Below are 71,291 nucleotides of genomic sequence, written 5' to 3'. Positions count from 1 at the left end.
AAATATATTTTTTAAATTGAACAATAAAAAATTGTATAATATTATATTATAATATTATAATTTTGAAGTGTTAGCCTTTGCACATTTACGTTTACTTACTCACACATAGTTTACAATTGACTTGTTATAAACAAACTGTTTACACTTTACGACATAACTGTGTATTGTATTGGATGGTCAACATTTGATATAGGTGCAACATTTCAGGTGTGTGTGTGTGTCCATATACATTCCAGCTCTATCCTAATGAACTGTTAATTTATTAACATTTAGACGTTCTAATTTGAAGATGCAGAATATAAAAAAACTTTAGTGTGACCATTTTTTTTACATTTATTTGATCTTTATTTAACTAGGCAAGTCAGTTAAGAACAAATTCTGATTTACAATGTCGGCCTACACCGGCCAAACCCAGATGACGCTGGGCCAATTGTGCGCCGCCCTATGGGACCAATCACAGCCGGTTGTGATACAGCCTGGATTTGAACCAGGGTGTCTGTAGTGATGCCTCAAGCACTGAGATGCAGTGCCTTAGACCTCTGCGCCACTCGGGAGTCCGAGTTAAACTCATTATATATAATTAAAACCATGCGTTTCTGGTTTGTTTAAAGACATTATGTTGACTTGTATACATCTATATAGATTTGTTTTATGTTTTCCTGCTATAGTGATCTAATAAAAGTTTTCCCCTGTAATTTTTTCGATTACAAATAACCTCAGTGATGAAGGTCATAGATAAGCAAATGAGGACATAAATCAGGATCCACCCGAAGGAAAGAGAGAATAACAGACATATTTCTATTCAAGTTTTAAATAGACATTTACAGCAATAACCCATACGATCTGTGAACTTCGGCATGTGAGCCAAAATAGCAATGCTCAATACAGAAAGTTATTTTATGGACAGAGACACCAGATAGAGAGTGAGCGTTTACTTTGCGCAACCGTTTGCATTTGATGCCACTCGGGCAAGTAACTGTCCAATACTGTAGTCCATTTTGGTACAGTATTCTGAGTCCTGATCACTTCAGCATATGGGAATTCAGTCTTAATTATATATTTGAGCAGAGGTTCGGGGAAAGCATAGGCCTGGGAGTGCTCCTGTACCAGTCAACGTGAAGTGAACTTGCACTGGGCAGACAAACTATATACAAACTATATGCCAGTTTTTACTAAATCAAACAGTAATAAATGTTCTCTGTATTTGACCTATGTTGCTCTTATTTAGTTGAATTTCTGTGCCAAGTTCTATTTGCTACATTACTGAAGCATTTGTTTCTGTGTTTGTGGTTTGCTTGACGGGCGTTATTGTACTTCCAGACTTTTAGATGAATTTAAGTTGTTTAAATGTGTTGTTTTATTTTTGCAGGCTGATTGGATCTGGGGGTGATGTATAGAGACAGAACAGACCCTGGATTAAAGGTGAAATTAGGTTTAATTTAAATATTCTTGGTTCTTAAGCTTATTAAGGTACAGTTTATATTGGTTTGGTATTCAGTTTGCTTTTCATTGTGTGATTTTCATTGTACATTAAGTAAAATCAATGGCACTATGTAGCTGTTGGGTTTAACCTGAAATGAAAAGCGTCTCGCCTCATTTTTCAGTAGCCTGCAGTTACACAAAGTTAGTCAAATGTTTATGATGCAGTTGTTTGCTTTGAATGCACCCTCGCACTCACAGTATAAGAGAAAAAATCTAATCTAGTAGACTGTGGTTACAGTAATGTTAGTGATATGTACAGTACAGTAAAAGCTGCTCATACTCTGAAGCCGCCAAAGAAATCAGTGAAAGAGGGAAAGTAAATCCAATACCTCAAAGGTCAGATGAAGATGAAGAGACAGTGGACTGCGGTTGGCTCCCTGAGAAGTGCAACCCACAGTGGGTTGGCACCCTGAACTACACAAAGTCCCTATTGTCAGTGGGTGCACTGCAAACAGCACTCAATAGACCTATAAGGCCTACGGCTCCAGTCCTGGGGTAAAAGCACCACCTGTTGGCCGTTTGGTAATATACTGCAGATTGACTAGGCAAGTTCTAGAATCATGCTAGTGTGATGAGTAACCTTGCCTGAAACCTGTAGACTTATGCTCCCTTAGTGAATGCTCAGCCTTTAGCTCAGTGGGATAACATAGTCTTTTGGCATGCTGGAGACCCAGGTTCAATTCCCGGCCATTCAATATTAGTGTCACATGTTCAAAACATTTCCACTAAAATGGCCTGCCCTTCAGCACCCCAATGAATGATGTCTGTGAAGGGAAGTTGATGATGTGCCATTAGAAATAGAACAATATTTTGTCTGTGAGTTTTGTGAGAGTGTCCTTTACCCTCAGTGGAGTTGTGAAGTTCAGCCATGGTTCAGCTCCTCTTCTCTACAATGGAGAATGAATCCGCTCCATTCATATAAAGCAAAATGAAAGCCACTGACTGTGCGGGAGGTTTCACAAAGCTAGAGGCAGAGCCAGGGTATTGAAGTGGGACACCTAAAGTTACACTTCCACATGTTATTATAACCCTGTTAGTATAATATAATACGCAGCTTCCTGGACACAGACCAAGCCTACTACTGAACTAAAAAGCATTCTCAATGGAGAATCTCTATTGAAAGATTTTTTTGGGTTCAGGACTGTGCTTAATGTGTCCAGGAAACGGAACCAATGTAACCAAATACAAATACATATTATAACCTATTAATATAATAGTAGAACCCTATTCGTTAATATGGTCTCACCCATCCAGGTTGGAATAGGAGGAGTAGCATTGAACTGACAGTGCATTGCTATGGAGGGATACACTGTGACTGTGCCCAGACAATGTAGAAACAGTGATACAGTCTATTTACTTCAATTGCCATGTGGTTGTGTGTGTCCTAACATTAGATTGGCTAAACATTGCATCTCTGGACACTGGCTGAATGTGACAATGTGATTTCTCTTCTCAGTCAAAGCCCTGTGGTCAGTTACATTGATAACATATACACTGAGTGTGTATATGAAGAACACCTTCCTAATATTGAGTTGAGTTGCACCCCCAACCCCCCTTTTGCCCTTTGAACAGCCTCAATTTGTCGGACATGGACTCTACAAGGTGTCTTAAGCGTTCCACAGGGATGCTGGCCCATGTTGACTCCAATGTTTCCCACAGTTGTCAAGTTTGCTGGATGTCCTTGCTGGATGTCCTTTAAGTGGTGGACCATTCTTGATACACACAGGAAACTGTTGAGTGTGAAAAACCCAGCAGCGTTGCAGTTCTTGACACAAACTGGTGCACCTGGCACCTACTACCATACTCCATTCAAAGACACTTAAATATTTTGTCTTGCCCATTCACCCTCTGAATGGCACATATACACAATCCATGTCTCAATTGTCTCAAGGCTTAAAAATCCTTATTTAACCTGTCTCCTCCCCTTCATCTACACTGATTGAAGTGGATTTAACAGGGGACCTCAATAAGGGATCATAACTTTCACCTGGATTCACCTGCTCAGTCTATGTCATTTAAAGGTGTTCTTAATGTTTTGTATACTCAGTGTACATTGATACAGACTGTTAAGATACATTGACACAAATAATTCAACTACACGCAACAATGTTTCACCCCACTCCTGTGTAAAATGGGCCACGGTTTACATGACAAAGAGACATGGATCCGCGCAATGGGAATTGTTTCAGCAACACATCAGTCACTTATTCAAGTGATTTCGTTTTGATTTAAATAACCTATTCTCAGTGACTGGGAGTACTGGATTTCTGTGGCATTTATGTGATCCCCATCCTTCTATAAAATAGCCACAAGCTGATGTGAGATAATGTTTGTGTGTGTGTGTGTGTGTGTGTGTGTGTGTGTGTGTGTGTGTGTGTGTGTGTGTGTGTGTGTGTGTGTGTGTGTGTGTGTGTGTGTGTGTGTGTGTGTGTGTGTGTATGTGTGTGTGTGTAATTCGCGACTGTGCGTCAATCTCACTCCTCCTGAGGCCTGTGACTCACCTTTGTGGTTGTGACTCCCCCGTCTCCCCCATTCTGAGGTAAACCACAGTGCTGCCCACAGCCTATGTTACAGAGAAAACTCCCAGCGTTAACTACAACCTTTCACCTCTTGTCTCACCCCCTCCACAACCCCAACACTAAACCACCAGATGTAAAACCTCCCTACTTGAGTCACTTGATAGTCTCCTAATAGTAACTCTCTAATATGGCCTTGATTTGTCAGTGTTACCTTTATAAACCTTTATAATATAGACAAACTCTTGATTTGAGTCTTGGCTGTAACACACTTGCTTTTCGGCTTCACAGTGAAATCAACAACATAGAAAAAACAGAGATCCTAATGGCTCTAATATGTAATTATATGTAATCCTATGATTGAAAACATCAATAACATGTAATGTTAATTGTATTACATGTGCCAACATGTTAGGCTTGAGTAACTTAGTTGTGTGGAACAAATATATCTGACCCTGGTCTGGTCTGCCTGGCTAAACTATAATCAAGGGTAGTTAATAATGTAGCAAGACAACAACACAGCAGGTTTAATCCTAGCTGTCCACTCAAGTAGCTGTTGTTAACACACTCCTCTTTTGAGTCTTACAGATGGTGTGAACCTGAGATGGGTCAAGGAGGAACAGGATTCAAAATATGAGGTTGACACATTGCATGCTTCTACACCTGCATTGCTTGCTGTTTGGGGTTTTAGGCTGGGTTTCTGTACAGCACTTTGTGACATCAGCTGATGTCAGAAGGGCTTTATAAATAAATGTGATTGATTGATTGCATGCAATTCACCTTTTCATGTCTGAGCTCTCACATGAGGATCACTTTTAAGGACCACTGGGACTGTTCGTCAGAGACAAACCAACTGTCCTTTGGTGTGAGGTAGTAGGTTGTATAGTTTTAGGGTCACACCCAAGCTGTTGGATGACTATACAACATACTGTCTTTCCTGAAGTGGCTGTAATATCATCACAGACCAGACTCTCCACATGAAGAACCCTCGTCAAAAGCTGCAATGAAAATGTACCTTTCGTACCTACGTTATTACCATTATTACAATATTATTACATCATTGTATTATTATTCATTTTATATTTGAACAGGAAATGAGATTTCACATTTTCTGGTTGGACTCCATCTCTAACCAACTAGTCAATCGGATTGTGACCGGTCGATGGTTCATGGTGTTCGCACAGGGTGAGGTAGTAGGTTGTGTGGTTTCAGGGTTGTTATTTTGCCCCATCAGGAGTTAACTGTACAACCTACTGCCTTCCCTGAAGGGCAGCAACACAACACGACGAGCATGGCCACAATGGAGCTCACTGTCTACTGTGCTGTTTTTGAAGTGGAGCGAAAAGTAAAGAAGGTAAGCTATCTCAAATCATTGCCTTGGTACTTTTTATTTATCTTAACTAGGCAAGTCAGTTAAGAACAAATTCTTATTTTCAACGACAGCCTAGGAACAGTGCGTTAACTGCCTTGGTCGGGTGCAGAACAACAGATTTTCACCTTGTCAGCTCAGGGATTCGATCTCACAACCTTTTGGTTACTAGTCCAATGCTCTAACCACCTAGGCTACCTGCCACACAACATGTGCTAAACAGAGTATTTTATGTATTGGAATTTGGAAATAGGCCTATTGTTTATATACCTTCAATTTTGTAATAATGCGTACTGTACTAAAAGTCATAATAAAAAGTGAGTAGTCTTAGTCACATGTGTGTCGACTCCTTTTTGTTGTCAAGAATTAGAAGTATATAGTTATGCATCTTCCTAGAAATACTGTATGTGGCCATTTCTTATCCTGGACATGAAGACTGAAACATCTGCTGGGAGAATGGATCAATCAATACATAAAGAAGAATACATGTCAGGATACAAATAAATGTAAAACAAGATCAACATTTTGTAACGTTGTGTTTGAAATCTACAACGTTTGTGTCCCCACTCTCTTCCCAGCCAGATTCCATGTCATTTATAGCTTGTATGGTAAATAAAATATGCACACAGCCAGCCCGGACAGCCATTAGCCAGTGTATAGGGCAGATGCCCATGTCACTGCTCCAGAATTTATGACTGTCGGCTGGCATAGGCACACACAGTCCCAGACCGACAGAAGGAAACATGGCCGCAGGGGGAAATGAGGGTTTTAAGACTGCATTTTCTATACAAGGAAACGACATCTCAAACAGCATTTTGAGCGATTTGTTCGTTGACAATTGCATAGTTGAAAGGCTATTAATTAGGTAACAACACCAGGTGGCGCCATAGATCATTGTGTTTTCTGCAGCCAGGCAAGTTTTCTTTCCGTAATGATTTTACAGACCGAATGAAAATATATTTGTAGAGATATATAGAAGTAGATTCAGCCTTTGCAGCCCAAAAGAGCCACCATAAAGATATAGTCAGGAAGCAAACTGTGGGTGCATTTTTGGAATGACCAGACTACACCAACAAGCAATGGTTGAGAGAAAGTTAAAACGTGGACAGTCACTTTAGCCTACTGTCTACTCCTGTTCACTTATAGTAGGGTAGACTTGCCATCGTACAAATGATATATTTAGTTTATGTCCACATCTCAGTGGTTTTCTGTATTTTTTTCTTTAAAACTTATTTTAAGATTGACTGCCAGAGATGACAGTGAATGATTTACAGTCTAAAAACATGTTGGCCTATTCATGGAACATTTGTAAATGTCATACAGACACTTCAAATTCATACATACACTGACTCCTCTTTCATTTGCTATCATGTGTTGTATGTGGCTTGATGGCTACTTGGCCTTCATCTGTCATTGTGCTTTTAAATTGAACAAGACAAATTCCCTATTGTAATTATTTTCTATTCAATTGCATTTTGAACAGTGTTTTGCAATGCATTTAGTAGTGGGCGAAGGATTCTTTCTGTCATCTGGGGTTGATGAAACTGTAGGATAAATGAAAAGCTTTGGCATGTGTCTGTGGAGCTGGCCAGTGGGCATTCTCAAATCTCAATTATTACGGTTTAACAACAGGCTTTTAATCAAATGGAAATCTCAACTGTGTGGACCTCTGATTTCACTGAGACCTCTGATTTCCTATTCGCTGAAACCATAGGTTTCGTCAGGAGGTGTGTGCTTCTCCGGAGCTGTATTACTACATCATTTCCGAAAGGGAGTGTGACGGTTTTGACAGAGGGTACAGTAGTTTTGACAGAGTCAGTGGTGAACAGCGCGGGCTTGTTTGTATCAAAGGGACTATATGCACCTGCCCCCTCTGATTTCACCTCTGACAGTCGTATTCAGCACGCTTTGCAACCATATGGTGACTTTGGATTGGACAGTCATTGTTGAGGTATAAACCCTCTCTCTTACTAAACAATGTTGTTATGTAATATTGTGATAACAGCCTATGCATTATATACTGTTTGGATGAAGGAATTAAAAAGGGCATGCTTTTAACCTCATTCTGATTGATTTAGATCAATATTTGCCTTTAGTATTGAGTTGAGTTCAATTGGAAAGTAGAGAAGGCAAAAATGAGAAACTTAATACAAACAATTGACTTTCCCTTTAAAAAGTATTTCTGTGTTCTGTGTTGTATAATTCCCCATCTAATAGGCTACAAAGGATCAGTTCTGCTTAAGATGTACATTTTGTCACATACACCGGAGAGGTGCAGTGAAATGTGTTGTTTTACAGGGTCAACCATAGTAGTATGGCGCCACTGGGGCAAATAAGGGTTAAGTGGATAACTGAGCCGACAAGATTTATAATCTTGTCAGCTCAGTTATTCAAACCAGCGACCTCTTGGTTAATGGCCAAACACTCTAACCGCTAGACTACCTGTCACCCTCTTAGAGTTGGGCATTTGGGTGGATTTCTGGTTACAATAACCTACATACAGTACAGTAGCCTAGGCTAACTATATTCCTATCCAAAGTTGGCCTAATGCAAATGGTATTTACTGTATAAAGCATGCATTCATACATTGTTCTCAGAATGCCAGTAGTGTGACAGGAAACATTCCCAACCACTTCCTTTCGTACACCTGTTTTTCTCATAGTCTGGTAGCAGGCAGCCTTGCAGGCTCAATGTTTATGTTTTGAGTACAAGGCTACACAGACTTCTTTCTTAGGTGGAGCTAAGAGATGAAGGGGGTAAGTACGGTTACCGTATACAAGACTTGACCTAAAAGAAAGGTAATTGGTTTTAGCATACCTGATTCAGTTCATCTCGATCCTGATGACTATGAGCCAACCAAATGAGCTACACATGAACATGGTTCACATTATCCAGAGCAACTTACAGTAGTGAGTGCATATATTAACATATTTTTTTGAGTACTGGTCCCCCATGGGAATTGAACCCACAACCCTGGCATTGCAAGCACCATGCTCTACCAACTGAGCTACACGTGAACATGGTTACCTTCTGTTAAAACAGGAATTCTGTACAGATCCTTGCGACATGGGGCCGTGCATTATCATGCTGAAACATGAGGTGATGGCGGCGGATGAATGGCACGACAATGGTCCTCAGGAACTCGCATTCAAATTGCCATCGATAAAATGCAATTGTCTTATGCCTGCCTATACCATAACCCCACCAACACCATTGGTCACTCTGTTCACAACATTGACATCAGTAAACCGCTCGCCCACACCACGCCATCTGCCCACTGAAGTTGGTTACAACACCGAACTGCAGTCAGGTCAAGACTCTGGTATTTGTATTGATTAGGGATCCCCATTAGCTGCTGCCATCACACATAAAACAAAACATAAAACAGTACAGCATATAACATTATTACCCCACTATATATCTACAATACAAAGTGCATAATACCACCATACAACAATATAATAATGTACGTGTGTGTAGAGTGTGGGTATTAGCGTGTGTCTGTACCCGTGTGTGTGTCTCTTCACAGTCCCATAAGGTGTATTTGTATCTGTTATTTAAATCTGATTCTACTGCTTGCATCACTTGTCCACACAAGTGATCCTCTCTAAGCTTTACAAGAATGTGGTTCTGAATATAGACCGCAACACCGCCCCCATTGGCATTTCTGTCTTTTCTATAGATGTTATAACCATGTATTGCTACCACTGTATAAAGGTATTATCTAATTTAGTTTCAGAGATAATCAGAATATAAATGTAATCTGTTACTAGCAAGTTATTGATTTCATGAACCTTGTTTCTTAGGCTAAGGTGGGCTAATTTTAGCACTTTCCTGGGATGTTTGATTGATTAGATTTTTTTACTGGGAAGCGTATCGTAAGTAGACATGCACATGTCATTTTTGTTTGAGCTGATAGTGCAGTTTCTGCTGCACACAGTGGACTTCCTACTAGGACACACCGCTTCAGTGCTAACCGTATATCTCTGGTTCATAGGAACATGATTACTGCATACAATAGCTGTAGGATCAACAGAGGCATTCAGAACAGTTAGATGGACATAAATTAGGTTACTTACATTGTGTCTGCCAACACCCCAGGGATAATGTACATTTCCTGCAGCATTATCATAATTTAGCGACACAATTGTAGGGATTATCTGAGCTGGGCTTGGGTCAAAATAAGTCATTGTCTCAACGCAGCCTTGAAATGTGTGGACAAAGTCCAGGAGCCAAGATGATTTGGATGAACTCCATCAATCCTGTAGAGCATTTTCTGTTTCAAGAAGGTGTCAAAGTTATCTATAAAAGTGATTCCAAAAGAGCGAGGATGACAAGAATGAAAATGAGCTTCCCTTAGATAGTTTCTGACAGTTTGGGCAGAAATTATTCAGTTGTGCAAACCCACAGTTTCATCAGCTGTCCGGGAGGCTGGCCTCAGACGATCCCGCAGGTGAAGATGTGGAGGTCCTGGGCTGGTGTGGGTACACGTGGTCTGCGGTTGTGAGGCCAGTTGGACCTAAAATGACGTTGGAGGCAGCTTATGGTAGAGAAATGAACATTCTCTGGCAACAGCTCTGGGGGACATTCCTGCAGTCAACATGCCAATTGCATGCTCCCTCAAAACTTGAGACATCTGTGGCATTGTGTTGTGTGACAAAACTGCACATTTTAGAGTGACCTTTTATTGTCCCGAGCACAAGGTGCACCTGTGTAATGATCATGCTGTTTAATCAGCTTCTTGATATACCACACCTGTTATATGGATGGATTATCTTGGCAAAGGAGAAATGCTCACCGGCAGGGATGTATACACATTTGTGCACAAAATTTGAGAGAAATAAGCTTTTTTTACATATGGAACATTTCTGGGATCTTTTATTTCAGCTCATGAATCATGGGACCAACACTTCACATGGAGCGTTTATATTTTTGTTCAGTGTAAATACCCTGGTGGGGTTAGGGGTCAGAGTAGACAAGTTTGAATAGCAAAACATAGAATAAGCACAGTAACAGGTCAGAGGTCGGAGAGGTTTTGAGGGCCTCACAACATGCTAACAGCTCCTTAACAGTCACTTGAGGCTGTAAATATCGATTATTAGAGAGATACAGTTGACCTGAAGTAGGACTTCTTGACAATATCTCTGATAGCCAGCTATACTGTATAGTACCATGATATCATCTGTTTGATATCATCAGTCTATGATGTAACTGTAAGAATATTTTGAAGATAAATACACAACACAGAGTTTGAGAGTTTAAGAATTTGAGAGGACTAAAAACTAGAGTACTAATGGTCAATAGTGAATTGTAAATAGGAGTTGGGTTTCAGATCAACATCTGTTCAGAATCTGTGGAATGTCACTCCTGAACTCAGAGAGGCGTGTTCTACGTGGGCCACGTTTTCATTGGTCTATACATTGAGTCCGGGGTGGGATACTTGTTATTTGGCCATTGTCCAAGTTGTACTGCAAAGACTTCTAATTGGTCAACCCTAGGCCAGGGTGGGGGGTTATCAGTGGCATCCTGTCTTTTGTTCTGGGTGAAAAGCTGAGGACAGGGAGACTGAACATCTGACTCTTGATTTTTCCTCTCTGAATAAACCTATTTTTCTCCCCCTGATTTGCTTTGGAGTTTGTGTTATTGAAGAATAACATAAATTGCTAACATAACTGACCAACTTTTTAATTGACAGGATGTGTTTTGTACCTGACAGTAGAATGTAAAGTCAGGTCCAACATTGGCACCCTTGATAAAGATGCGCAAAAACGACTGTATGAATAAATAATGCAAATACTGAGCTACAGTGCATTCGGAAAGTATTCAGACCCCTTGACTTTTCACACATTTTGTTACGTTACAGCCTTATTCTAAAATGGATTAAAATAGTTTTTTCCCCTCATCAATCAATCTACACAAAGGGGGGAATAGTAGCCCAGACACATGATGAGCCTCATCGAGGCCGGTGGGGGGGGTCGAGACTACGGACAACACCGTACGAGGCCGCCAGAGCATAAATCAAATCTAGTTGTAAACTCCCCTATGAGAACAGTGAGGAGCAGACAGGCCCCTAGACGGGGATTATCTTAGAACACAGCTAAGATAGTACTGAGGTGTACCACACTGGTCGTAAAGGAAGTCCAGTGGACTTGTCCACCTCCAAAACAAATGGCAACAATAATCATTCCTTGCCATGTTTAGGTTCAACTACAATACAACTAGTAAAATGCTCCAATCATGTGTTCCGGTAGTATAATATTTCAGAATAAATCGGTAGGATAACTGGTCCCTTTGAGCACCAGTACCAATACCAGCAACAATCAGTCCAGCTCAATCAGTAAGAAGGTTAGAGATCTAACCAATCAAATTACCCTTGACAATAGGGACATAGGAGTCAATCAGAGTGCAACATGTGGAAGGGAATCTCCAGTGCACTCTTCCAATGGTTAACACACATGTCACTAATAAATAGAATCCTCCATTCAGGAGGAAAACTATTAGAAGTCATTAACCATGATCACACCACGTATGACTGGTCCAATACTTAAAGAGTACTTCCGTCGTGAGGTTAGCTCCTCCATGGATAATACTTCATACCTATCACCACTACAATAGTGGAAGACACAGTGACTTGTAGTAAAAACTACTACAGACTCCCTCGACACCAATTCTGACTGACCTCCAGGCATTGACCTGAAAATTACCTGACTGCGTCAGACTCATTCTGAACAAGTTGTAATCTGCCAGGATACTTGGTTTTCTTCCCTTGACATGCGCGCTTGTGTAAGCATAAACGCACACGCACAACGGAACATCCAATTAGGATTTATGCTCGGATCACTTAAGGGTCCAAGCAAAATACCAACCTTAGTAAAGTTGAACATTTACTTCTAAGCCTTTGACTCTACAGCACTCACCAGTTTTCTTCCCAGAAGTCCATAGGTCATCCCTGTAGACTGCCCAAAACTAGTGCCTTACAGCTGTAGACTTATCATATAGTTATCAACTTAGGATAGTGCCTAAGCAACACACCAAGTGGGAAAACCCCAGATATGGCATTAGAGACAATGCCATGATAGTAATTTTTGCCAGAACATTGGACGTATATAGAATACAGTCCAATTAGATGATTTTTGTGTGAGAACTATATTTTGTATATCTTTTGTTTATGCTTCCATTCCTTTTCGGTTCAGTTCCTTTGACACTTAGGAAGTGATAGAGCCATAAACAAAGTCCGCATACAACCATCACTTAGTGCAACAACGCCGCTCATTGGGGAATTAATGTAATTATATATATTTCATGAGTGTGTGTGCATTGTTAACATCTGCCTAAGTTACTGTCCATATCTTCCAGTCTGGACGACGACCAGATGACGGGTCCGGAACGGCGACCCCAAATCCGGACACCCACGGCCCATCCTTGTGGCAGCATACACCGCTGTCAGAGAGCCTACCAAGGTAAACCACCAGAGGGGGGGACCGCAACGGCGATCACCAACCAGGACATCCCCTGGCCCTTCCTGGGGTACTTTGCAGCTTCCAGGGAACCTACCAAGGTAAACCACTAGAGGGGACCGCAACGGCGATCACCAACCGGACATCAACTGCCCATTCTTGTGGTGGACTGCTCCGCTCTCAGAGAAGCCTACCAAGTTCAACCACCAGAGGGGACTGCAACGATGATCTATAAACAGGACACCATGTGGTCATGATTTTATGTTGATTTGTAACTTGCACGACAAACAAGATCCAAACCACCAGGGGGGGTATGTCATGATGTTGCCCTCTTTGGGTACAGCAAGCCCCATCCTCCTCTCCCTGTCTCCTACACACAGGCTGCTGTGGTCAGAGAGAGGTCGTAAATTACTGGAGGAGATTATCTCCTCATGGCCACAGTATAGAGAGAGTGAGTTTCATAGAGAGAACAAAGGAATTTCTTCCACCTCACAGAACTGGAGAACCGAACGACATTTATGTTCTGGAGAAGGTATAAAAGATCGGTGAAGAATCCAGCTACGAACTGGTCCGTTTGGTACAATTTGGTGAAACTCATGGGAGACAATGTAACGGCGGCCTTCCCTCTCTTCACTAGAAGAGGGGGTGAAACAGGGATCGGACCAACACGCAGCGTAGCCAGTGCTCAACATGTTTAATTAACAAAAACTACAGTGAACACTAAACAAATACAAAATAACAAAAGTGGCAAACCGATACAGACCTATCTGGTGCAGAATACAAACACAGAGACAGGAAACAACCACCCACAATCCCCAACACAAAACAAGCCACCTATATATGATTCTCAATCAGGGACAACGATTGACAGCTGTCTCTGATTGAGAACCATATTAGGCTGAACACAGAAACAGACGAACTAGACACACAACATAGAATTCCCACCCAGCTCACGTCCTGACCAACACTAAACAAGCAAAACACATAAGAACTCTGGTCAGGACGTTACAGTACCCCCCCCCTGAGGTGCGGACTCCGAACGCACCCCTAAAACTCAAGGGGAGGGTCTGGGTGGGCATCTGTCCGCGGTGGCGGCTCCGGCGGTGGACGAGGACACCACTCCAACATTGTCTTTGTCCCCCTCCTTAGCGTCCTTTGAGTGGCGACCCTCGCCCCCGACCTTGACCTAGGAATCTTCACCAAGGTCCCCACATGATTTAAGAGACAGCTCAGGCCAGAGAGGTAGCTCAGGACAGAGAGGTAGCTCAGGACAGAGAGGTAGCTCAGGACAGAGAGGTAGCTCAGGACAGAGAGGTAGCTCAGGACAGAGAGGTAGCTCCGGACAGAGGGGCAACTCCGGACAGAGAGGCAGCTCCGGACAGAGAGGCAGCTCCGGACTGTAGGGCAGCTCCGGACTAATGGCAGCTCCGGGCTGAGGGGCAGCTCATGACTGGAGGGCAGCTCATGACTGGAGGGCAGCTCATGACTGGAGGGCAGCTCATGACTGGAGGGCAGCTCATGACTGGAAGGCAGCTCATGCCTGGAGGGCAGCTCATGACTGGAGGGCAGCTCTGGCAGCTCCTGACTGGCTGGCGGCTCTGGCAGCTCCTGACTGGCTGGCGGCTCCTGACTGGCTGGCGGTTCTGGCGGCTCCTGACTGGCTGGCGGCTCTGGCGGCTCCTGACTGGCTGGCGGCTCTGGCGGCTCCTGACTGGCTGGCGGCTCTGGCGGCTCCTGACTGGCTGGCGGCTCTGGCGGCTCCTGACTGGCTGGCGGCTCTGGCGGCTCCTGACTGACGGACGGCTCTAGCGGCTCCTGACTGGCGGACGGCTCTAATGGCTCGGGACAGACGGGCGGCTCTGAAGGCTCGTGGGAGACGGATGGCTCAGATGGCGCTGGGCAGACGGATGGCTCAGATGGCGCTGGGCAGACGGATGGCTCGGATGGCGCTGGGCAGACAGATGGCTCAGATGGCGCTGGGCAGACAGATGGCTCAGATGGCGCTGGGCAGACGGATGGCTCAGATGGCGCTGGGCAGACGGATGGCTCAGATGGCGCTGAGCAGACGGATGGCTCAGATGGTGCTGGGCAGGCAGGCAGCTCAGACGGCGCTGGGCAGACGAGCAGTGCAGGCGGCGTTGGGCAGACGGCCGACTCTGACCTGCTGAGGCGCACAGTAGGCCTGGTGCGTGGTGCCGGAACTGGTGGTACCGGACTGGAGACACGCACCTCAAGGCTAGTGCGGGGAGCAGGAACAGGGCACACTGGACTCTCGAGGCGCACTATAGGCCTGGTGGGTGGTACCGGAACTGGAGGTACCGGGCTGAGGGCACGCACCTCAGGGCGAGTGCGTGGAGGAGGAACAGGGCTCTGGAGACGCACTGGAAGCCTGGTGCATGGTGTAGGCACTGATGGTACTGGGCTGGGGTGGGAAGGTGGCGCCGGATATACCGGACCGTGAAGGAGTACACGAGCTCGTGAACACCGAGCCTGCCCAACCTTACCTGGTTTAATGCTCCCCGTAGCCAGGCCAGTGCGGCGAGGTGGAATAGCCCGCACTGGGCTGTGCTGGCGAACCGGGGACACCATACGTAAGGCTGGTGCCATGTACACCGGCCCGAGGAGACGTACTGGAGGCCAGATGTGTTGAGCCGGCTTCATGGCACCTGGCTCGATGCCCACTCTAGCCCGGCCAGTGCGGCGAGGTGGAATAGCCCGCACTGGGCTAAGCACGCGTACTGGGGACACCGTGCGCTCCACCGCATAACACAGTGTCTGACCAGTACGACGCCCTCTCACTCCACGGTAAGCCCGGGAAGTTGGCGCAGGTCTCCTACCTGACTTCGCCACACTCCCCTTTATCCCCCCCCAATAAATTTTTGGGTGAGCCTCTCGGGCTTCCAGCCGCTCTGCCTTGCTAGCGCCTCATAATGCCGCCTCTCCGCTTTCGCTGCCTCCAGCTCCGTTTTGGGGCGGCGACACTCCTCTGGCTCTGCCCAGGGTCCTTTACCGTCTAGGATTTCCTTCCATGTCCATTCCTCCTGGTACCGCTGCTGCTGTCGCTGCTTCCCGTTTCCACGCTGCTTGGTCCGGGTTAGGTGGGTGGTTCTGTAACGACAGTCTAGCTCTTCCTCCTCCTCGGACGAGGAGAGGCGAGAAGGATCGGAGGACCAATGTGCAGCGTGGTAAGTTTCCATGATTTAATATACACGAAAACAAGACACTATACAAAATAACAAACAAACTAACCGTCACAGTCCCGTGTGGCACAAACACTGACACAGGAAACAACCACCCACAAATCCCCAACACAAAACAAGCCACCTATATATGATTCTCAATCAGGGACAACGATTGACAGCTGCCTCTGATTGAGAACCATATTAGGCTGAACACAGAAACAGACAAACTAGACACACAACATAGAATTCCCACCCAGCTCACGTCCTGACCAACACTAAACAAGCAAAACACATAAGAACTCTGGTCAGGACGTGACAGGATATCAGTTCATGAGGACTCGTGCCACATGGATTGGTAACTGGGAGACCGATGGGAGTACAGGGGAGGCTGTTATTCAAATGTCACAAGTTAGTGATTTTTTCATAAGAGCAGAGTATATGTTGTCAGGAAATGACCCATGTGTTGCAGTGTGTATGTCCTCAGGTGAAAGCTGACATAAACCAAGGGCACGGGCTGAATTCTGGAGATTGAGTGTACATCACGATGCACCAGGCGGGGGTGTTAGAACAGTGTTGGTTTGGTACACACACACACAGTACTCCTTACAGCACCTGCAGCGGTAAAGATCGTCATGTCTCTCCTTGGGGGGGTGCATAGTTCTCACGTGAAGTGAGGTCCAGCTGCATAATGGGTGAGCTTGAAGACACCATGACAGAGGAAGCGGAGCGAGAGAGAGAGAGAGACTAGATTTTACTGTAAGACATGCAGATGGGTTGGGTCTGGGAGCTACTTTAAACATCATAGTTGGGTTGGGGTTAGCTGCTTTATTGGTTAATGCATCATACGATAGAGGATAGATGTTGGGGTAATTGTACTCTGAACAAAATTTGAAGGCATTGATGCGAAAGCATATACAGTGCTGAGTTACCTCAAGAGGATGTAGCGTTGATTAGGGAGACGCACTTGCATATCAGGTGATGTGCCTATCAGGGAAAATGGAGGAGATGGGGAACAAAGTGAAAACAACATGACTTGGGAACACCTCTCGGAACCTGGGGCCGAAAGGGGAAGACTGGGTGAACGCATGAGGAGGCTTTTTTAGGGCTTTCATTTTTGTGGAATCCAGCAGAAAGTATCCTGGTGGCATAGTGTCAGGTGAAGAGAGAGTGGGGATTGTCATGGTCTCAAACTTTGGTTTTCATGCATATATAATTATGCATACTTTATCACATTGTTAATACTGTTATGTTTTGTGTGTATCATGACAAGGCGAGACCCAGATGCAGACACAGGAGGCAGATGGTTGGAGTCTTACAGTGTTTATTAATCCAAAAGGAGTAGGCAAGAGACCCAGATGAGACCCAGATGCAGACACAGGAGGCAGATGGTTGGAGTCTTACAATGTTTATTAATCCAAAAGGAGTAGGCAAGAGAATGGTCATGGACAGGCAAAAGGTCAAAACCAGATCGGTGTCCAGGAGGTACAGAGTGGCAGACAGGCTCGTGGTCAAGGCAGGCAGAAGGGTCAGGCAGGCGGGTACAGAGTCCAGAAACAGACATGGGTCAAAACCAGGAGGACTAGAAAAAGGAGAATAGCAAAAAGTAGGAGAACGGGAAAACCGCTGGTTGACTTGGAAAACATACAAGACGAACTGGCACAGAGGGACAGGAAACACAGGGATAAATACACTGGGGAAAATAAGCGACACCTGGAGGGGGTGGAGACAATCATAGGGACAGGTGAAACAGATCAGGGCGTGACAGTGTGTCTTTTTGTTCCTTTCCAAGTCTTATGCTATCACTCTCTTAGGAACCAGAAGGAGAAAGTGAAAAAACAAAAAGCATTCCATCTGACATGGAACAAGACAGCAGATTCAGGTGGAATGGCATTTTGTTGTGTGATGAGAGATGGAAATAAAATTGTGTATGGTGTGATCATAGAACAGAGGCCATAAGTCTGAGTTTGTAAACCTCACAGTCTGTTATCATTGTTTGTTCATTTATAATAATTTGTTAGTTTTTTTAAATTCATGTTTTATTATCATTGTGTGTCCATTTAGAAGTAATTTCCAAGTTTATATAAATTGAACATTAGGACACTATTGTTCAAGAGGGGGGACTGTTGGATTCAGGGTAAACTTTGAACATTGAGATTTTAATAAAGACATGATAGATCAGACGCATCGTATATTTTTTTATTTAATATTATTAATTTTTTTCACCTTTATTTAACCAGGTAGGCCAGTTGAGAACAAGTTCTCATTTACAACTGCAACCTGGCCAAGATAAAGCAAAGCAGTGCGACACAAACAACAACACAGAGTTATGCATGGAATAAACAAACGTACAGTCAATAACACAATAGAAGAAAATCTACATACAGTGTGTGCAAATGAGGTAAGATTTGGGAGGTAAGGCAATAAATAGGCCGTAGTGGCGAAGTAATTACAATTTAGCAATTAAACACTGGAGTGATAGATGTGCAGAAGATGAATGTGCAAGTAGAGATACTGGGTGTTGCAAAGGAGCAAAAAAAAAATATATACTATATGGGGATGAGGTAGTTGGATGGGCTATTTACAGATGGTCTATGTACAGATGCAATGATCTGTGAGCTACTCTGACAGCTGATGCTGAAAGTTAGTGAGGGAGATATGAGTCTCCAGCTTCAGTGATTTTTGCAATTCGTTCCAGTCATTGGCAGCAGAGAACTGGAAGGAATGGCAGCCAAAGGAGGAATAGGCTTTGGGGGTGACCAGTGAAATATACCTGCTGGAGCGCGTGCTATGGGTGGGTGCTGCTATGGTGACCAGTGAGCTGAGATAAGGCGGGGCTTTACCTAGCAAAGACTTATAGATGACCTTGAGCCAGTGGGTTTGGCGGCGAATATGAAGCGAGGGCCAGCCAACAAGAGCATACAGGTCGCAGTGGTGGGTAGTATATGGGGCTTTGGTGACAAAACGGATGGCACTGTGATAGACTGCATCCAATTTGCTGAGTAGAGTGTTGGAGGCTATTTTGTAAATTACATCGCCGAAGTCAAGGATCGGTAGGATAGTCAGTTTTACGAGGGTATGTTTGGCAGCATGAGTGAAGGATGCTTTGTTGTGAAATAGGAAGCCGATTTTAGATTTCATTTTGGATTGTAGATGCTTAATGTGAGTCTGGAAGGAGAGTTTACAGTCTAACCAGACACCTAGGTATTTGTAATTGTCCACATATTCTAAGTCAGAACCGTCCAGAGTAGTGATGCTGGATGGGCGTGCAGGTGCGGCCAGCTCGGTTGAAGAGCATGCATTTAGTTTTACTTGCATTTAAGAGCAGTTGGAGGCCAAGGAAGGAGAATTGTATGGCATTGAAGCTCGTCTGGAGGTTAGTTAACCTCTCTTGGGTATGTGGGACGTTAGCGTCCAAGGTGTCAGATTAAAAAAAATCTTTACGGCGATAGCATACCTTACGATTATTTGAGAACATAGCCCACTAGACAATTCATTACAAACAGTAACCAGCCAAGTAGAACAGAGTCAGAGTCAGAAATAGAGATAAAATGAATCCCTTACCTTTGATGATCTTCATATGGTTGACTCAGCAGACATTCATTTACTCAATAAATGTTTATTTTGTTCGATAAAGTCTCTTTATATACAAAAACCTCAGTTTTGTTTGCGCGTTTTCTTCAGTAATCCACAGGCTCAAACGCAGTCAAAACAGAAAGACAAAAAAAATCAAAATTGTATCCGTAAAGTTCATAGAAACATGTCAAACGATGTTTATATTCAATCCTCAGGTTGTTTTTAGCCTAAATAATTGATAATATTTCAACCGGACAATAACGTCGTCAATTTAAAAGGTAAACAAGAATTGCTCTCTCTCTGTCGAGCGCATGAAAAAGCTCTGCGACACTTTAGCGTCCAGTCATTCCGAATGCTCTTATTCCCTAATTTTTCAGAATACAAGCCTGAAACTATTTCTAAAGACTGTTGACATCTAGTGGAAGGCATAGAAACTGCAGTTTGAGTCCTACGTCAATGGATACTGTTATGGCATTGAATAGAAAACTACAAAACCCCAAAAAAAACTACTTCCTGAATGGATGTTTCTCAGGTTTTCGCCTGCCAAATCAGTTCTGTTATACTCACGGACACTATTTTAACAGTTTTGGAAACTTTAGAGTGTTTTCTATCCAAATCTACCAGTTATATGCATATCATATCTTCTGGGCCCGAGAAGCAGGCAGTTTAAATTGGGCATGCATTTCATCCAAAATTCCGAATGCTGCCCCCTACCCTAGTGAAGTTAACACAGTGTCCAAAGAAGAGCCAGAAGTATACAGAATGGTGTCGTCTGTGTAGAGGTGGATCAGAGAATCACCAGCAGCAAGAGCGACATCATTGATGTCATTCCATATAAAGGAGTGAGAAGTTAATGGTTCTCTGTAGAAAGACAGAGTGGCAGTGGAATGTGCTGGGTGGATGGTAGGGAGTATCGGGAGTGCAATAGGTGATATGAGAGGACATCTGTGGATTAGGCGAAGGAGGGGTTGAGGTTAGAAGGTCAGGAGGTCAGGTCAGATCACCTGAAGGGAGAAATAATGGTTTATTATCCTGTTACCCTCTTCCTGTTGAACCATAATATGTAAGGATTGGAGAGAAGGAAGGGTGTCTAAAGTGGAGTATATATACTTGTGATGGTGGGAACATGTCTTTGTCTGAATTACAGCTGTAACGACCCTTTGGGAATAATTAAACTTGGTTAAGCTTCTCTCGTGTCTGTGAGTTATTTACTCTAAAAAATTAGAACCTAACACAAGTAATATAAAATAATTTCCACAATTTTTGGAGCATACAATGTATTTGTTTTATTTATTTCATACAGTCTTGTAACGCTTGTCGTCTGGAGAAGGAGAGGAGGACCAAGGTGCAGCGTGGTAAGTGGTCATATTTTTTAAATAAAATACGAAAACACTAGACAAACAACAAAAACGACAAACAAACAGTCCTGAAAGGTGAAACAAAACACTAAACAGGAAACAACCACCCACAAACAAAAGTGGGAAAACAAGATACCTAAATATGGCTCCCAATCAGAGACAACGATAGACATCTGCCTCAAATTGGGAACCACACCAGGCCAAACACACAGAAACAGAAAACCTAGACCTACAACATAGAATACCCAGACATAGAATACCCACCCACATCACACCCTGACCAAACTAAAAATAGAAACATACAAAGCAATCTACGGTCAGGGCGTGACAAGTCTTTTTTACTTCTTTATCAAATATGTCAATAATTTTTGACCTGACTGTATTTATTTTTGCCTATAGCTGTAAGTGATAAATATCAATTGTTTGAGATACATAGTAGACCAAGTCAACTTCTTGTCAATATCTGATTGTTAGCTATACTACTTACGTGCCATGCTTGCTGTTATTTGCCATGTTGTACTTTAGGCTATCCTTTGACATGGTCTGTTTTATTGATTTCACCTTATGATCTCAATCAACTTTGGTAACCAATGTTATTGTCGTGCCGAATTGTCTAGTTTATAGAGGTATATTATCTGTTAACATTTATTGCTTTGCCTTGTTGAGCTTGGCTCAGAGATGTTTCTTCACCTACTGTGATCCAAAAATATACCTCCAGGCAGTCTGGATTATGGACCCCTAGGGAATAGCCTAACTGAAGGCATAATGACCTCTGAAGTGATCGGGAGATACGATAGACTGGTGTTTATAGGTTCTCCTGTGTCTCATGTCATGTCTGATCCTCTCTGCATCTCTCAGGCCGCACCACGTAGGCCTGACTGGCAGTTATCGGGAGTTGGAGGGTGGTATATGATTGGGTGGAAGATGGTTCAACGGAGTAGCTACCTACAGCTGTCTTATACTGCTGAAAACAATGAGAAGTGCATCAGGTCTGTCTGTGATTACTCCCAAATACGTAGCCGAACACACACATACACGCGCATACACACTCACACATGGACTCGGTACAGGGGTGGGGAAACGTTTTGGCTCGAGGGCCACATCGGGATTTTGAAATTCAACGGAGGGCCGCATTTTGTGAAAATCATTTACGTGTCGGTCAGTGCTCAAAGGTTGAGGACGCTGCCAACTGGCCACAGACATCAATTCAACGTTTATTCCAAGTTGGTTCAACGTCATATCATTGAAATTATCGCTCCACAGGTAGTATTACATTTCATTTCATTTCATTACAGTACAACGGTTTGATTTGTTTGATCTTAGCTAGCTACATAGCCGTCTTTGTATCAAAGATAATTGTGTAGTTTAGAGCAATTATCGAGGTTAGCTAGCCAGCTATTTTCGTCCTTCTAACGTAGTCAACACTGCTAGCTAGCCAGCTAGCCAACTTCTACCGAATAGCACTTCGCTTCGCTTCGCTCCACAGGTAGTATTACATTTCATTTAATTTCATTACAGTACAACGGTTTGATTTGTTTGATCTTAGCTAGCTACATAGCCGTCTTTGTATCAAAGATAATTGTGTAGTTTAGAGTAACTATCGAGGTTAGCTAGCCAGCTATTTTCGTCCTTCTAACGTAGTCAACACTGCTAGCTAGCCAGCTAGCCAACTTCCACCGAATAGCAGCACTGTAGAAACTATTACATTGCAACGGAACGACTTGATTAGTGTAGTGTTAGCTAGCTACATAGTTGTCTTTGCTGTCTTTGTATCGAAGATAATTGTGTAGTTTAGAGTAATTATCGAGGTTAGCTAGCCAGCTATTTTCGTCCGCCGCGCCGCCGTTCTCCTACCTAGTCAACACTGCTAGCTAGCCAGCTAGCCAACTTCTACCGAATAGCAGCACTGTAGAAACTATTACATTACAACGGAACGACTTGATTAGTGTAGTGTTAGCTAGCTACATAGTTGTCTTTGCTGTCTTTGTATCCAAGATAATTGTGTAGTTTAAAGTAATTATCGAGGTTATCGAGGTTACCTAGCCAGTTATCGAGGTTACCTAGCCAGCTACACATTCAAACAAAGTCAACAACGCAGCCACTGCTAGCTAGCCTACTTCACCAGCCAGCAGTACTGTATCATTTTAATCATCTTAGTCAATAAGATTTTTGCAACGTAAGCTTAACTTTCTGAACATTCGAGACGTGTAGTCCACTTGTCATTCCAATCTCCTTTGCATTAGCGTAGCCTCTTCTGTAGCCTGTCAACTATGTGTCTGTCTATCCCTCTTCTCTCCTCTCTGCACAGACCATACAAACGCTTCACACCGCGCGTCCGCTGCCACTCTAACCTGGTGGTCCCAGCGCGCACGACCCACGTGGAGTTCCAGGTCTCCGGCGGCCTCTGGAACTGCCGATCTGCGGCCAACAAGGCAGAGTTCATCTCAGCCTATGCTTCCCTCCAGTCCCTCGACTTCTTGGCACTGACGGAAACATGGATTACCACAGATAACACTGCCACTCCTACTGCTCTCTCCTCGTCTGCCCACGTGTTCTCGCACACCCCGAGAGCTTCTGGTCAGCGGGGTGGTGGCACTGGGATCCTCATCTCTCCCAAGTGGACATTCTCTCTTTCTCCCCTGACCCATCTGTCTATCGCCTCCTTTGAATTCCATGCTGTCACAGTTACCAGCCCTTTCAAGCTTAACATCCTTATCATTTATCGCCCTCCAGGTTCCCTTGGAGAGTTCATCAATGAGCTTGACGCCTTGATAAGTTCCTTTCCTGAGGATGGCTCACCTCTCACAGTTCTGGGTGACTTTAACCTCCCCACGTCTACCTTTGACTCATTCCTCTCTGCCTCCTTCTTTCCACTCCTCTCCTCTTTTGACCTCACCCTCTCACCTTCCCCCCCTACTCACAAGGCAGGCAATACGCTTGACCTCATCTTTACTAGATGCTGTTCTTCCACTAATCTCATTGCAACTCCCCTCCAAGTCTCCGACCACTACCTTGTATCCTTTTCCCTCTCGCTCTCATCCAACACTTCCCACACTGCCCCTACTCGGATGGTATCGCGCCGTCCCAACCTTCGCTCTCTCTCCCCCGCTACTCTCTCCTCTTCCATCCTATCATCTCTTCCCTCTGCTCAAACCTTCTCCAACCTATCTCCTGATTCTGCCTCCTCAACCCTCCTCTCCTCCCTTTCTGCATCCTTTGACTCTCTATGTCCCCTATCCTCCAGGCCGGCTCGGTCCTCCCCTCCTGCTCCGTGGCTCGACGACTCATTGCGAGCTCACAGAACAGGGCTCCGGGCAGCCGAGCGGAAATGGAGGAAAACTCGCCTCCCTGCGGACCTGGCATCCTTTCACTCCCTCCTCTCTACATTCTCCTCTTCTGTCTCTGCTGCTAAAGCCACTTTCTACCACTCTAAATTCCAAGCATCTGCCTCTAACCCTAGGGAGCTCTTTGCCACCTTCTCCTCCCTCCTGAATCCTCCTCCCCCCCCCCCCCCCCTCCTCCCTCTCTGCGGATGACTTCGTCAACCATTTTGAAAAGAAGGTTGACGACATCCGATCCTCGTTTGCTAAGTCAAACGACACCGCTGGTTCTGCTCACACTGCCCTACCCTGTGCTTTGACCTCTTTCTCCCCTCTCTCTCCAGATGAAATCTCGCGTCTTGTGACGGCCGGCCGCCCAACAACCTGCCCGCTTGACCCTATCCCCTCCTCTCTTCTCCAGACCATTTCTGGAGACCTTCTCCCTTACCTCACCTCGCTCATCAACTCATCCTTGACCGCTGGCTACGTCCCTTCCGTCTTCAAGAGAGCGAGAGTTGCACCCCTTCTGAAAAAACCTACACTCGATCCCTCCGATGTCAACAACTACAGACCAGTATCCCTTCTTTCTTTTCTCTCCAAAACTCTTGAACGTGCCGTCCTTGGCCAGCTCTCCTGCTATCTCTCTCAGAATGACCTTCTTGATCCAAATCAGTCAGGTTTCAAGACTAGTCATTCAACTGAGACTGCTCTCCTCTGTGTCACGGAGGCGCTCCGCACTGCTAAAGCTAACTCTCTCTCCTCTGCTCTCATCCTTCTAGACCTATCGGCTGCCTTTGATACTGTGAACCATCAGATCCTCCTCTCCACCCTCTCCGAGTTGGGCATCTCCGGCGCGGCCCACGCTTGGATTGCGTCCTACCTGACAGGTCGCTCCTACCAGGTGGCGTGGCGAGAATCTGTCTCCGCACCACGTGCTCTCACCACTGGTGTCCCCCAGGGCTCTGTTCTAGGCCCTCTCCTATTCTCGCTATACACCAAGTCACTTGGCTCTGTCATATCCTCACATGGTCTCTCCTATCATTGCTATGCAGACGACACACAATTAATCTTCTCCTTTCCCCCTTCTGATAACCAGGTGGCGAATCGCATCTCTGCATGTCTGGCAGACATATCAGTGTGGATGACGGATCACCACCTCAAGCTGAACCTCGGCAAGACGGAGCTGCTCTTCCTCCCGGGGAAGGACTGCCCGTTCCATGATCTCGCCATCACGGTTGACAACTCCATTGTGTCCTCCTCCCAGAGTGCTAAGAACCTTGGCGTGATCCTGGACAACACCCTGTCGTTCTCAACTAACATCAAGGCGGTGACCCGTTCCTGTAGGTTCATGCTCTACAACATTCGCAGAGTACGACCCTGCCTCACACAGGAAGCGGCGCAGGTCCTAATCCAGGCACTTGTCATCTCCCGTCTGGATTACTGCAACTCGCTGTTGGCTGGGCTCCCTGCCTGTGCCATTAAACCCCTACAACTCATCCAGAACGCCGCAGCCCGTCTGGTGTTCAACCTTCCCAAGTTCTCTCACGTCACCCCGCTCCTCCGCACTCTCCACTGGCTTCCAGTTGAAGCTCGCATCCGCTACAAGACCATGGTGCTTGCCTACGGAGCTGTGAGGGGAACGGCACCTCCGTACCTTCAGGCTCTGATCAGGCCCTACACCCAAACAAGGGCACTGCGTTCATCCACCTCTGGCCTGCTCGCCTCCCTACCTCTGAGGAAGTACAGTTCCCGCTCAGCCCAGTCAAAACTGTTCGCTGCTCTGGCACCCCAATGGTGGAACAAACTCCCTCACGACGCCAGGACAGCGGAGTCAATCACCACCTTCAGGAAACACCTGAAACACCACCTCTTTAAGGAATACCTAGGATAGGATAAAGTAATCCTTCTAACCCCCCCCCCCCCCCCCCCCCCTTAAAATAGTTAGATGCACTATTCCACTGGATATCATAAGGTGAATGCACCAATTTGTAAGTCGCTCTGGATAAGAGCGTCTGCTAAATGACTTAAATGTAAATGTAAATGTAAATTAAATATAAATGTTTATATTAGTTGAAAAGGGTCTTAACTTCAACATGATTGTGTTTTGATGTATTTCTAATTCCTTTAAAACCATTCTCTGGTGGACGTTTCCTAAGAGGACAGATGTGAACAGCTGGTTAATTGACTTCAGTCTCAGTTTTGGATGGAGCTCAGATGAAATCGGTAAAGAGTCTGGGATTGAGCGTCTTGGTAGATTTACTTGGAAATGTGCTGCTGCTGGGAACCTCTGTGTATGTCTGAATCAATCAGTGTTTGGAAAGATCATTAGTCATACTGTGATCTACAATCATTGGTGGTAGCAAGAAAGTGGATGCTGTAGCAGTAGCTTTATCTAAAGTGTCTATAGCTAACAAATAACAAGACTTAGATACAACTGCCTCTTGTGATCAACATCTGACAGCTGATCAATAACGATGAACAAAAGAACCCTAGACAGTCGATTGTATGTCCAGAATATACCAACAGCTGCCTGCATACCTTCAAGGGTCATTGCAGGACTAAGTGTTAGCTACAGAGGGGGGATATTCACCCACAGTGCTACAATGTCTCCGGCAGATGTTTCCAACCACAGAGTGAGAAGAGAGGCAGCTGTGTGTGTTTTAGTTAGTCAGATCTAGTCCCACACAGTGGAACCACACAGAGATCCATAGATAGACATCTCTCTCTGTACAGAGTAATGGGCCATGGGGTATAGAGTTACCAACTCCCCATGATGGAACTTCACTGGACTTCACTAGGCTACATAACAGAACCTGGAGGTGTGTTAGCCAGTGAGTGTGTGTATGTGTGTGTTTATACAGTATGTGTGTTGCGTTGCTTGCGTGTTAGTTTGTTAGGATTTTGGGGTGGAACATCACTGGAACTAGGGCTGTAGGCATTCCCTGAAGATGTTTTGGTCTGTGATCGTGTGTGTCTTTGTCTGTGTCCGTGTGTCAATGGATCATTGTGTGCAGATTATGTAAAATGCATTCTCGCGAAGATGAAGAAAAGAGGAGGATTGAGAGGAAGATGAGAAGAGGAAAGCACTTAAAGTTATAGTTTCACGTCATTGTCCTTCACTAACAACAGCATCACACCCGAATCCATGGACTGTAATGCATCCTATCTGGGAATGTGCACTTTGGTAGCCTTGTTGAGTCAGTGAGTAATAAGGTGATAAGACCCAGTCCAGTATTGACTTAGTGGGCACGGACGGTTTGCTCTCCCTCACAGTAAACACACTGAAGCAAATGACCTGACCTTTTCTTCCTTGTTCTGAGTGAGTCTGAACATCACTAGAGCTGTATGTAACATTCTTTATCTCAGGAAGTGAGGTAGTTATACACTACCTAGAAAAGATGACTCAATATTCCCTCCCTTGTTTCATACATGCTCTCTCTTTCTCACTCTCCCTCTCTCCCTCCTCTCCTCCTCCCCTCCTGTTCTCTCTCTCCCTTTCTATACAGCCATCTGATGTGTGATCTGGATCCTGGTCCACCAGTACCATGGTACCATGTCTCAGCCTCCAGTATTTACGCTGCAGTAGTTTATGTAGTCGGGGGGCTAGGGTCAGTCTGCAGTCTGTTATATCTGGAGTATTTCTCCTGTCTTATCCGGTGCCCTGTGTGAATTTAAGTATGCTCTCTCTAATTCTCTCTCTCTCTCTCTCTCTCTCTCTCTCTCTCTCTCTCTCTCTCTCTCTCTCACTCTCTCAGAGGACCTGAGCAATAGGACCATGCCTCAGGACTACCTGGCCTGATGACTCCTTGCTGTCCCCAGTCCACCTGGCCGTGCTGCTGCTCCAGTTTCAACTGTTCTGCCTGCGGCTATGGAACTCTGACCTGTTCACCGGAAGTGCTACCTGTCCCAGACCTGCTGTTTTCAACTCTCTAGAGACAGCAGGAGCGGTAGAGATGCTCTGAATGTGATCAGCTACGAAAAGACAACTGACATTTACTCCTGAGGTGCTGACCTGTTGCACCCTCGACAACCACTGTGATTATTATTATTTGACCCTGTTGGTCATCTATGAACATTTGAACATCTTGGCCATGTTCTGTTATAATCTCCACCCGGCACAGCCAGAAGAGGACTGGCCACCCCTCATAGCCTGGTTCCTCTCTAGGTTTCTTCCTAGGTTCTGGCCTTTCTAGGGATTTTTTACCTAGCCACTGTGCTTCTACACCTGCATTGTTTGGGGTTTTAGGCTGGGTTTCTGTACAGCACTTTGAGATATCAGCTGATGTAAGAAGGGCTTTATAAATACATTTGATTTGATTTGATTTAGACATGCCAGGCTCATACAGCCCTCCGTCCCCTTTGGTAGAGTTCCTTCTGGGCAGACCGCTGTGTGGAGACCTGATCACAGACATGGAAGACACAAGGACTGAAGATATTTCTCAGTGGGATGACACACTCAGTGGGATGACACACTCAGCTCCTTTGACCTGTACCCTGCGTATTACAGCACTGGCCCTGGGTCGGAGAATTCCATTGCTCTGGGTATACATGTGTGTGTTTTTGTGTGGGCATGTTTGGCCTTTCTACCATGGTCACACAAACACGCAAATACACACACATATCCCTTACACTTCCTCAGGCCAGACAGACAGCTAGCCAGAATGGGAGGAAGGCAGGCAGGCAGACAGACAGAGACACACATACATAACCTCTAATATCCTTCTCACATTCCTGAATGGATATAAAAATACACACGTCCTCTGTAATTTGAGTGAGATGAGCTGACCCAAATTCCTGAAGTCTCTATCGCAAAAAGTCTGCTATAGACTTATTATATGCAATACATCTGATGAATGAGGGCAGAGGAATTTTATCAGCGAAATATGCCACCACGCCCTCAAGGCTTGTGTCAAACAAAATGGTGTCAGGGAATTATTTGCAATTACACATAAACAAAGTAGGTAGCCTACTTAATGGCAGTTACAGTGTATATATGGCCTATTTCCTTACTCTTAGTTCTAGATATTGACTCTAAAAAGTGTGTACTGTTTGCTTCTGTTAACCACATTTAAAGGTACTATCTTTGTCTTTCTGACAGGGATTCTTGAGAAGGACCATCAGACTGAAGTTGGAATATGACAAGTGTGACCGACACTGTGAAATACAGAAGAAGAACTGCAACAAGTGCCAATACTGTCGCTTCCACAAGTGCCTTGCTGTGGGCATGTCCAACAATGGTAAGAACGTAGTCAGTCCCCGAGTGTCCCAGTATATAATAGTAGTATAATAGTATATAAAATAGCAGTGTAATAAAGCTTGCCTGACCACCCGAGAGGTGGGGCAAGTACTGGATTGAGCAGAGTAGCGTGACACTGCCACCACCTTTTTTGACCTGTATGGTCCAGCTTCAGAGGATAGGACACACCAAAACTCAACACAAGAATAGCAAACAATTATTTTTATTACTTACACAATTTCATAAGGCAGCGTGCATAAAATGCTAGGCGACCTACTAAATTCCTGCAGTCTCTGTAACCCAATCAGAAGGCACACAGGCTAGTAAGTGCGACAAATCCGCTAAAAAGTGACGCAACACACACACTAGTGAGGTATATGGTTAAGGAGAACTGAACATCCAAGGTCCTACTACTACTTCACTGCAAACTTGGCCTAGATCCAATGAAACACAATTGTACAAACATGAAAATTCACTGCAGACAGGGGCATAATAGCCTACACACGGTCCAGAGATCCACACCTGATAATAAAGTCACAAACCCCCCCCCCCCCCACTTTGAAATACGCAGTCTGCAATCCCTGTATTGTTCGCCCCCACATAACCCATTTAACAAGACTAAGCCAACAAAAGAAGACTCCTCAGACGAGGAGGAGCATGGATAGGACCAACACGCAGCGAGGTATGTAGACATAATGATTTATTAAATGAAGACGAAACACGAAGAACACTTGAATAAACTACAAAACAACAAACGACGTTAAACAGACCTGAACTTGTGGACATAAAAAACAATGAACGCACGAACAGGAAAGAACGAGACGAGACAGTACCGTGTGGTGTAACAAACACAGACACAGCAACAATCACCCACAAACAAACAGTGTGAACAACCTACCTTAATGTGGTTCTCAATCAGAGGAAACGTCAAATACCTGCCCCTAATTGAGAACCATATCAGGCAACACATTGAACCCAACATAGAAACACATAACATAGACTACCCACCCAGCTCACGTCCTGACCAACTAAACAAAGTTAAACAAAGGAAAATAAGGTCAGGAACGTGACACCTAGACATAACATTGAACATTTAAATGTAACATTTAAAACACTTGGCTCTCCTAGCTGACGGACACCTCATGGGGTCTGGGCGTGTGCACCACTGTTGGGCCGGTCTGAGTGGCAGACCGGCAGTGGATCTGTATTCAAGGTGCACTGAAAAAGCCCAAACCTGGACAGGAACAACAAATAGGCTATACCCGGATTCAGGTTGATCGCCGTAGGTTTCAGCCTGATTAATTACATAAAATAAAGAAGTGCACTACACTCACGGCGCGCTCTGTTTACAAACACTGAGAAAGCTATGATGGAAAAATGTTACGTTTGTGCTCTTCTAATAACCAATTTCGGTGTTCATGCAAGTGACGAATCCTCACTTTCAGTATCTGTAATTTGTCAGTACGCCCAGACCCTTGTTTTGAAAACAAAAGATATCTCAGTTTCAAGGTCTCAGCTTAGAGAGAAGAAGCCTTGTGCGTTACTGGTCTGTCACATCCATGAGACAGTATTGGTGTGTCATATAAATGAAGCAAACTTTAATGATGAATTAATTATGAATGATGAATAATCTAAATCATGCAAATATAACTTGTCTGCAGTATATAGGAGAACTAATGTGACTGCCCCGGTAGAGCTCCTGACAGACGTTCACTATGGTGCTTCAAGTTTGTTGGAACCTCTCCAGTTAACTGTTAATAAAGATTGATTCATTTAAGATTGACTTTTAGTGTCCCATGTGTAGAATTTCTACAATAAAGCTTAGCCAATTAATTTGCATGTCCAAAAGCACGCTACAAAAGCAAGGGAGATGACTCACACTCCTAGCAACCCCAATATCTTATCTGGTTTTTCAAATTCACCTTCACTACCTGTCTTCGTTGCCGGCTGCCCTACCCAGCAGCGAATGGCAACTTCCCCCTGTTGAAGGGGTCTATAGACAATAGGCAAACAAGGCCAACAGAGCATAGTGCAGTGTTGCAATGTCGTTTTTTTTCACAAAAGGGGCAGCTCCTTGTAATATGCTCCGTCAAGCGACGCAGTTTTTTCCAGGGAAATTTAGACCCGATGTATCATTCCTTAAGAAGACAGAAGGGCAGTATTGAGTGAGTTTCGCAACTGTCACGCCCTGACCATAGTTTGTTTTGTATGTTTCTATGTTTTGTTTGGTCAGGGTGTGATATGAGTGGGTATTCTATGTTGTATGTCTAGTTTGTCTATTTCTATGTGTTTGGCCTGATATGGTTCTCAATCAGAGGCAGGTGTTTCTCGTTGTCTCTGATTGGGAGCCATATTTAGGTAGCCTGTTTTGTATTGTGGGTTGTGGGTGATTGTTCCTGTTATTGTGTTTCTGTGTTCACGTTACGGGACTGTTTCGTCGTCGTTTGTTTGTTGGTTTTTGTTATAGTATTCTATTAAAATGAATACTCACCACACTGCATCTTGGTCCTCCTCTCTTTCGCCTAACGACAAGCGTTACAGCAACGTCTGTCCCGCCCCTGTGTCTACATCTGTAACGATCGTCGTATGAAGGAGTGGACCAAAACGCAGCGTGGTAAGTGTTCATGGTAAATGTATTAATCAAAACACTCAAACAAAATAACAAATACGGAAAACCGAAACAGTCCTGTCAGGTGCAGACACTAAACAGAAAACAACTACCCACATAACCCAAACGAAAAAGGACAACTTATATATGATCCCCAATCAGAGACAACGATAGAAAGCTCCCTTTGATTGGGAACCACACCAACATAGAAATAAAGAAACTAGAATACCCACCCTAGTCACAACATCACATATTTTCCGGCATCCCCATCTGGTATAAACACTGAAGAGATGGACGTTCAGCTACTTCCCCTTTTACTACTTGCAAGCTACCTTTTTTCCACTTTTTATTTTCAGATTTGCTAAACGCAATTATGTCTATGTCCAGTTTGGAGGAGTGTCTGTGCGAGCTGGTGAGACAATACGAGAACCTTTAAAACGCTTCGATGCGGTTGTATATGGACAATCAAGCAAATGTCAACAGTTGGAGGGAGATATCACAAAATTTGAACACCGATACTGATATCAAAGAAACATGGAGAAAGATTCGGGACCGGTATGTTCACAATATGAAAAGGGTGAAGGAGACGAGGTGTCGAGCTGCCACTGGTGTGTGTCTCACCGATTGTCAGACACCGATTGGCTTCGTGTTCATGTAAAACATCGTCAGCAGACACCAACATGCAGCCGAGTCCTTTTGTACAGTTAGTGTGTTTGTGGTCTTGTGTTTAGCAGACCTAGTTAGATCATTTGAAATCAGCTGTTTTCTGGATAGGAGAATGTGTGAGTGGGAAATATTCAGTGCCTGGGTTATCATAATGATAGCAGGGCTAGTTCAAACATCAGAAAACAGACATTGTGCTGTGTGTGTGTGTTAATTAGATTGAGAAGTTTATGAAATCAGTTATTTTGGGTAAACATTTTAACTCAGAGGAGCCCATGGAGATATTTATAGATTGCTTGCATTGTAGTCTAATGTATTCGCGATCTGCTTGTAGGTGTTGGAGGGGGGAAGGGTTGGACAGTCCAGAGATTGAGCTGAGCCCTGAGGGCCCATTCCCAGCCACTCTCACCAACACCCAACCCACTGTCTCTCTGCCCTGCAACTCCATCAACCTCCACCCCATCTTCCCGACCCAGCTCCAATGGCTGGAAGAGGAAGACAGCTGAGAATCCTTTGGACACTGACATTACGCAGCGGGTGGATGACTTAAAGAAACGTCAGCAGGAGTTACAGAAACAGCATCAGTGTCCAGCAAAGGCCGTCTACAACGTCATGATACCATGATACTATTCCTGCTGATCAACGTCTCCCGTTTATCTCACCCCAAAAACTCTTGTGTGCTTTAAAAAAAATATATATATATATTTTTTTTATATATATTAGGGGGGTGAGAGTTTTTTTGTGCATGTTTTTTATACTTATTTCCTCATTCTCATGTTAATGGTGTTTACTTAGTTATTTATCTTATTTCCCCTTTCATCACACTTTTCACCTGTGTACTACATTGTTTTACATTGCACTTGTGGCAGAAAATATTACTGTTTTGAATCAGTCACTCAGTAAACTTCTACTGCTTTGTACATGATTGTAGATCATTCTACCTCATTGTAGATGAGGTTAATGTCTCGAGGTTCTAGCCTTATTGTCTACAGCTGGACAGATACTCACCCATTTGCTATAGCAAGACAGTTCTCATTGAAAGGCCACTACACAACACAAGGTTAGTTAAATATCTTGAGGGTCTAGCCTCCCAAAAAATATGAAAAACTAAGGATTAAGTAATTGTCATTATAGTACTCTTTATTGTGATTTGTAAAATGTGAATAAGAAAAAGAGCAAAACCAAGTGTGTAGCTCACAACATGACACAAACAGTCATCCACCAGGAGAAGAGAACGTATTTCTGCACATATTTTCCAAGCCACACTCCAACATTTACTGTAGGGTGCCACGCGTGATAGCAGGAAAGCCACTTGACCTGCTGGAAAGCCACTTGACCTGCTGGTGTGAGGAAGTAGTCCTTGAGGTTGTTGTGCACGTCTATGGCAACTCTGGTTGCCCTGTCTGACGACATGTTTCTTGGGTCCAGGAAGCTGGTGTCCCCATATACCACCTGTCTCCACTCTCCTGGAAGCAGGTGGGTGTGGAGTGGTCAATAAACATGGGGTGGATGTACCGTGTTGATGAATCTGTGTTGTCAATGTCTGTGGTGCAAAGGTAGTTGTGGAAGGCCACGTAGGCCTTCACAATGGTCTCAGCTTTCTCTGGGGCAACCTCAGGGGCTCGTTCCAGGATCCTCCATCTTGCAACAAGGATCCCAAAGCAGTTCTCTGAAATTCTTCTGGCTCTTGAGTGGCGATATTTGTAGATCTTCATGGCATCAAGATGGCCAAAAAAGAAGTGTTTCCATTAGTATTGAACAGGAACATGTAGGCTATCAAATGTATACTGTAACAACTGTGTAGCCTGTGCTTTAGACATAGACCCCCATCCTGTTATTGGGATGCCAAATCATCAAAAAAATGCCGTCTGTAGCGGCATAATATTCACATCATATGTATATAGCGCATGGTGGGCCGGTACCTTGCAACGCAGACTGCCATCAGGACCATTTGAGGAAAAGCCCTTGTAGGTGTAGTATTCGTCTGCCGAATTTCGGATCCGAACGGATAATTCCAACGATCCCCAAAATCTCAGGCGATTTCTGCCCATTTTGCCACGGAGGGATAAGCAACAAAACCCTCCTTCAGGACATGCCAGATGGCTTGGCACACTTCCATGACGATTGCACATACTGTTGAGATTCCTAGCATATAAATTATAACCCGACTTGGCTGTGTGCAGCCACTCGCCAAAAACCGAAGGATCACACAGGCTTTCTGCAGCACTTATGGGCCAGCTGTGAGTTCTCTCGTGCTCTCGAGATGTGAGGGGCAAGCCGCTGAAACAAGTCGTCATATCTGGCATCCGACATCCGAAAGTGTTGAACATGTCTTTCCTTGTTAATGCTTCACATAGGTTGGACAATTTTCACTGTCTTTTTTTTCTTCTTCTCCAGAGTAGTAATAGCAGTTCAAGCTCCAGAAATTGCAATTAAAAAAGAAACATGTTTGCTTCTGTGGCTAAAAAGTAGTGTTGTAAAGCATAGAACATCAGACTAGCCTGACATGTAGCTAGCATTTGTAAACAGGCATATACAGTTGGAGTCAGAAGTTTACATACACTTAGGTTGGAGTCATTAAAACTCGTTTTTCAACCACTCCACAAATTTCTTGTTAACAAACTATAGTTTTGGCAAGTCAGTTAGCACATCTACTTTGTGCATGACACAAGTACTTTTTCACACAATTGTTTACAGACAGATTATTTCACTTATAATTCACTGTATCACAATTCCAGTGGGTCAGAAGTTTACATACACCCAGTTGACTGTGCCTTTAAACAGCTTGGAAAATTCCAGAAAATTATGTCATGGCTTTAGAAGCTTCTGATAGGCTAATTAACATAATTTGAGTCAATTGGAGGTGTACCTGTGGATGTATTTCAAGGCCTACCTTCAAACTCAGTGCCTCTTTGCTTGACATCATGGAAAAATCTAAAGAAATCAGCCAATACCTCAGAAAATGGGACCACGCAGCCGTCATACCGCTCAGGAAGGAGACGTGTTCTGTTTCCTAGAGATGAACGTACTTTGGTGCAAAAATTGTAGACCTCCACAAGTCTGGTTCATCCTTGGGAGCAATTTCCAAATGACTGAAGGTACCACGTTCATCTGTACAAACAATAGTATGCAAGTGTAAACACCATGGGACCACGCAGCCATCATACCGCTCAGGAAGGAGATGCGTTCTGTCTCCTAGAGATGAACGTACTTTGGTGCGAAAAGTGCAAATCAATCCCAGAACAACAGCAAAGGACCTCGTGAAGATGCTGGAGGAAACAGGTACAAATGTATCTACATCCACAGTAAAACGAGTCCTATATCGACATTACCTGAAAGGCCGCTCAGCAAGGAAAAAAACGCCATATAAAAAGCCAGACTATGGTTTGCAACTGCGATGGGGACAAAGATCATACTTTTTGGAGAAATGTCCTCTGGTCTGATGAAACAAAAATAGAATGGCCATCTTTACATTTGGAGGAAAAAGGGGGAGGCTTGCAAGCCGAAGAACACCATCCCAACCGTGAAGCACGGGGGTGGCAGCTGTTTTGGTGGTGCTTTGCTGCAGGAGGGACTGGTGCACGTCACAAAATAGATGGCATCATGAGAAATGAAAATGATGTGGATATATTGATGCAACATCTCAAGACATCAGTCAGGAAGTTAAAGCTTGGTTGCAGATGGGTCTTCCAAATGGACAATGACCCCAAGCATACTTCCAAAGTTGTGGAAAAATGGCTTAACTTTTACTTGGTACTCATCCCGGATCCGGGAGCACCCTCATCAGTAAAAAAGCTGACTAGCATAGCCTAGCATAGCGCCACAAGTAAATACTAGCATCTAAATATCATGAAATCACAAGTCCAAGACACCAGATGAAAGATACACATCTTGTGAATCCAACCATAATTTCTGATTTTTAAAATGTTTTACAGGGAAGACACAATATGTATTTCTATTAGCTAACCACGATAGCAAAAGACCCAACTTTTTTTTCCCACCGTTTTTTTACTGCATAGGTAGCTATCACAAATTCGACCAAATAAAGATATAAATAGTCACTAACCAAGAAACAACTTCATCAGATGACAGTCTGATAACATATTTATTGTATAGCATATGTTTTGTTCGAAAATGTGCATATTTCAGGTATAAATCATAGTTTTACATTGCAGCCACCATCACAAAATCTCACCAAAGCAGCTAGAATAACTACAGAGACCAACGTGAATTACCTAAATACTCATCATAAAACATTTATGAAAAATACACAGTGTACAGCAAATGAAAGACAAACATCTTGTGAATCCAGCCAATATTTCAGATTTTTTAAGTGTTTTACAGCGAAAACACAATATAGCATTATATTAGCTTACTACAATAGCCTACCACACAGCCCCATTCATTCAACATAACGTTAGCGATAGCGAATAAACCAGCAAAATATATTAATTTTTTCACTAACCTTCTCAAACTCCATCAGATGACAGTCCTATAACATCATATTACACAATACATATATGGTTTGTTCGAAAATGTGCATATTTAGCGGCACAAATCGTGGTTATACAATGAGAATAGTAGCCAAACTGCAAACAAAATCTTGGGAGAAATCTTGGGAGAGGCACCTAATCTAATCAATAACTAATCATAAACTTGACCAAAAAATACAGGTTGGACAGCAAATGAAAGATACATTAGTTCTTAATGCAACCGCTGTGTTAGATTTTTAAAATTAACGTTACTACGACATACAGCGTGCGTTAAAGCGAGACCGCACCGAAATTAATGGCGGAATAATAGTTTAACTTTTTCGACAGAAATTACGAATTAACATCATAAATAGTTCTTACTATTTGATGAGCTTCCATCAGAATCTTGTACAAGTTGTCATTTGTCCAGAATAATCGTTGCTCGGTTGTAGAAGGTCGTCTTCAACTGTGGAATTAGCAGCAAACGTTAGCCATGTGGTGCAGACGTGTCCAACTCAGCATAACGCAGAACAAAGAAAATCCTGAAAATCGCAATATACTGATATAAACTGATATAACTCGGTTTAAAATAACTACATTATGATGTTTTTAACACGTATATCGAATAAAATCAGAGCCGGATATATCTAGCGCCTATAACAACAGCTTTCTAGGACGCAATCCTGAGGTCTGCCTCGCGTCATGACGAACGTAGAAAAGACTGCACACCCGGTTCCAAGAGCTCTTGTTCGGCCTCAGATCTACCTAGACACCCCATTCCAATTCTCACTGCTTACTGACATCTAGGGGAAGGCGTATGCACTGCATGTAGACCCATAGATTACATGCAAATTAATAAACTGACCCTGGAACAGAGCCCCCGATTTCAGATTTCTCACTTCCTGACAGGAAGTTTGCTGCAAAATGAGTTCTGTTTTACTCACAGATATAATTCAAACGGTTTTAGAAACTAGAGAGTGTTTTCTATCCAATAGTAATAATAATATGCATATTGTACGAGCAAGAATTGAGTACGAGGCAGTTTAATTTGGGAACGAATTTTTACAAAGTCGAAATGGCGCCCCCCTATTGAGAAAAGGTTAAGGACAACAAAGTCAAGGTATTGGAGTGGCCATCACAAAGCCCTGACCTCAACCCTATAGAAAATATGTGGGCAGAACTGAAAAAGCGTGTGTGAGCAAGAAGGACTACAAACCTGACTCACTTACACCAGCTCTGTCAGGAGGAATGGGCCAAAATTCACCCAACTATTGTGGGAAGCTTGTGGAAGGCTACCGAAACGTTTGACTCAAGTTAAACAATTTAAAGGCAATGCTACCAAATACTAATTGAGTGTATGTAAACTTCTGACCCACTGGGAATGTGATGAAAGAAATTAAAGCTAAAATAAATCATTCTCTCTACCATTATTCTGACATTTCACATTCTTAAAATAAAGTGGTAATCCTAACTAAAACAAGGAATTTTTATTAGGATTAAATGTCAGGAATTGTGAAAAACTGAGTTTAAATGTATTTGGCTAAGGTGTATGTAAACTTCCGACTTCAACTGTAACACCGGATACGGATGTTCAAATGTCATCGCTAGTTAGAGTCAAAAAGAGTGCCTCAGCTCCTCTTGCTTGGTAAGTTTTTCTGGTTTCCCAAGCCCCCTAGTGTATATACAGTGCCCTGCAAAAGTATTCATCTCTCTTGGCATTTTTCCTATTTTGTTGCATTACAACCTGTAATTTAAATGGATTTTTATTTAGATTTCATGTAAGTGACATACACAACATAGTCCAAATTGGTGAAGTGAAATGAAAAGAATTACTTGTTTAAAAAAATTCTATCAAATAAAATCCTGAAAAGTGGCGCGTGCATATGTATTCACTGCCTTTGCTATGAAGCCCCAAAATAAGATCTGGTGCAACCAATTACCTTCAGAAGTCCCATTATTATTTAAATAAAGTCCACCTGTGTGCAATATAAGTGTCACATGATCTGTCACATGATCTCAGTATATATAAACCTGTTCTGAAAGGCCCCAGAGTCTGCAACACCACTAAGCAAGGGGCACCACCAAGCAAGCGGCACCATGAAGACCAAGGAGCTCTCCAAAAAGGTCAGGTACAAAGTTGTGTAGAAGTACAGATCAGGGTTGGGTTATAAAAAAATATCCGAAACTTTGAACATCCCACGGAGCACCAATAAATCCATTATTAAAAAATGGAAAGAATATGGCACCACAACAACCCTGCCAAGAGAGGGCCGCCCACCAAAACTCATGGACCAGGCAAGGAGGGCATTAATCAGAGAGGCAACAAAGAGACCAAAGATAATCCTGATGGAGCTGCAAAGCTCCACAGCGGAGATTGGAATTGCTGTCCATAGGACAACTTTAAGCCGTACACTCCACAGAGCTGGGCTTTACGGAAAGACTGTCCAGAAAAAAGCCATTGCTTAAAGAAAAATATAAGCAAACATGTTTGGTGTTTGCCAAAATGGATGTGGGAGACTCCCAAAATATATGGAAGAAGATACTCTGGTCAGATGAGACTAAAATTGAGCTTTTTGGCCAGCAAGGAAACCGCTATATCTGGCGCAAACCCAACACCTCTAATCACTCCGAGAACACCATCCCCACAGTGAAGCATGGTGGTGGCAGCATCATGCTGTGGGGATGTTTTTCATCGGCAGGGACTGGGAAACTGGTCAGAATTGAAAGAATGATGGATGACGCTAAATACAGAGAAATTCTTGAGGGAAACCTGTTTCAGTCTTCCAGAGATTTGAGACTGGGATGGAGGTTCACCTTCCAGCAGGACAATGACCCTAAGCATACTGCTAAAGCAACACTCAAGTGGTTTAAGGGGAAACATTTAAATGTCTTAGAATGGCCTAGTCAAAGCCCAGACCTTAATCCAATTGAAAAGCTGTGGTATGACTTAAAGATTGCTGTACACCAGCGGAACCTATCCAACTTGAAGGAGCTGGAGCAGTTTTGTCTTGAAGAATGGGCAAAGATCCCAGTGGCTAGATGTGCCAAGCTTATAGAGACATACCCCAAGAGACTTGCAGCTGTAATTGCTGCAAAATGTTTGGGGGGGGGGGGGTGAATGGTTATGCATGCTCAAGTTTTCAGTTTTTTTGTCTTATTGCTTGTTTGTTTCACAAGAAAAAAATATTTTGCATCTTCAAAGTTTTAGGCATGTTGTGTGAATCAAATTATACAAACCCCCCAAAAATCTATTTTAATTCCAGGTTGTAAGGCAACAAAATAGGAAAAATGCCAAGGGGGTGAATACTTTCGCAAGCCACTGTACACTACACAAGGTGGACTTCCTCTCGGGGTTTAACGCAACGAAAACAGTCCACTGCCCCAAACAAACAACTCCACCCACGAACATTCGTTACCGGTGTAGACTCATTAAGGTGAGTGCAATGAGGATACTTGCAAAAGCTACAAGCCAAATGTTCATCCAAGCACAGCTCCCCCTCCAAGACCTGCCTGCACTCTCCGCTCCACCTTATTTCAGTTTCTCAGAGCCCCGGGCAGCGTCTTGCAAGCTGGCATAGTTGCGAGCAATTACTTCATGATTTAGTGACATCCTCCCTTACAAACTGTCCCACAGCTTCACAGTATGTAGAAAACAAAATATATTTTATCACAAGGATCGAAAATAATACATGTTAGCGCTACACAGTGGAAACCAATCCTATGTTGGGCTACGGACTATAGAAAAAACAAGAGCTATGTCCCAAATGGCACCCTTTTCCCTTTGGACCCTGGTCAAAAGTAGTGCACTACACAGGAAATAAGGTGCCAGTTGGAACACAACCAATAACAAGGGAAATAGTTCAACTGTAAAACAGTCTCGCATCCCCTCTTCTTATCTCAAGAACGCATCTATGATATAACTATAAAAGCTATCTCGATGTCAATACATCTTTGTCTCAGGAGGGAGGGAGAAAGGAAGTTGTTATTGACTCCAGAGCTTGTCGTATATGTGTGTTTACATTTACTCAACAATTTTTGTTACTCTTTTGTAAACGTACTGTATGACCTTGTGGACGTGGAGATAGCACAGGACCACCACACACTCACATGCGCTCACACACACACGCACGCACACACACACACACACAGTGAGTTATCTACAATAGCTTTGTAGGGGTCGGGGGTTCAATGAGGTCAAAGCCACTTCTCAACGTGGGGCTGTTATAGAGCAGTCACAGACAAGTGCGGCAAACTCAATGACATGTGTACAGTACCAGTCAAAAGTTTGGACACACCTACTCATTCCAGGGTTTTTCTTTATTTGTACTATTTTCTACTTTGTAGAATAATAGTGAAGACATCAAAATTATGAAATAATACATATGGAATCCTGTAGTAACCAAAAAAGTGTTAAACAAATCAAAATATAATTTATATTTGACATTCTTCAAAGTAGCCACTCTTTGCCTTGATGACAGCTTTGCACACTCTTGGCATTCTCTCAACCATGAGGTAGTCGCCTGAAATACATTTCAATTAACAGATGTGCCTTGTTATAAGTTAATTTGTGGAACGTCTGTTACATCTGCTCCTGACACGCCCTCTACTTCTCACCCTGTGTCTCCCTAACCTGCCACCACTCCCCCAGTGCTTTCTCCCTCTTCCTCTCTGTGTGTGTGTGTGATTGTGTGGGCGGAGACAGGTGTTCTGGAGGCAGAGCTGATCCCCACCAGCTGCAACCTGTTCCATAATCAAGACCTCTACAAATACTCAGCCCTGCCACTTACATGCTGCCAGATCGTAACCTCTGCTCAGTCAGTCTGTGGTTTTTAGCCGGTTGTTCCTGCTAAGATCCTGTTTTCGTGTTATGCCTGTTTTCCCTTGCCTGATGCTGTTTTCCTCTCCGCTACAGTTCTGCCCGCTCTGACTTTGGCCCATCTCCAGTCCCACGTCTCATCAATCCTGCTACTCTGTCCTGGACCCCCCACTCCACTGCGTCCTGGGATTCTTCTCTGGACCTGTTAACCCAGTCCCAACTCCCCTCGCTCCAGCCTCAGCCTCAGCCTCCACACCTGGCTTCCTGTAACCCGCCGAGCTTCCCCTGGCCCACACCCCATCTTCCCCCTGTGTTTCAATAAATACCTTGGTTACCTCATGCCAGTCTCCTCGTCTGAGTCTGCTCTTGGGTTCCCCTGTTCCTCTCCGCATGACAATTTCTTTCCTTCTTAATGTGTTTGAGCCAATCAGTTGTGTTGTGACAACGTAGGGGTGGTATACAGAAGATTGCCCTATTTGGTAAAAGACCAAGTCCATATTATGGCAAGAACAGCTCAAATAAGCAAAGAGAAACGACAGTCCATCAATACTTTAAGATATGAAGGTCAGTCAATCCGAAACATTTCAAGAACTTTGAAAGTTTCTTCAAGTGCAGCAAAAACCATCAAGCATCATGATGAAACTGGCTCTCATGAGGACCGCCACAGGAATGGAAGACCCAGAGTTACCTCTGCTGCAGAGGATAAGTTCATTACAGTTACCAGCCTCAGAAATTGCAGTTCAAGTAACAGACACATCTCAACATCAACTGTTCAGAGGAGACTGTGTGAATCATGCCTTCATGGTTGAATTGAGTAGTTGTGTCCAAACTTTTGACTGTTACTGTATGTGTGCATCTATCTGGTCTACCCCACAGCTATCCGGTTTGGTTGGATGCCTCAGTCAGAAGGGGGAGAGAGAGGCGGGAGGAGACCTCAGGCAGGTGGACCACAAGACCCTGGTCAGACAGATCCATAAAGCCTACATGAAGAACTTCAACATGAACAAGGCTAAAGCACGAGATCTGCACACCGGTGAGTGGGAGAATTTCATTACTTTGCTTTAATGAAAACCACACTGTAAAAAAAATCCTGTTGTTTTTACTTTCAGCCAGTTACCTGTAAGTTACTGTAAAACAGGAAAAACATGGTACCGTATTTATGGTATGCAATACTGTTACTCTAATTTATTTACAGTACCAATAATGCTACTGCAATCATTTTACGGTAACATATTCTTACTGTAAAGCGACATTTGCATATTTCCCGGAGTGCCTTTTGAATTAATTGTAGAGTTAACACGACTGTATTTGTTAGAGACAGAGACGTGGTTGTTGCATTCATCCATGTTCAGTCCTGTGGCCTTCACCAAGTGAGATCGTAAGCGAATATGTCAAATTATTCCGAACTACGAAACATGAATATTTATAAAGTCATCCCCACACTTATACTTTTCACCTAGTGCACATGTCCAACTCATTCCACAGAGGGCCACGTGTCTGCAGCTTTTCACTCCACCCTTGTACTTGAGTGATGACTTAAGGTCACTAATTGATAAGGAATTCCCCTCACCTGGTTGCCTAGGACTTTAATGAAAGAAAATAACAAAAACCTGCAGCCCTCTGTCCAATGAGTTTGACACCCTTGAGTTAAGCCATTTAAACTGGAACAACCATTTCAGTAATGGGTTCAAAAAAGCTAACTCATTGGATTAGTTTAGAAACATGTATATTATTAAGATATGATTTATCTTTGTGTAGCATAAGATTAATCAATCAATGTACATGCAAAAATACAGATATTAAAAACTAAAAATTCAACCTGCAGTAGAGCATGCTGGGAAATGTGATAACGATTACAGTTATTTTACAGGAATTTACAGGTAACTGGCTGCCAGTAAGTTACCGTAAACAAAACTGTTTTATGGTATCAATGCCTCTACTGTAATCCATTGACGGTACCATTACAGGTACTGTAATCTATTGTAAGGGTAGGGGAGAGTGAGAGTTGTTTGAAATCAGGCTAAGTGTAATTTGCTTAATTTCCACAAGGGGCCTGAGTTGTACATATAGCTTCTATTTTGTGTGTGCTTGGTTTACAAAGTTATTTATTTGTATGATGTGCCTTTCTAATTGTATATTTTTTCTTTATTATAAAACAGCACGGCCACAAAGAAAGCAATGTATATAAAATAACAAAACAGATACCAATTAACTAAGACTAAAATATAAAATGTATATAACAATATTTAGCAAAAATGTTTTTCTCGCTTGCTCCAGAGGATGAGCTTTGATTTTGTTGCCCGTGTGCTTTTTGTGCGGCATTCTTTTTGATTGGTAAGTGAACTGCTACTGTGTTTTACACAATATTTCCTGACCGTGAATTCTTTTCCACAATGGAATTTACAGTAATCTACTGTATTCAGTATATACAATATGTTACTGTTGATTATACAGTAATTTACTGTGACAATAAAAATGTTTTACAGTGTACTCCTAGTCATTGACTGCTCACTGGCGCCCCTCTCTGGCAGCCTATATCATGCATAACATTTAGGACACGTTTACCAGACCCAGAGTAAGCCAAGTTGGGCTAAAACACACTGTCAGTGAAGATTTTTTATTGAGAATGATTTTTAATCACGGACTAGGTTTAATCTGGACCCAGGAAACCGGTCCAGAATGTGTAATATACTATACATTACGTAACTATGCTTATAAAACTGTATTATGTACAAACTGGGTTGGTCTTTCTCCCTTCTTTCCGGCAGCCTTTTGTCATCCACGACATGGAGACAGTCCAGCTGGCTGAGCAGATGGTGATGGCCAAGCTGGTAGGTGGAGAAGGAGGTGGTGTCGGCCCAGATGGAGCAGGGTCTGGGCCCGAGGAACTCCAGGAGAGGGAGGCAGAGGCCAGGCTGTTCCACTGCACCCAATGCTTCTCTGTGGAGACTGTGACAGAGCTCACAGAATTTGCCAAGTCCGTACCAGGCTTCCAGTGCCTGGACCTGAATGACCAAATGGGTGACCAGTTTTAGGATTTTGTAAAACTTTATGTATGTGCAATGTGTGGTTCATGTTATGTTGTGTATATTGTATCATATTCCTTGTGAAATGTCTGTTGTTGTTTTATGGATGAGTCTTCTGCAAAAAAAAATCCACCTGAGAATAGTTTTCTACTACTTATACTAATATAATTAACATTTTCTTCCTGAATTAATTGAAGTTAACTGGCTTGACTGACCCCCATACTCTGCAGGTGACTGTTGAAGTAAGGGGTGTATGAGGCCTCCTGGCCTCCTGTATGAACAAAGATGGCCTCCTGGTGGTGAGCGGAGAAGGGTTCATTACCCGGGAGTTCCTCAAGAGTCTACAGTGGCCCTTCAGCGACATGACGGCGCCCAAGTTCCAGTTCGCCATGAGGTTTAACTCCTTAGAGTTGGACGACAGTGACCTTGTGCTGTTCTAGGCCACTATCCTCTGCTGTGGAGGTAAAAGACAAAACACAGACCCTTTTGACTATGGTGCAGCTATGACGGATGCACAGCCAGCCCAGTGCAGTACACTGTAAAAAATTGTCTTTGGATCAAACCAAAAAAATGCTTCAACTGGTTACAATTTAAATGAGTTTGGTTATTGAAAATATATTTCACAGTGGATTAGATGGTACAATGATTCTCTGCACTATACATTGCTTGTTTAGAATTTTAGCAACCAGGAAATGGTGGAGCAATTTCTGCATATTTCACCTTTAAACCTAATAAATAACAAATACAAACTAATATTTATTGTAAATAAAACCCATTTTTTATCTTGTTCCAATTCTATTTTTCCCTTTTTCCCCCCACAATATTGTAGCCAAATGGTACATTTTTAACAATGGAAGTCTTAAACAGGCTTCTACATACCACATACAATTATGCAAGTATTATAAATTCAATGCAGGCAGTGTACAAGCCAGTAAATCTTATATTGTGAATACAACAGCACAGATAAACCTTGAATGACATCCATTCTTAAGGGTGGCTATAAATATTTGTTTTTAAAGTCAAGCCTCAATTAAGCCACGCCTTCCTCTTCTCATAGGTTGACACCACTTGAAAGCGATTTAAGAACTTTCATTAAATTCAAAACACCACATTGATCTATCAAATTCACTGTTTGACTTCCAAAATACTGAATAGGTTTATCAAACCAAAGATTATGCCAATCACACCAGATGAACACCAGCATTCCAATTTGATGGTGTATCACATGTACTTATACAAGTAAAGATGCTAGAGATCACACTTAAGGGAGAAATACAGTACACCATATTCCCTAGAATGACATTCACAATTACAATTTAACCTGTCTAGGACTGGGGTTCCGCTAGCGGCACCCCGTTCCGCTAGCGGAACCTCTCGCCAACAGCCAATGAAATTGCAGGGCGCCAAATACAAATCAACAGAAATCTCATGAATCAAATTTCTCAAACATACAAGTATTAGGCACCATTTTAAAGATACAATTCTCATTAATCCAGCCACAGTGTCTGATTTAAAAAATGCTTTACAGCGAAAGCTCCACAAACGATTATGTTAGGTCACCACCAAGTCACAGAAAAACCCAGCCATTTTCCCCGCCAAAGAGATGAGTCACAAAAAGCACAAATAGAGATAAAATGAATCACTAACCTTTGATGATCTTCATCAGATAACACTCATAGGACTTCATGTTACACAATACATGTATGTTTTGTTCGATAAAGTGCATATTTATATCCAAAAATCTCATTTTACATTGGTGTGTTATGTTCAGTAGTTCAAAAACATGCTATGACTTTGCAGAGAGCCACATGAATTCACAGAAATTGATTTTGTTGTCATGGAGGACTGATTGGGCTCATTGATTCGAGTTGAAAAATAAATGCTGCGCTCATGGAATGGCATGCTTTGAGCACTACTGAAAAGTGCTATTTACATGTGAAAAATGAATGCCATATGCTGCATTTGCTATAGGCCTATTGTTTACCTTTTTGTTGGTGACACTTTGATATCTTGATAATATGCAGCTCTTTAAAGGGCAAATCCACAGATGAAACATTAACAAAACGGCACCCCGCCTCTGTTTTGGTAAAAAGCTGAGGGATGCGCCTGGAGTAATGTAACCACTCTCAGATTAATAGACAGAGCTATGGATGCAAAGACTGACCATCCATGATATCACAGTTATTGTTTTAACTATGTTATGAGGCTATAGAGTGTTTGTTTACATTTACAATGTTTACAAACATTGGAGTAAAACAAGCTTATATTTTGGGTTATCATGGAGTGTGACAGTTGAACTAAGCTCATGAGGCATTTATAAGTTATATTCTTCAATATTCAATGGATTCCCTGTGAAGCTGGTTGAGAGAGTAGCAAAGGGTAGCTACTTTGAAGAATCTCAAATATACAATATATTTTGATTTGTTTAACACTTTTTTGGTTACCATATTATTCCATGTGTTATTTCATTGTTTTGATGTCTTCACTATTTTTAACCCTGGAATGAGTAGGTATGTCCAAACTTTTGACTGGTATTGAATATATATTTAAGTCCAAAAATGGATGTAGCAACTACAGATTGCCCCTTTAAGTCCATCAAAAATGTACAAGCTTGAGCATGTGCCAATTAGGTGTATGGATTTTTTTTTATATCAGCATGAATTAGATTGAGCAATAAAAGCCCTTTTATTCCATGGGCTTGGATTAAGCAGCTGTTGCAAGAGCACATTTTTCACTGGCTAACCACTGGATTCAAAAACAATAATTGATAGGCAGCTTAAACTTCTTGAATTCAACCATTATTGGGTTCAAATACACATTTAGATTTGTGAACAGCCATTCACAACAACCACAATCCGTAAGGCGCAAATAGCTAAATGAGAGAGCAGCAGTGTGATTCACATCAATGCGCTGTGTAGATATCACTTGTTATGTAGATATCAATACCAAGTGATATCCGTATCGCAGTAGACTACACCACTGCTGTCATTCTTACCTCCAAGCATTTATTCAAATTAGATAATCTTTGGATGTCGACAGCAGTCGCACCATTGAAAGACTTGGACTGTAGCCTACAAAAAAACTATTCCTGTTCTTTTCCCACGATCCATCAAACACATTTAGTGTGTCAACATAGTGGTCAATTTGCACCTATTTTAAATGCTGATTTGAATGTCATTGAGAAAACAGAGAATTGTCAAAGATTTTTTTACACAAACATCCTTTCTGAATTTAAAAGTAATCCTCTAAATAATCATCTAGTTTTTTGTAATCTGATTACAATATTTCTGCTAGTAACGTAACGGATTACAGTAAAAAAATATATATAATCCCTTACATGTAATCCGTTACTCCCCAATCCTGAGCACAGCAGATGGGAGGCTAGGGCGACACCGTGTACTAGCTAGCTTGATAGTTAGTGACAACGTGTGCTAGCTAGATTGCTAGTTAGATAGCACACAGCATTGCCTCCTGCTTGCTGTGTACCTCAAAGACTAGCTGGCTAAACTAGCAAACAGTGTCCTTTGCTCCCGCCTGCCAAACACCTGCTCTCACCATTGATAACAGAACTGAGAGGCGGGGGTTCCCGAGAGGCGGGGGTGAAAAACACTGTCTACCGGTGTATATTAGCTAGCCGTTGTCGCCCCCCACCACTTCTTCTGTGGGGTTTATCGGTGGCTGGCATCCAACGTTATTAATACCACCTACTGTACTGGAGCGCTCTCCACCTCCCGCCTGCCCTAACTTAAAAATGAACCAATAGAAGTATAAAGAGAGGTTCCTGCAGATGCAGGAATGCCTGCATACATGAAGGGCAGGCAGAGGTCAGTAATCCAGGGCAGTGTCACAAGGTACAGAACGGCAGGCTCAGGGTCAGGGCAGGCAGGAGTGTCAAAACAAGAAAACAGGGACTAAAGAGAAAACAGGAGCATGGGAAAACTGAAAACGCGTACCACTGCTTTTAATCAGGGCAAGGCGACCAGAAACATGACTGAATACAAACAGTGTAGCTATTCCCTCCACAAGGCAGTCAAACAAGCTAAGTGTCAGTATAGAGACAAAGTAGAGTTGCAATTCAATGGCTCAGACACGAGAGGTATGTGGCAGGGTCTACAGTCAATCACAGACTACAAAAAGAAAACCAGCCCCGTCGCGGACCACGATGTCTTGCTCCCAGACAAACTAAACAACTTCTTTGCTCGCTTTGGGGACAATACAGTGCCACCGATACGGCCCGCTACCAAAACCTTCACTGCAGCCAATGTGAGTAAAATATTTTAAATGTGTTAACCCTCGCAAGGCTGCCGGCCCAGACGGCATCCCTAGCCGCGTCCTCAGAGCATGCGCAGACCAGCTGGCTGGTGTGATCACGGACATATTCAATCAATCCTTAACCCAGTCTGCTGTCCCCACATGCTTCAAGAGGGCCACCATTGTTCCTGTTCCAAAGAAAGCTAAGGTAAATGATTAAATGACTATCGCCCCGTAGCACTCACTTCTGTCATCATGAAGTGCTTTGAGAGACTAGTCAAGGACCATATAACCTCCACCCTACCTGACACCCTAGACCCACTCCAATTTGCTTACCGCCCCAATAGGTCCACAGATGATGCAATCGCAATCACACTGTACACTGCCCTAACCCATCTGGACAAGAGGAATACCTATGAAAGAATGCTGTTCATCGACTACAGCTCAGCATTTAATACCATAGTACCCTCCAAACTCGTCATTAAGCTCGAGACCCTGGGTCTCGACCCCGTCCTGTGCAACTGGGTCCTGGACTTCCTGACAGGCCGCCCACAGGTGGTGAGGGTAGGAAACAACATCTCCACCCTGCTGATCCTCAACACTGGGGCCCCATAAGGGTGCGTTCTCAGCTCTCTCCTGTACTCCCTGTTCACCCATGACTGCGTGGCCATGCACGCCTCCAACTCAATCATCAAGTTTGCAGACGACACTCCAGTGGTAGGCTTGATTACCAACAACGACGAGACGGCCTACAGGGAGGAGGTGATGGCCCTCGGAGTGTGGTGTCAGGAAAATAACAGTGGTGGAGAAGGTGGAAAGTTTGAAGTTCCTCGGCGTACACATCACTGACAAACTGAAGTGGTCCACCCACACAGACAGCGTGGTGAAGAAGGCGCAGCAGCGCCTCTTCAACCTCAGGAGGCTGAAGAAATTCGGCTTGTCACCAAAAACACTCACAAACTTTTACAGATGTACAATCGAGAGCATTCTGTCGGGCTGCATCACCGCCTGGTACCGCAACTGCTCCACCCACAACCGTAAGGCTCTCCAGAGGGTAGTGAGGTCTGCACAACGCATCACCGGGGGCAAACTACCTGCCCTCCAGGACACCTACACCACCCGATGTCACAGGAAGGCCAAAAAGATCATCAAGGACAACAACCACCCAAGCCACTGCCTGTTCACCCCGCTATCATCCATAAGGCGAGGTCAGTACAGGTGCATCAAAGCTGGGACCGAGAGACTGAAAAAAAGCTTCTATCTCAAGGCCATCAGACTGTTAAACAGCCATCACTAACATTAAGTGGCTGCTGCCAACATACTAACACAAATCTCTAGGCACTTTAATAATGAAAAAATGGATTTAATAAATGTATTACTAGCCACTAAATAATGCCACATTATATAATGTTTACATACCCTACATTACTCATCTCATATGTATATACTGTACTCTATACCATCTACTGCATCTTGCCTATGCGATGGCCATCGCTCATCCATATATTTTCATGTACATGTTCTTATTCATTCCTTTACACTTGTGTGTATAAGGTAGTTGTTGTGAAATTGTTAGATTACTTAGTTAGATATTACTGCATGGTCGGAAATAGAAGCACAAGCATTTCGCTACACTTGCATTAACATCTGCTAACCATGTGTATGTGACAAATAAAATTTGATTTGATTTGAAAAAACAGAGAACACAGATATAAATACACAGGGGATAATGGGGCAAATGGGCGACAACTGGAGGGGGTGGAGACAAGCACAAAGACAGGTGAAACAGATCAGGGTGTGACAGTACCCCCCTTCTAGGGACGCCACATGGAGTCCTACCTTGTCGCATACCTGGTTGATCGGGGTGCCGGTGATGGAACTCAGCGATGAGGGCTGGGTCCAGGATGTTCCTAGCGGGGACCCAGCACCTCTCCTTTGGACCATAACCCTCCCAGTCAACCAGGTCCTGGAATCCCCTAACCCTTGGCTGAACTTTCAGGAGAAGCCTCACCGTGTACGCAGTTTGGCCGTCAATGAGACGGGGGAGAGGGGTGGACCTGGAAACGAGACAAAAGGCTGTGAGACAGGTTTAATTCTAGAAACATGAAAAGTGGGATGTAAAAGGAGGGTATGGGGCAACAGAAGATGAACAGCAGAGCGGCTTGTAATCTTGAAAATGGGGAAAGGGCCAATAAAATTGGGGGAAAGTTAGCGGGATCCCGAGTGGACAGCCATTTCCTCTGCCCAAGATGGTAGCGGGCAGCCGGGGTCCGATGGCGGTCCGAATGTCAACGATACCTGAAGTTGGTCTTGAGAAGAGTGGACCGAGCTCTCTTCCAGGTACGCCAACAGCGGCGGACGAACATCTGGGCAGAGGGTATGTTGACCTCTTCCTCTTCCTCCGGGAAGAGCGGGGGCTGATAACCCACGGAGCACTCGACGGGCGAGAGCCCAGTGGCCGAGCAGGGAAGGCCACTGGGCTTGCTGGCGAGAGTTGCTGGCTCCAGGTGGTGGAGTTGGCCGAGACGAGGCACCGACGAGTCGTCTCCAGGTCCTGATTGGCACGCTCTGACTGGACGTTGAATTGGGGATGAAACCCGGAGGACAGGCTGGCCGATGACCCAATGAGTGTGCAGAATGCCTTCCAGATCCGGGACGAGAACTGAGGACCACGGTTCAAAACCATGTCCACTGGAAGTCAAAGGATCCGGAAGATGTGCTGCACCATGAGCTGGGCCGTCTCCTTGGCAGAAGGTAGCTTGGGGAGGGGAATGAAATGGGTGGCTTTGGAAAACCTGTCCACCAGGTTAGTGGTGTTGAATAGTGGTGAGAATAGTGGTGTTGCCATCAGCTGGTGGGAGACCAGTGACGAAGTCCAGGGATATATCTGACCAGGGATGGTGAGGGACAGGAAGAGGTTGAAGGAGGCCAGCCGGAGCTTGCCAAGGAGTCTTGTTCTGAGCACAGACGGTGCAGGCTGCGACGAACGTGGAGATGTCCGGAACCATGGAGCGGGCAGCGTCTGGTACAAACATCCGGCTAGCAGGGCCCCCCGAGTTGAAACGCTTGACGGTGCGGAGATATTCCAGGGTCTTGTGGTCCGTCCACACTATGAAGGGAAGTTTCGCCCCCTCTAACCAGTGTCTCCACTCCTCCAAGACCATCTGCACCGCAAGTAGTTCTCGGTTCCCCACATCATAATTCCTCTCTGTGGCGATGGGAGAAGGCGATGGGAGAAGAAGGCGCAGGGATGCAGCTTAAGGTCCAGGGCAGAACGCTGGGACAGGACGGTCCCCCACTCCGACATCTGAAGTGTTTACCTCCACCACGAACTGATGGGACGGGTCCGGATGGATCAATATGGGAGCTGTGGTGAAGCAGTGCTTAAGGTCCAGGAACGCTGGGGACCACGTGAGTGTGGTCTTGGGAGAGGTGAGTGGTGACAGGGGGGAAGCCAGGGTGCTGTAACTCCAGATAAAACGGCAAATCCTAAGAAACGTTGCAAATGCACTTTGGACGTGGGTTGGAGCCAATCCACCACCGCTCTCACCTTTCCGGGATCCATCTGCACATTCCCAGCAGCGATGATGTATCCAAGGAAGGAGATGATGGAGCGTTGGAACTCACATTTTTTGGCTTTGTCAAACAGCTGGTTCTCCAGGAGACGCTGGAGGATTTGTCGGACGTGGAGAACGTGTTCTTGAGTCGAGCGGGAAAGATGAGGATGTTGTCGAGGTAGACGAACACGAACCGGTTGAACATATCCCAGAGAACGTCATTAACCAGGGCCTGGTACACAGCAGGAGCATTGGTCAAACCGAATGGCATCACCAGGTATTCATAGTGTCTGCTAGCAGTGTTGAAGGCTGTCTTCCACTCGTCACCTTCCTGTATCCGTACCAGGTGGTATGTGTTCCGCGGGTCTAACTTAGAGAAGAGAGGTTCTTCTTTTTAACCACAAACAAAGCCATGGCTCTGCTAAGCTCCTCGATACTGTATTTTGTAAATATTTCAACAATTTGAGAGTAAGGTGAAAGGGACACCTGTATAAAAAAATATATCCTTATCTCATGCATTTGCGTGACCCTCCATTTTTTCCAATGTGTCTCTTTACATACCACTATCAAAATAAATATGTTGCACATATCATATTCACATAATCCATTAGAAACTACATGGCAGTTTAGGGTTATGTTTTTAACATAATAAAGTACACTGTGTGTATTAAACTCTACCATATCATATCTACACTATATTCCAATACTCTAATTTCATCATGACAGTATAAGTATGGACTGTGTCCAGTTAATGATATCAATTAGGTCCTGTTCTCTATACCTCCCTGTCTATTTGTAGTAACAATGGTTGGTATATTCAGGTCAGGATGATCCACTGACTGTCCATTGCCTTTGTCCATTCAGTGACATAGCTAGCTACAATAGATGTCATTAACTTGAACATAATGTTTTATCTCAAGTAGTGTTGATCAGATTTACAGTATTTAATCTTTTGAGGTTGTGCAGTGGTTTGCTAGCCAAGGTCTGAGAGAAACTGCTGGGAGACATTGTGATGTACACCTACAATTTGGTGGGGTTATCAACTGTGTTGTTCAGTCATGTGAATTAATGAATTGGATATTGATGAATTTTAAATAAATTATGTAGAATATTTCCATTTTAAAAAGTCAATTTCATTGTCTTAGTTTGGTTGTAAAGTAGTACTTTGAATGTCATGAATATATTTGTCTACTGCAGGAATCAGCTAACTGAAAAATATGTACTCCTTTTGGATATAGACAGTTGACCATAGTGAAAGTTGAACGCAAAGTACAGTAGGCCTACATTATTTGACCTCTTGGATGCAGCATTATCACTCCAGTCCACTACGTGGTGGTAGAACCGTGCTGCTGCACACGTCCCACAAATGAAGAAAAGAAACCAGGAAGTAGAACCACGTTCGCGTTCACAACAATGGAGTCAAGCACGGATGCGGTTCCTCAGAATATGTTTACTTGCCATTTGTGCAGTTTATCTACACCATTCACATACTACGGACAGAAGCCACCCAATACCAGGGCTATTGTGTGAGTAAAGTTTTGATAACACTAGCGAAGTGTGAACTCAAGATTTGCTCATGCTTACTGGCTAACATGGCATGCAATGTAGTTGGTCCCTGGCTAGTGGCTTCTAGAATATATAGTATAGTGGAGTCTCTAGTGGCCCAAACTAGCGAACGTTTAGTGTGTGTCTATGACTGTCAACTCATGAGGTGTAAAGTAAACCTTTCAGAAAGTTGTAGCTCTTGCATTTACTCATCATGTTTTTGTTTCTTTTCCATCAGCTTGTTGGAAGAGTGTTTTGTGACCAAGGATCCTTTCAGTCCAGACGGAGAGAGGTTCCTTATCCTGGGATCCAACTGCAGTTTGTGCCACATCACAGTTTGTGTTGGAACGGTACGTTGTTTGCTCATATTGCCGAAAATAATGAGCATGAAATGGCTGAAATCTGTTGTCTCATTGTACAATATATGATGTCAATGTCATAAATTAGAAAGTAATATCCAGTAATTTTATTTTGGCTTAGTCACCCTTATGAAAAAAATACATTTCAAAATATTTAACATCACGTACAATTTATTTCAAATACATGTAGATACATTTGAAATGTTGCATCTTTGCTAAAATGCATGTAATGCCTTAAATGTATTCCAGAGTTGCATGTACATACACTATATACAAACGTATGTGGACACCCCTACAAATTAGTGGATTTGTCTATTTCAGCCACACCCGTTGCTGACAGGTGTATAAAATCAAGAACACAGCCATGCAATCGCCATAGACAAACACTGGCAATAGAATGGCCTTACTGAAGAGCTCAGTGACTTGCAACGTCATAGGATGCCACCTTTCCAACAACTCAATTTGTCAAATTTCTGCCATGCTAGAGCTGCCCCGGTCAACTGTAAGTGCTGTTATTGTGAAGTGGAAACTTCAAGGTGCAACAACGGCTCAGCCGCAAAGTAGTAAGCCACACAGAACGGGAGCGCCGAGTGCTGAAGCGCTTAGCACATAACATTTGTCTGTCCTCGATTGCAACACTCACTACTAAGTTACAAACTGCTTCTGGAAGCAACGTCAGCACAAGAACTGTTCGTCGGGAGCTTCATGAAATGGGTTCCCATGGCCGAGCAGCCGCACGCAAGCCTAAGATCACCATGCCCAATGCCAAGTGTCGGCTGGAGTGGTGTAAAGCCTGCCGCCATTTAAAAAAAAAATATATATTTATATTTGACCTTTATTTAACTAGGCAAGTCAGTTAAGAACAAATTCTTATTTTCAATGACGGCCTAGGAACAGTGTGTTAACTGCCGTGTTCAGGGGCAGAACGACAGATTTTGACCTTGTCAGCTCAGGGATTCGATCTTGCAACCTACTAGTCCAACACTCTAACCACTAGGCTATCTGCCGCCCGATTGGACTCTGGAGCAGTGGAAACGCCTTCTCTGGAGTGATGAATCACTATCTGGAAGTCCAACGGATGAATCTGGGTTTTGGTGGATGCCAGGAGAACGCTACCTGTCCCAGTGCATAGTGCCAACTGTAAAGTTTGGTGGAGGAGGAATTAACGGCCTGGGACTGTTTTTCATGGTTTGGGCTAGGCTCCTTAGCTCCAGTGAAGGTAAATCATACAATTACATTATATACAATTCTGTGCTTTCAACTTTGTGGCAACAGTTTGGAGAAGGCCCTTGACTGTTTCAGCAAGACAATGCCCCCTTGCACAAAGCAAGGTCCATACAGAAATTGTTTGGTTTGTCGAGATCCATGTGCAAGAACTTGACTGGCCTGCACAGAGCCCTGACTTCCACCCCATCAAACACATTTGGGATGAATTGAAACGCTGACTGCGAGCCAGGGCCTAATCACCCAATATCAGTGCCCAACCTCACTAATGCTCTTGTGGCTAAATGGAAGCAAGCCTTCGCAGCAATGTTCCAACATCTAGTGGAAAGCCTTGGCAGAAGAGTGGAGGCTGTTATAGCAGCAAATGGGGGACCAACTCCAGATTTAATGCCCATGATTTTGGAATTTAGTTGTTCGACGAGCAGATGTCCACATACTTTGTCATGTAGTGTACATTTGCATCTTTGCTCAAATTCATATAATACCCCGACAATATTCCAGAAATGTATGGCTATGACATCTAGTCTACACCCACCAAGCCAAAACTTTGGCAGTGATATAATTTAAATTGTGATGGTGAGTAAAAAATGTACTTTTGATTTCACCTAATTTTAACATTGTCATAAAGAGCACATCTTCAACAAAAAAAAAAAACATTTTCCCATCGAGAGAGGGGGGGAAAAAAGTAGTATTCTAAGTGCTCCACTTAAGCTTAATTTTATTCATCTATTGTGTGTAGATAAAATGTATCCATTTGTTTTTTTCTTTAATCAATTTTAGAAATAAGGCTGTAACGTAACAAAATGTTGAAAAAGGGAATGGGTCTGACTACTTTCTGAATGCATTGTATAAGCTCTAAGTAGAAGCTTAAGTGTTGTCCATTAGTTTACTCCAATTAGGGGAGGGGTGGTATGGTTAGGGAAAAATTTACAAAATATATATGGGGGATTGGAAATTATGCAGACAATTACATTGATGGAAGCCACAATCGATCAGCAATATTATAGCTGATCAACCCCCCCCCCCCTCCCCGATACAAAGTAAAGTGTGAATAAGCTGGTGTGAATGATGGGCAGCCCAGTGCCTGTGTTTTTAATGGAAATTATTTATATATTCTCCAGTCTCCCTCTTGTAGTGTTTTCTGTCATTTTTTAAATGTTCTTCTTCTGACTAATAAGAGCAGTTCTAGCAATTGGAATCCATGGAGAGACGTTTGTTTCTGCTTCTGTGGCTAAAAGATAGTGTCAAAAGAAAACACTAGACAGACATGTAGCTAGCTAGCTAGTATTTGTAGACAAAATGGCATATAACACCGGATCTGGAATTTCAAATGTCGTCACTAGCTACAGTCAGAGTGCCCTGGACCCTCTTGCTTGGTAAGCTATTCTGGCTGCCCAAGACCCCTGTAGTTCCTCTCTGGGTGGAACGCAACGATGTAGACTAAAGTGCACGCTGCCCCTCCCCCCCAAAAAAAACAGACTGCCCTTGCATATGCATGCACGCTGATCGACGGAGTAAACCGTTTCCATTGCAAGATGAAATGAATTCAGTTTCTATTGGAAAAGTTCAGGTAGGTCCCTCCCCGTTTCGTTCGCTTGGTTCCTAGTGAATACACCCAGGTTCTAAACTCAGCAAAAAAAGAAACGTCCCTTTTTCAGGAGCCTGTCTTTCAAAAATAATTTGTAAAAATCCAAATAACTTCACAGATCTTCATTGTAAAGGGTTTAAACACTGTTTCCCATGCTTGTTCAATGAACCGTAAACAATTAATGAACATGCACCTGTGGAACGGTTGTTAAGACACGAACAGCTTAGACGGTAGGCAATTAAGATCACAGTTATGAAAACTTAGGACACTAAAGAGGCCTTTCTACTGACTCAGAAAAACACCAAAAGAAAGATGCCCAGGGTCCCTGCTCATCTGCGTGAACATGCCTTAGGCATGTTGCAAGGAGGCATGAGGACTGCAGATGTGGCCAGGGCAATAAATTGCAATGTCCGTACTGTGAGACGGTGCTACAGGGAGACAGGATGGACAGCTGATCGTCCTCCCAGTGGCAGACCACGTGTAACAACACCTGCACAGGGTCGGTACATGCGAACATCACACCTGCGGGACAGGTACAGGATGGCAACAACAACTGCCCGAGTTAAACCAGGAATGCACAATCCCTCCATCAGTGCTCAGACTGTCCGCAATAGCCTGAGAGCGGCTGGACTGAGGGCTTGTAGGCCTGTTGTAAGGCAGGTCCACACTAGACATCACCGGCAACAACATTTCCTATGGGCACAACCCACCGTCGTTGGACCAGACAGGACTGGCAAAAATAGTTCTTCACTGACGAGTCGCGGGTTTGTCTCACCAGGGGTGATGGTCGGATTTACGTTTATCGTCAAAGGAATGAGCATTACACTGAGGCCTGTGCTCTGGAGCGGGATCCATTTTGGGAGGTGGAGGGTCGTCATGGACTGGGGCGGTGTGTCACAGCATCATCGGACTGAGCTTGTTGTCATTGCAGGCAATCTCAACGCTGTGCGTTACAGGGAAGACATCCTCCCTCATGTGGTACACTTCCTGCAGGCTCATCCTGACATGACCCTCCAGCATGACAATGCCACCAGCCATACTGCTCGTTCTGTGCGTGATTTCCTGCAAGACAGGAATGTCAGTGTTCTGCCAAGGCCAGCGAAGAGCCCGGCTCTCAATCCCATTGAGCACGTCTGGGACCTGTTGGATCGAAGGGTGAGGGTTAGGGCCATTCCCCCCAGAAATGTCTGGGAACTTGCAGGTGCCTTGGAAGAGTGGGGTAACATCTCATAGCAAGAACTGGCAAATCTGGTGCAGTCCCATGAGGAGGAGATGAACTGCAGTACTTAATGCAGCTGGTGGCCACACCAGATACTGTTACTTTTGACCCCCCCCCCCCCTTTGTTCAGGGACACATTATTCCATTTCTGTTAGTCACATGTCTGTGGAACTTGTTCAGTTTGTCTCAGTTGTTGAATCTTATTATGTTCATACAAATATTTACACATGTTAAGTTTGCTGAAATTAAATGCAGTTGACAGTGAGAGGACGTTTCTTTTTTTGCTGAGTTTATATGTCATAACTTCATTGCAGTGATAGTGTGCTTGCTTAATGTGTTTGTTACTATTTTTGTTTCTCTTCTTCCAGGGCTGCAGCCTTTTCTACTCCAAGCGATTCTGCATGCAGTGTGTGAACAAACACTTGGACCAGTTCCCCCCTCACATTCAAGCTGAGCTCGCCAAGAAAAAGCAGCCATCAAAGACAGATGTTTCATGATTTCTGTAAGACACATTAAAGACTCTGGAGGTACTTCAGGAAGGAAAATCTCTAGCCTTTCAATTGGAAGATATCTCTTAGGGTTGTGGCTAGCGTGCTTGCCTTGGTCAGGTGACCCGGGTAGTATTCCCACTTAGGGCGATACTCTCTTGTGATATACCCCGCTGGAATAGACATGTTTCTGTTTTGGGAGAAATGGTTTGAACTGAACATAACTTCTGGGCCACATAAGGGATTCTACTTGGTGTCATACAGTTTTACCACTAGATGTCAGTAAAGACTTATTACCAGACTGAAAATGACAGTTCATTACATCCCTCATTCACAGCAGCTGAATACAATGAGTCCCAACCTCAAAATATATAATGTACCTTGTTTAATATTTCAATATAACATGGAGAAATTTGACAAAAATATATATATACTACCAGAAATACATGTAGTTTGCACTTTATGAAATATGCTTCGCCCAAGCAGTGATAGAAATGCTATTTTTCTATAGATGACGACAATGTTTATAAAACAAGATGCACTGACTTGTTGATCTTGCAGAGTAAATGAGAACTCTGCTCCCAAGGAACATTCTGTGTATGCCTCAAATGGTACCTTATTTATACTAGTGCACTACTTTTGACCAAAACCGCCTGCGCCCTGGTTGAAAGTAGTGCACTAAATAGGGAGCCATTTTGGACAAATCCTAAATTGTATGTGTCCCAGTGAGGGAACTCCAAGTACATAAGCAATTGTAACCACTAAACTGCAGTGATAGTCAGATTTTGTCAAAGTCAGTTGACAATAGGCGAGCTGCCAACTATGATGGAAGGCATTTAACACTGAGGAGATGTCACTCTGGACTGGAAGCAGATTTAAAAAGCACAAACAAAATGGAGATGTTGAACCCTGAACCCAACATTGCCAAATGCAGGACAGGTATACTTCCACAGAACCTTTCCCTCTCTCCCAACTCTTTAGGGAGACGATTACAAACAAAAATCTCCTTCCCTTGTTCCAAAAACTGACAGTGTCATTCTATGACCGATCATACAAGACTGTAATCCACTTTCTTTTGTCATAAACCAATAAAAATGCAATACCATTTTTATCTGAATGGGTTGATCTGTTTAACTTCTAAAAACACAATATTCCTACAGCCACATTCACCTTTAAGAAAGAAATATGGGTGGTTACATGTTCGTAAACCAATGAAGCTCATTTTCTTCCCTGTCAATCTGATTCCCCAACTAGTAGTTCCTCTCTAATGTCCCGTGTACACTAGCAAGCGGTAAATTGCTGCGTGCCGCTAAGGCCACCCAGAGTGGCTCGCTTGTGGGCATGCTGGCAGCATATAGCAGCACGTCCGATTGGGCGTCAAGAATTTAGCATAGCAAATTTGTGTGAAGGTCTGGTTATTAAATTGACTAAATAGTTTAATCCATTCTCCATTTCATGAATTTATTCACAGGTAAATAGTAATATGCTCTAAAACGCTCTGGTGACAAACTTTGCTGCCCTGTTTCCAATCGTCCACATGGCTGGGAGAACCTATTCAAGTAAGTGAATACATTTTGAAAATGTAAAAAAAAAAACTGTATTATTAGCTAACTACTTAGTGCAGGCTAACTCAAATGAGCTGCTAATGTAGCTAGCTATCTAGCCAAATGTACATACTGTATAGATAGCTAGCAAAGTGAATTAAATATCACCAGCTACCTAAACTTCATATTAGCTAGCTATCTTGATGTATTTATCACTGTAAAAAAATAGAAATGCATTTGTAGGTAGCTAGCTAACAGCCATGGAGGAGCGGGAAAGGATAGCAGTCCCAACTGTCAGTGAGAGTAGGCTATTCTGGATAGGGCAGGTACTTTTGTGTAGTTATTCTATTCTGGATAGGGCAGGTACTTTTCCGTCCTCACTTCTAGTCCCTAGAAGTGAGGACGGAGATAATTGTAACAATATTCAGTGCGGTCTAATTTGAGTATAATGAAGTCCGTTTCTTGTGAATTTTTCTGTCCTCAGATACAGAGAGCTGTGAAAGCCTGTCTGCAGATCAAGTCCCAATGAAGAGCTATGGTCCTGGGGCCTCAAAGGGGTGCACATTTTTGTTTTTGCCTTAGCTCTACAAAGTTGATTCGAATGATCAACTCATCATCAAGTGGTATTTATGTATTCATTTGTGATGCTATCCTTGATTATTATCCTGCTATTGTCACATGCTGCACATGTGTGTGCACATGCATCCATCTATCCAATGTTATCATGATTTGTTATGTGATATTATACTTTAGTCATCAAATCAAATTGTATTAGTGACATGCGCCGAATACAACAGGTGTAGGTAGACCTAACAGTGAAATGCTTACTTACGAGCCCCTAACCAACAATGCAGTTTTAAAAAATACATAAGAAATAAAAGTAAGAAGTAATTAAAGAGCAGCAGTAAAATAACAATAGCGAAACTATATACAGGGGGGTACCGGTTAGTTGAGGTAATGTACATGTAGGTAGAGTTATTAAAGTGACTGCATAGATGATAACAACAGAGTAGCAGCGGTGTAAAAGAGAGGGGGGGGGGGCAATGCAAATAGTCTTGGTAGAGAGAGATGAGAGAATCAACAATGACCTGGTGATGTAAACGTCTAAATTGCCTACAGTTACTGTGTAGGGCACTGCAAGGTTGGGTGACCAGGGCAATCTGGGACTGCCTCCTGGGGGAATTCAGGCGTGTGAAAGGCTACCTGTGTCCTGCATAACTTCATGAGTATGGACATGAGGACCTGGAGGGGATCTGCAGCTCGCCGCCGTGTGTCAGAGGAGGTCTGCTGCTCTGCAGGATGTTTCAAGTATGGGGGACAACAACGCAGCATGACAGGCAATCCGTGGGGGGGAGATCTTCACCTCCTACTTATTCGAAAAGGGTGCTGTTCCCTGGCAACACCATAGACTACACTATGCACAACCAAATGCTCTTTTAAGAGCCATCCACATTGCAATAAGAGTATTCTTCCATTTACTTAGCTATGTTAACTGCAGTTATTAAATTCCCAGTTTCTCTCCTTTTGATTTCTACTTCTCAGGTGAGGGTGCTGTTCAGGTAAGGGTGATGTATGTACAAAAACAAAACAGGCACTTTTAAGAGTCACCCATATTGAAAATATTTAGAACAATTAGACAGACACCCTGTAACCCACACCTACATGTATCAATCTGATTGATGGATTGTGTTGTGCAGTAAGCAGGCTCAGGTGTATAACCGTGGCTCCTTCCACCTTCAAAGAATAGAAGAGAGGACCAACCATGGAGAATAGTTAGAAACATCATTATTTATATAACTACGCTATATTGTTTGTCGTCATCTCTGTACATGTTTTTCAGTATAAAGTACTCTGCATCCACTTAGTGTGGACACCAGGTGAGACCACAAACAGATTCCTGTTGAACATTGTCTAACTACCTTATTTTCTCAATAAGCCTCTCCTTCACTTCATCCCTCTTCTCCTTAAATCCTCTAGGTTATATCAGCTGTGTCGGTGAACCCCTCCCACATCTGAACTGGCTGACAGAGGGCACATTATGATCAGAGGTGAGAGGTCACTTGGTCAGGTCAACAGGAAGTATTATTAAAAAGATGCTTTACACTGAAATACAGATAGATGCAGTAGTCCCAGAGTTAATGATCCAAGGTCAGTTTTGCATTTCACCTCCTGCTTATTACGTCTAACAATGTTAGAATAAAAACATCAGGCTTAAACATGCCCACTCCATCTGTCTTTCGTCTGCAGATATGTTTTGATGTGAGAGGATGCCAACCCCCAGTCCCATCATCGCCACCTCACCCGCTTTTAAGATAACCTTCGGGCCACTATTATGTAATTGTGATGAACTGAGAGAATATTTGGGTAGCACCACTGTGATTCATTAATCATATGCTGTCTTCCCTGCTCCTATGTTCTTACCTTTTTCCCTTTGTCTTTACACCTCTCGCCGCCTCCTCTTTCTTCCTCTGTTTTTATAATACACCACAGATGTGCATTGAGGTACAGATTGAACTTGTATTTATAATATTTATAATGCATCTATTTATAACACTTGGATAATGAACTTCTTTCAATAAAGCGTTTCACATTCTTTACTGGTTGAAATTAAGTCTCATTTGATGAAATACTACTGGTTTTAGAGTATTTACATGATGCATAGGAAGTGTAGTGTACTGTCTTTTAAATTATATTTCTGTATATATGAAATACAAATCAGCCTTTAACTAGTTAAATCCTGTTTTCTAGTTTATTAGTTACAATGTGTAACCATTGATGTCCCAGGACCAGGATTGGTAAACACTGTTGAAGTGTATAATTGTAATACATACATGCAGACAGACACACCATCCTTCAAAGACTGGAATTTGATACTCCTGGTATTAGATATGACTGAAAAATAATCTCAGATTCATACCTGAACTGCACCAATCTGTTTGTGTGGTCTCACCTGGTGTCTAAACTAAGTGGCTGCAAAGTACTTAATACTGAAAAACTTGCAGATCAGAGGACAAACAATATAGCGTAGTTATATGAATAGAAATAATGAAGTGTCTTACTGTTCTCCATGGTTGGTCCCCTTGCCCATTCTTTGAAGGTGGAAGGAGCCACAGTTATACACCTGAGCCTGCTTACTGCACAACACAATCAGATTGATACACAAGGGTGTGGGTTATAGGGTGTCTACTTGTTCTAAATGTTTTCAATATGGGTGACTCTTAAAAGCACCCGTTTTGTTTTTGTACAGACATCACCCTTACTTGAACAGCACCCTCACCTGAGAAGTAGAAATCAAAAGGAGAGAAACTGGGAAATGTAATAACTGCAGTTGACATAGCTAAGTAAATAGAAGAATACTCTTATTGCAATGTGGATGGCTCTTAAAAGAGCCATCTACAGTGTAGTATATGCTGTTGCCAGGGGCCAGCACCCTCTTCGAAGAAGTAGGAGGTGAAGATCTCCCACTTATGGATTGCCTCCCGTGCTGTGTTGTTGGTCCCCATCCAGCAGACCTCTCCTCTGGCACACGGCAGCAGAACCCCTCCAGGTCCTCGTGTCCATACTCATGAAGTTATGCAGGACACAGGTAGTCTTCACACGCATGAATTCCCCCAGGAGGCAGTCCCAGATGGCCCTGGTCACCCAACCTTGCAGTACCCTACACGGTAACTAGGAAATCAGTTTGAAGGAATCTCCAGTAACAAAGTATCTGTAGGAATATGTAAGATGATGTCATTATTAGACTTCTACATCACCAGGTCATTGTAGATTACTTAAGCAATAAGGCACGGGGGGGTGTGGTATATGGCCAATATACCACTGCTTAGGCAGGACACATTGCGGAGTGCCTGGACACAGCCCTTTGCTGTGGTATATTGCCCATATACCACAAACCCCAGAGGTGCCTTATTGCTATTATAAACTGGTTACCAACGTAATTAGAGCAGTAAAAATAAATGTTTTGTCATACCTGTGGTATACGGTCTGATATATCACAGCTGTCAGACAATCAGCATTCAGGGCTGGCACCACACAGTTTATAATAAAATATAATACCCTTATAACAAATCATGATAAAATTGGATAGATAGATGCATGTGCATGTGACAATAGCAGGGTCATATCAAGGATATCATCACTAATTAATACATAAATACCAATTGAATCAGCTGTGTAGTGCTAAGGCAAAAACAAAAAAGTGCTCCCCTTTGAGTCCCCAGCACTGAGAACCACTGCACTTCATTGGTACCTCTTCATACGCAGACAGGCTTTCACAGCTCTGAGCACAGAAACAGACTTCATTATACTCAAATTAGACCACACTGAATATTGTTACAATTATCTCCGTCGTCACTTGTAGGGACTGGAACTACACAAAAGTACCTGCCCTATCCAGAAAAGCCTACTCTCTCACTTTGACAGTTGGGGCTGCTATCCTTTCACCCTCCTGCATGGCTGTTAGCTAACGTTAGCTACCTACAAATGCGTTTCGATTTTTTTTTTTTTACAGTGATAAATACAAGATAGCTAGCTAATATGAAGTTACAGTATGTAAAGTTGGCTAGATACCTAGCAGCTCATTTGAGTTAGCCTGCACTGTAGCTAGTTAGCTCATAATACATATTTTTTTTTTTACATTTTCTAAATGTATTTACTTAACTTACTTGAACAGGTTCTCCCAGCAATTGTGGACGATTGGAAACAGGGCAGCAAAGTTTGTTTGTCACCAGAGCGGTTTAGAGCATATTACCATTTACCTCTGAATAAATTAATTAAATGAAGAATGGATTAAACTCTTAACGCATTTAATAACCAGACCTTCCTACAAACTTGCTATGCTGAATTCTTGACGCACAATCGAGTAGCTGCCATATGTTGCCAGCACGCCCACAAGCGAGCCACTCTGGGCGGCCGAAGCAGCACTACATTTACTGCGTGCTAGTATACACGAGCCGTATCGCCATATTGGGTACAGCCAGGGAGAGGAAGAGAGAGGCCCAACAGCAAAAAACATCTGTCTCCCTCCAGCAGGAGGTGTTATTCGTTGTTTCGCCCACCAAGCAAGGCGTTTTTTTATGGGGTCATTAAGAATGTCGAATTTGTTCAACAAAAAAGTATGGATTATTTTCTAAGTGAGGTTAATTTGATCGAATATAAATTTCGTAATATTTAAGTTGTTACGAGTATACTGATATAAGAAAGACATGACATCCCGGCAACTTTTACGGAAAAACACTTTATATTGGAGTTGTCTCGAGATGGTTATGCATATTAATGAAATGAGGCTAGTAGCATAGCACCTCTCCCCATTCAGTACAGGCGGTTGACGTCAACAGCCGTCATCGAATATTGAAAAACTGATTACAATAATAAGATGTATCCACCAATCCAAAGAAAGGATAGGCGGGAGCTAGACAGCTCAGGGTGCCGCTTGTGGACAACGACTCCCATTGTTAGGGACATGTATCTCGTCAGTATATCCATCATCTTTGGTACAGCACAGATGACTTAGTTCCGTAGTCAAACGGCAGAAAACAACCAACAGAACTAAACCTTCACTAGTCGGGCAGATTGAGGGGTAATCACGTTGGCTGTTTTACGGATGCTATGCATGCGTCTACATCTTGTGAACCAGGTCGCTTATTTAAAAGGAATACTTGTTTTTTGGGATAAACCGTCACGATTTAGGGTCGTTTTCATATGTGTAACAACATGTCAAATGTTAGTCTTTCGAATGGGAGTCCGACGTTGGAAAGGGTGGATCCGCGACCGACGGATCACACGAAGCCCCAGATTTGCCGAAATCTTTTCGGATCGGTGGATCATGACGAATTTGGGAGGGAGTGTTTGGTTCAAATGAAAGAGATGGAGAAGGTTTTTATTGACAAATGGAATTTTGATTTTCTAAACGACGAGCCCCTTCCCCAGGGAGATTATAAATGGGAACCGATGAAAAGCAGTGACGTGCCAGACTTTTACAGCAGACCGCCTCATAAGCGAGTCTGGTCCTCTGGAAATGTGGACCATAACGGGAATCATGATAACGGAGTCCGACGGAGCTGTCCTGCGAACGGGGCTGAGCTATCCGAGAAGAACGAGAGACAGACGGATTGTCACCACTCTCACAACGGGGCAAGGAAAAGACCTGCAAATCCAGGTAAATTATGCAGTTTTGAAAATGTACTTGAGGATTTTAGTTCAAAAACAATTCAGACAGTCTCCATCGCACAATATGGCACAGTCGAATTAAATTGTTGCAATCTGCGAGATTCTGCGTCACTGCACTGATACACTCGCAGAAAGCCTATACTTTGTACCGCACACCGCTTGATTCCGTTGGTACTTACTTTCTTTCCAGAAAGACACGCTGTGTGTCAAGCTATTTAACACTTTGATTTCTTCCTCATCTTGAGTTTTGAATGTTTGTTTTGCTCTGGCCTAATGAATAGCATGATTATATAACCACTTTTGCTTATTTTTTTATATATTTTTTTACTTTAGTTTATTTGGTAAAGGGCTTGTAAGTAAGCATTTCACTGTAAGGTCTACACTTGTATTCGGCGCATGTGACAAATACAATTTGATTTGACTTGGCTGTTTAGCTTGATGATAAACCTAATTTCTGAACTATTCAACAGGGCGGGAAATTAGCTTTTTGTAGAAAAACTGCTGTTTACTGACATATCTTTAAATTGTGTTTTATCAGAACCCCAAAGTACAGGTAAAAAGTTGCATTCCAGTGAAGAGGATGAAGTTGTGTCAAAGTCAGTAGAGCAGACACCCAGCAAAAACGATTCCAGGACACATGAACACTAATACCAAGGTAAGAACTTCATCATCATGCATTTCCAATTTCATACTGTAAAATGAGCATATCCCGGTTGTTCTAATAACCTTATTATTAACATAAGCATTTCAGTTGTTAAGCCTATGTTGGATTTTAAATGTGAAGCCTTAGTGAGATGTTAAAAAGTGTAGATGACACACTTTCGTAAACGCCCCAGCTATCTGGTCTAATATTAACTTAAGCAAGCCTAGTTCAAGTGCAGAACAGTAGTAACACGTCATCAGCAGGCTTTGTATGATTAAGGGTTGTTTTCAAGAGAATAAGCTCTGCAAGCTGCTGCTCTCTCGCTCTGCAGCAGTCTGTCTTGAGTGACATGTTGACATTTAATGTACACTTTTGCACTGTTTTCTTGCTTCAACAGAAACACAATGCATGATACTGGACAACTAAACTGTCTTTACTATGTATGTGTTATAACCTTCAGGCTATGTACCCATAACCCCTTCTGTGAACAGAGCTAATATGAATTGGTTTTCCCCACAGCGCTGAGAAGTCCTCCTTTTTCGTTGAATACTGTACTTCAGGACCTGAAGAAGAGAAGATGGATAGAAGAGAAGACAGGATACAAAATGGCCTGCCTTTAGGAGGGAAGGAGGCTGTGCAAGCACTGAATATTTACACTAAAGTTTTGGCACTCAATTTAATCCAATCGCTTCAAAAGCAGAAAATGTAGCAGTGTGCCAAAATGTTTTTCCCTTTTTGCTCAGTTTTATTTTTACTACCTATGTTTCATATGTAGCACATAAAACATAATATTATTATGTTGATAAAATACGTGTCTTGAAGAATTGCTGTGCAGTTTTCAAAAATATATTGTTTGTTTGTAAAAGTGGTCATATGATATCCTTGTTCAGGTATAATTGATAGTCATAAATGCAGATTATTTCTAAATCAGGTATCTCATCAAAGAATCAGTTGTTTCTATTTTGTGGCTTTTTGCAGTGTTCATTGGTAGTACATAGTTTGAAGGCCTATTATTCAAAAGCTGGTCTTTAGGGTTGGGGTCAATTCTATTTCATTGATGAAGTAAACAAAGTCTTCAAATTCCAATTTTCCTCAATGCTTTTCAATGAGAGAAAATATTTGGAATTTTTGTTTATTTCCTGAATTGACTGAATTTGAATGTAATTGACCCAACGCTACACTAAGGCCATACTGTCAATCAGAATGACTTATATGTTACATGACCTAACTAGATAAAAGTTTACATGCAAATAATATATTATTATTAAGTTTTCCTACTGCGAAAGGGAAAGAACCTGCCAAAGTTTCAACATTTGTCTTATTTTTATGGAAAAATTATTAAATGAATAGGGATTATTCATTGCATAGTTAGAAATTATTGGAAAAAGTTAGAATATATGAGTTCCCATTTTGCAGTATTAATTATTATTATTATTATGCCGCCCTAAAATCAGTTGGTTTCCTTTAACTTATTTATAATGTGCTCCAGTTTGACCAGAGTAGCCTACGCTCTCAGATGTGTTATAACCACTGGGCACTTTGCAAACATAAATATGTGAATCAACAATTTGCCTCTTATTGTGTGTTGAATTCATGTTGAGCATGACATGGCACTATATAGATTAAAGACAAAGTTACACTGCATGTAACTGTAATAAAGTTTGAAGTGTACCTTTGTATATTTCCTTGTAAAAATTATAGTAACTTATTTTTGTTCAGGTTTTTGTGGTTGTATGGATATCCAAAGTGGCATTTTTAGTGCATTTTTATGTAAATACTTTTTTTAGATGTTGTTTTTGGATACAAAAGGTTGCAAAACTGAGCCTAATTAAAAATATACCTGTATATTTTGTATTGTGTCTCTGAAAAAGGCAATCATTTGCTCAAAAAATTATATTGGGTTAAATAAAAAAATTACTTATAATTTTCATAATTGCATATTATGTGCCCATTCATTTTCCTCCATATGTCCACATTGTCACAGTATGCTATACATTGTTTAATTTAGGCTATAGTGTGCCAGGGCCAACCTCGGCAGTAGGCTAGTAAAGGTATTAGTTATGACATATGGTTGATAATGTGTAAAAACTCACGTATAGACTAGTCACCCAGGAATTATAGTTGCGCAGCAGGACGCGAGCCTAAGGGATCCTTATTTGAAAGGACAACGACTAGTTGCAACTTTTGATCATTCATCCCCCCTCCTCTCTCCTGTAACTATTCCCCAGGTCGTTGCTGTAAATGAGAATGTGTTCTCAGTCAATTTACTTGGTAAAATAAGGGTTAAATAAAAACATTAAATAATAATGCTACAGTTGAAAAAATGCATGACGCTACTGTTTATTGAGTGACGAGATTCTTTAGAATTGAAAACGCTATAGATTCCACGAGACATGCTCAAGAGAATGTGCAAAAAAAATAATCTTTGGACTTCGATTACACGTAGCTCGCGCTGCAGAGAGAGAAGGTAACCAACCTAATTTGTAATGTGCAAACTACACTAGTGTGTCTAGGATACTTTACAACCATCGCAATATACACTTTTCTTATGTGGTATCAAAACAATTACGCACAACTCTCTATTACAGATCTTGGGCTGATTTGCGCGCCATTCTCTCTACTGGAGTTTGCACCGACTCTCGATTTAAAAACAACACGCATAGTGAGGGCAGGTCCTGTACTACCGTATGGGTGAAAACTAATGTTATTGACACTCGCTTTATCCAATCAGGAACGCATTAAGAAAAACACACCACTCGTGACAGCCACTTAGGTTGGCTTTCACTGCAGCCAGGTTTGAATGGAGTTAATTTAGGTCAGGACAGCATGTTCTTTTCGAGGAGCACACCCCCAAGTACTTTCATTGGCTGGCCAGACTGGAGTGCCTCTTCTTGCTTATGCAAGCAGGAGTAGTACAGTGTAAGATGTGAATAGAACTGTGCATGTGATTACCTCCATTTTCAGTGAAAGAAAGCTAAAGATATGTGGAAGAAAATAAACAACAGTGATGTGTGCATAGAGATAAGAGGAAACACAACTTCAGGTTGGACAGTCACATGGAGGATAGAATATATTAGTTTACAGCACAGTTATAACACCTGTGTGTGTAGTTTACATACATGTAATGCCTGGATCATATTCTGCAATAGCTAGTTAATAGTTATTCTGCATTGGTACATTTATCCAATATTTAGTGGTACTGTCAACTGTTTATGGATTGAAAATGGTCTAAATAGGAATGGCAGACATTGCATACAGTAGAGTACTGTAGTAATGAGTTTACACTGTCTGACCTTGTAGTAGGCTGTAGTAAAAAGATGACCACATCCCTCAGTTGTTATTGCTGTTGATGCCAAATTTCTAGGAAGCCACTGTGTTGGAGGCCGTTCACATACTTCTGGTTAATCTGAATTTGATGACTTCAATTCAAGCTAAAAACAAGCACTTATTTAAAGAAGTTGTGTGTATTGTATATCTCTCTCAGAAGAAAGAAACAACATTTATTGGTATTATTACTCTCTCTTCACTACAATGTTGATACTATGCCAGATTGGACTACATAACTATGTCGCGACTCCCGCCGAAGTTGGCTCCCCTACCTGTTCGAGCGGTGCTCGGCGGTCGTCG

The 71,291-nt window shown here is 43.0% G+C and overlaps 2 protein-coding genes and 1 pseudogene across 4 annotated transcripts; all 3 read left to right on the top strand.

Annotated features, from left to right (window-relative positions):
• Nucleotides 1–28,586: 28,586 nt before the first annotated feature.
• Nucleotides 28,587–45,518, top strand: LOC120031775 (annotated as a pseudogene).
• Nucleotides 45,519–54,268: 8,750 nt separating this feature from the next.
• cdpf1 (cysteine rich DPF motif domain containing 1) lies at nt 54,269–61,639 on the top strand. 3 transcript variants are annotated; one of them, XR_005473789.1, is made up of 5 exons: nt 54,269–54,412; nt 54,670–54,781; nt 59,190–59,323; nt 60,781–60,868; nt 61,338–61,639. XR_005473789.1 is itself a non-coding variant. In XM_038978127.1 (3 exons), the coding sequence occupies exons 1-3, from the start codon at nt 54,300–54,302 to the stop codon at nt 59,316–59,318; spliced, it is 354 nt and encodes a 117-aa protein (XP_038834055.1). In that variant the 5' UTR covers nt 54,269–54,299; the 3' UTR covers nt 59,319–60,426. The 3 variants fall into 3 exon arrangements, 1 of the variants encoding a protein (XP_038834055.1); XR_005473788.1 differs by having other exon boundaries at nt 59,190–59,348; XM_038978127.1 differs by lacking the exons at nt 60,781–60,868; nt 61,338–61,639 and having other exon boundaries at nt 59,190–60,426.
• A 4,656-nt stretch (nt 61,640–66,295) lies between these two features.
• Nucleotides 66,296–69,592, top strand: cdkn1ba (cyclin-dependent kinase inhibitor 1Ba). Its single transcript, XM_038978020.1, has 3 exons — nt 66,296–67,010; nt 67,560–67,676; nt 68,184–69,592. The coding sequence occupies exons 1-2, from the start codon at nt 66,554–66,556 to the stop codon at nt 67,667–67,669; spliced, it is 567 nt and encodes a 188-aa protein (XP_038833948.1). The 5' UTR covers nt 66,296–66,553; the 3' UTR covers nt 67,670–67,676; nt 68,184–69,592.
• Nucleotides 69,593–71,291: the final 1,699 nt, after the last annotated feature.

The sequence above is a fragment of the Salvelinus namaycush genome, chromosome 38 (assembly GCF_016432855.1).
Source record: "Salvelinus namaycush isolate Seneca chromosome 38, SaNama_1.0, whole genome shotgun sequence".
Classification (NCBI taxonomy): domain Eukaryota; kingdom Metazoa; phylum Chordata; class Actinopteri; order Salmoniformes; family Salmonidae; genus Salvelinus; species Salvelinus namaycush.
The sequence above is the reverse complement of the archived record's forward strand: the minus strand, read 5'-3'. Positions and strand labels throughout refer to the sequence as shown.

Excerpts from the sequence above, each read along its gene's own strand:
- cdpf1 (XM_038978127.1), top strand. The coding sequence starts at position 54,300 with ATGGAGTCAAGCACGGATGCGGTTCCTCAGAATATGTTTACTTGCCAT. Across the intron at positions 54,413-54,669 it reads CCCAATACCAGGGCTATTGT|CTTGTTGGAAGAGTGTTTTG; the intron begins GTGAGTAAAGTT and ends CTTTTCCATCAG. Across the intron at positions 54,782-59,189 it reads TCACAGTTTGTGTTGGAACG|GGCTGCAGCCTTTTCTACTC; the intron begins GTACGTTGTTTG and ends CTCTTCTTCCAG.
- cdkn1ba (XM_038978020.1), top strand. The coding sequence starts at position 66,554 with ATGTGTAACAACATGTCAAATGTTAGTCTTTCGAATGGGAGTCCGACG. Across the intron at positions 67,011-67,559 it reads GAAAAGACCTGCAAATCCAG|AACCCCAAAGTACAGGTAAA; the intron begins GTAAATTATGCA and ends GTGTTTTATCAG.